The following is a 71,425-nucleotide window of genomic DNA, read 5'->3' on the forward strand; positions in this document are numbered from 1 at the left end:
ACAGTGACTGGCTGGGTACCCGTTGAGGCAAGTACCCTTTATTTATTTATTTTACACCATTTTGGTCTTTGATGGGGGGGGGGGGGGGGGGGGTCCTTTTCTACTGCAACTAAGTGCATTTGAAGGATGGAACTGAGCGCGCACGTCCACCACACTGAGGTGGACAAAGAAATTTAAAAAACGAGCAAACAGCAGGTGTGCTCTACAAGGTACGTCTAATTAAATAACTCCGCAGCTACGCTACATTTTTAATTACAGCATTGGTTTGCAGTGGGAGGACCCCTTTAATTTTTATATCATGTTGGATTTTTTTTAATTTTTTTTTACACTGAGATTAAATGGAGCATAAAATGTGGAGCAGGAACGCCGTGTCCGTGCTGTGAGCCTTCCCCAGGAGGCTGGACAGGAGAACATGGCTGACGTGCCCTCGACCGCCGTCCGAGCGCAGACACCATTTCGCGCTGCGTGTTATCAGCATTGCGAGGGAGGGGAAAGGCCGCCTCGCGCATCACGTGCTCCCCTCTCGTCCAATCAGGTGCCGTTTTGACGTCCACCGAGCGCGGTCTTAGCCAGACTCTCAGCTGAATGGCAATGGGGACGTGGAGGGTGTAGCGCTTGTCACTACTCGAAGGGAAGTGCGTTAAGAGAGCGGGAAAACCAGCACGCTGGGAAAGGTACGGACCAGTCTGCACTATATCCGCTACTCTAACTAGTCGGTGCAGCTCCCGTTACGTCTTCACTGCTCATTCCGCAGCGGCGCTCCATAGGCAGTCATTGTGACCAGCGAGTTGCGTAAAAGGCGTAACCCATTTCCGAGAATGGCGGCTGCAGAGTGAACGCATGCTCAGCCTCTGTTTACTTACCGCCTGGGCGAGGGAGAGGGTGGCGCTGACCACATGACTTTCTTTAGCCAATCACAGTCCGTCTAGTGCTGGGCTTTTCTGACTGACGTGTTTGGCTGTGTCCTTTCGGTTACTGTGCGGGCGCGCTGTGCGTCTTATACCGTGACCTGGAAAAAAAAAATGTTTTTCTTTAAATTAATTTATTTTTTATTATTATTAATTTATTTATAATGTTCGTCCATGCGTGAAAAGTGATCAAAGAGAAATGGCGGCGGCGGAGAGAGCGTGCGGATTTGGTGGGGCAGGAGACGGTCACGTGACGCGCCGGGCGGGTGTCTGAGAAGGTGACACGCAGGCGCGGTGGGTGGGGGGATCCACCCTGTCACGTGACCGCTCCATGCCGAACTGCACACAGTGCAGGGTTATAGGAGAGGCGGGGATGATGTCTACAAGTGGAAATGTAGTCAAATGTGGCTCCTGACTGTCTGCGGGGTGGGACACTGCATGTAAAGAAGGTGTGATCAGTATATACCCAACTGTACTGAGGGGCAGTTTTAACCCCCTTAGCGTCCACCTTTTTCTACAGTGGTCAGTAAATGCTTTGGGCTGGGCTGCCCACGAGAGCCGGGCTCCTGCTGTAATGGCCTGGATCGGAAGAAGCCCCAATCTGGGCTGTTTAAACCCCTTAGATGCTGCTGCGGTCAGTAGCTATTGACTATTGATCTACAAAGGGATCCACCTTTTCACATTGGCGAATGAGATTGTCAACTGTCTTGAAGTTGCAGGGGCCGCCCCTGAGTTTCAGAGAAAGTCCTGCAAATGGGTGGTGAAGTTTGTAACCCCCCCCCTCCCATAAGTGGGTGTTTCTGGGCATTCCCAGAGGAGAAGTTTTGGATACCCCAATTTTACCAACCTAAACGTCGGTCAGTATGGACTGTGGGTGCCAACGTCTGCATGACCCCGGCCGTCCCTTCAGTCTATCAGTGGATGTCAGTGCAGCACTAACAGAAATAAGGCCTCATGCACACAAACATTCAGGTTTTTTTGGCGGATAGGATGTGGACCCATTCATTGGTCAGTATGTCCCGTTCCGTAGCCCTGCCCAAAAAAAAAAAGAACATGTCCTATTCTTGTCCGTTTTAGGCATTGTTACAATGGATCTGAAAAAAAAAACAAAAACGGATGTCATACGTTTTTAGTTTTTTTTTGCGGACCACAAAACACATACGGTCGTGTGCATGTATCCTAATACTTTGTGTTGCCTAAGCAATGCAGTGTATTATGGAAGCGATCCAAAGATTGACTATTAAAGTCCTCTCGTAGGGCTAGTAAATAGTACAGAAAATACAAAGCTTTTCAATGGGGGAAAAAAATGCTAAAATAAAATCCCCCTCCACGTACTTGGTATCGCCACATCTGTAACGACCCAGACTACAGTTAGCATGTCATTTATCACCTATAGTGAACGCTGCAAAAAAAAAAATACATAAATACCAGAATTGCTGTTTTTTTTTATTTGCCACCAAACAAAAAAGTGTTATGTACTCCAAAATGATACCAATGAAAAGTACAAGGCGTCCTGCATAAAGCAAGCCCTCCCATAGCTCTGTAGAAACAAAAGGAAAAATGTTATGGGCCCTTGAGATGCGGCAATGCAAAAACTTTTTTTTCTTTTTCTTTAAGAAAAAAAAAGATTTTATTGTGCAAAAGTAGCAAAACGTAAAATAATATGTATTTGGTATCACCGTAATTTGTACTGACCCAGAGAATAAAGATATCATGTTATTTATGTTGAAAAATGAACGTAAAAGCTCAGTTGTCAGTATTGCTGTTTTTTCCCATCCCCCCCCCCCCCCCCCCCCCCACCAGTATGATCTGTGTACCCCAAAATGGCACCATTAAAAACTACAACTTGTCACTAAAAAAAACAAGCCCTCATACAGCTACATAGCCGGAAATAAATTAAAAGGTTATAGCTCTTGGGAAGGTGGCAATAAATAAAATTGCTTGGACAGTAAAGCCTGTATTATACTGCCCGATTTTTCGGCAGGTAATCGCTAGCAGGTGTTCGTATGCTCATCTTGCAGTGTAATAATGCCGCCAGTCCAAATTTTTTTACATGTTAAAAAATAACCGTTTCCAGGCGTCAGATCGCGGTGTCTAATAGCGATCTGACGCCTGCAAACCACTAGACCGCATGGGGACGAGCGATGGTATAAGCGATCACTCCTCCCTCATGCTGCGGAGGAGATGGCTGCATGTAATAGCAGCGGTCTCCTCCGCCAGGCAGGACAACCCCCTTTAATATTGATGACCTGTCCTTAGGATAGGTCATCAATATCAGATCGGCAGGGGTCCGACTCCTGGCACCCCCGCAGATCAGCTGGTCGAAGAGAAGGCGAGCGCAGCCTTCCCTTCATTGTTTACCCGCTCGTCGTCGACATGGCAGCAGTGAGCCGGTGTAGTTACAAGCCGTCCCATTCACTTTAATAGGACGGCTCCTTCCTGTTCCTACAGAGCCGTCCCGTAGAAGTGAATGGACGGCTTGTAACTACACCTGATCACTGTGAGCAGGTAAGCAATGAAGGGAAGGCTGCACTCGCGTGGCACTGCCTTCTCTTCAACCGGCTGATCTGCGGGGGTGCCAGGTGTCGGACCCCCGCTGATCTGATATTGATGACCTATCCTGAGGACAGATCATCAATAGAAAACTCCTGCGAACAGACACATGTGCAGCATGCAGATGTCAAGTGCGCGACTTCCTGACGGAAACCAGAAGGTCCCCTCTTATAGCCAATGGGATGCGCTGGTGTCCGTCGTATCTAGTACGGGAAATAAAACCGATAATCATGACCTGAGTCGCACTGTAGCCCATGACACTTGCATTTTGCACCCACTGGTTCTAAAAAAAAAATATAAAAAAAATCCATAGAATATTCCCAAATAGGCTGTTAGTATGTGATAGCAATGTTTATGGTAGTGTCCCTTTAAGATGACCTTAATAAATCTGCCCTGCAGTGTACAGGACGGCTTGCCTTGTTTTTCTTCTTTTCTTTTGTGTTTTTCGGCACATTGGTGTAAGATAATAACCACAAGGAATGCTTACCATAACACTGCAGAGCTCTGGTGTAATGCAACGGCCCCACAGGGACGCACCGCCGTCTAGGCGGTATTCTGATGTAAGAGCATGTAGACAGAGAAGTCCTCCTGAACTATTCATTAGTCTCTTCTTCAAGGGGCTGTCATCAGATGCACTTGCTTGCAGGATGAGGGCATTGACGTGACCAGCTGATTTTTGCCAGGGAAATCCTTGCCTGGGTAGACATTCAGAAGAGTACAGAGAGGGGTGAGCGCCCCGGTGCGCAGAGAGGGGTGAGCGCCCCGGTGCGCAGAGAGGGGTGAGCGCCCCGGTGCGCAGAGAGGGGTGAGCGCCCCGGTGCGCAGAGAGGGGTGAGCGCCCCGGTGCGCAGAGAGGGGTGAGCGCCCCGGTGCGCAGAGAGGGGTGAGCGCCCCGGTGCGCAGAGAGGGGTGAGCGCCCCGGTGGCGCAGAGAGGGGTGAGCGCCCCCGGTGCGCAGAGAGGGGGTGAGCGCCCCGGTGCGCAGAGAGGGGTGAGCGCCCCGGGTGCGCAGAGAGGGGGTGAGCGCCCCGGTGCGCAGAGAGGGGTGTGAGCGCCCCCGGTGCGCAGAGAGGGGTGAGCGCCCCGGTGCGCAGAGAGGGGTGAGCGCCCCGGGGCGCAGAGAGGGGTGAGCGCCCCGGTGCGCAGAGAGGGGGTGAGCGCCCCGGTGCGCAGAGAGGGGTGAGCGCCCCGGTGCGCAGAGAGGGGTGAGCGCCCCGGTGCGCAGAGAGGGGTGAGCGCCCCGGTGCGCAGAGAGGGGGTGAGCGCCCCGGTGCGCAGAGAGGGGGTGAGCGCCCCGGTGCGCAGAGAGGGGTGAGCGCCCCGGTGCGCAGAGAGGGGTGAGCGCCCCGGTGCGCAGAGAAGGGTGAGCGCCCCGGTGCACAGAGAAGGGTGAGCGCCCCCGGCGCACAGAGAAGGGTGAGCGCCCCCGGCGCACAGAGAGGGGTGAGCGCCCCCGGCGCACAGAGAAGGGTGAGCGTCCCGGCGCACAGAGAAGGGTGAGCGTCCCGGCGCACAGAGAAGGGTGAGCGTCCCGGCGCACAGAGAAGGGTGAGCGTCCCGGCGCACAGAGAAGGGTGAGCGTCCCGGCGCACAGAGAAGGGTGAGCGTCCCGGCGCACAGAGAAGGGTGAGCGCCCCGGTGCACAGAGAGGGGTGAGCCCCCCTGGGCAGGGAGGGTGAGCCCTGGGCACAGAGCGTGAGCCCCACTGCACAAAGCTGCTCTGCAGTCTGGCTTTTAGAGGTCGATGCTCCTGATGTACGCTTACAGATACATATATCGGCCATGAGACCACCCCGGGCCCCCTCTCCTAGTTAACGGCTGATTTTGCTAGGGGAAGCCTGGGAATAGTGCAAGGAGGGCACAAATCTGCCAGAACGGGAGCTGCTCATCCCGAGCAGGGCATCCCTCCCATGACACCAGTACTCTGTGTATCTAGACCCCCATTGAGCAGAGTATGTGGGCCAGAAGTTAGATTGAGCTGTATGGAGGTAGCATGCACCTGTGCCCAGAAGTGCAGCTAAAGGCACATAGGTCAGCTTGCCCCAAACCATGCCATGTTGCCTGCAGGTAGCCGGGAATCCTAGCCTCAGTTAAAAGGGTTGTCTGATCAGGATAACCACTAATGCCCTATCAAAGAGGCTATTCTGTAAAAAGCATTTTATTATCCATACACAGGACAGATGTTAAAGGGGTTCTCCGGGCTTTTACTATTGATGACCTATCCTCAGGATCAATATCAGATCAGTGGGGGCCGACACTGGGCACCCCCTCCGATCAGCTGTTAAATGTATGATAGGTGGGGTCCCGACCACTCTACCCCTGCTGATCAGTAGAATGGGGTCTCAAGCCCCTGGTCTGGAACCCATTGCCGCTCTAATCAGTCTCTATGGGACTGACAGACATAGCCAAGGACAGTGCCATCTCCATCAGTCACCTGGCAGTGTGCACCCTGACCTCCATTCAAACTCCTCTGGTGGCCCCCTGTTCTAGTAATGGGTGGGGCCCCAGTGATCATCCACAGGATAGGTGATACATTATTTTGGCAGACTTGGCTTGACCATATGTTACATGTACATGTTTAGCCCATTTATATCATTTCACGACCGCACCCCATATGAACCTATAGGACAGAATACTAGGATGGTGGAAGTGCTGTAGTCGGGACATGAGCAGGTACAGCAGCCCGAGCGCACCTGGGTGTTGCAGAGTGTAATGCAGTACTCGCTATAACCTGGGTGTGGCAGTGTTCGCACGATAAGCTCCTCCCCCTACTGTCTAGGCGGCAACAGGAGCACGTGATTAGAGCCTCGTGTTCTTGCCGCCGCAGATGCCAGGTGGGTGACGTCACTCGTCCTGCGCTTGCGCGGAGGCCGAGTGGATTTCTTGCAACTTAATTATGTATTTTTTTTATTTTAAAAAGCAACCCCGTGCATGTGAGAGGGCGGTACCGCGGGGTAAGTGCCCTGCAGTGATCGGGAGAGGACGGCCCTGAGCTCCGGCGGCGGCTGGGGGAGTGGGGGGAAACTGTGAGGTAAGCAGAGTCCGCGGTGTACTACGGGGCACAGCTGGCAGTGCAGAGGCGGGGGGGCAGGGGGGTGCTGAGAGGTGTGTGATACATGGCTGCAGGAGGGGTGCTGCGGGGGCCACCATTGTAGACTGTGTGGTCACCTCACCAGAGCCCGGCTCCTCTTCTGGCCACAAAGTAATATATACACACACAATGGCCTCAGGATTCAATATTATCAGCATACAATTGTCCTTTTCTGACCCATCCTAAAGTTGAAACTGGATTTTGCGGATCAGATGAAGACGTATTCATTTCAGTTGGGCCTTTAAAAGATGCGGACGGCACGCGGTGATCCCACAGCCTCATGTTCTATTCTTCTCCATGTTATGCACAAGGATAGGGCCGTGCTAACATAGGGCAGGACGTACCCGGTATTCTCTGCAATTTGCCGACCTCAAAAATGGCTATGACCGTGTGCATGAGCCCTAATCTGCACCAGTGGGTGATATGCTGTGGATTATCCATTGTGGCTGCACCCACGTGACTATCAGGCCTCTGTCAGACGAGCGAGTGCAGTGTGGAAATCGCGCTCCCTGAGTGAACGCGACCCTACGTTCTGGACACTGCTAGTCTTGCAGGAGCGTACAGCCTTATACTGATTTATAATGCTGTGTGCCTCTGCATGATCTTATTGCTACAGAACCATACTGACAGCTGTATGTCAGTGTGACCCTGTAGAAGGAAGGTTATGCAGAGGCACACAGCATTATAAATCAGTATAAAGCCTCATGCAGATGTCCGTGGAACACGGTCCGTGAGATACCGGACTGGCATCCTGCTGAGTGCAGCAGCGCACGGTGTCCTTGGTTGCTATTACGCCGTGCCGCTTCGTTTGCCGCCGCTGCTGCTACAGTAATACACTCTTATAGATAGCGGTTTCACGAAGCGCACGGCGTCCCAGCAACCAAGGATGCCGTGCACGCTACTCAGGGAGTGTTAATTTCGTCTGAAGCAGCCCTAAACTGCTCGGGGTGCTGCAAAAAAATCAGTTCATTTATCTAAATAGGGTTGTTTTGGCGGGAAGCACATGGATTTCTTCAAGCCCAGAAATCTTATGCAACAAAATCTGTCACATGTGAAGAGGCCCTTAAAGGGTTTTCCAGTGACTCGTCTATTGGTGACCTACCTCTGTATGGAGCAGCGCTGCAGTAACCGGACAAGGGCCACTACCCAGCAGACTGACTGTACGGGTTCTGATAGTGTATTTTGCAGTCGGTAGTTAACAAAACTTTTTGCTGGAGTCGCCTTTTTTATTTATTTGATATATGGAAATTTTTTATTAATTTGTTGGGTTTTATCTGGTCCGTCATACATTAAAGGGGTTATCCCATGAAAATATTCAACTTTTTTCAAACCTGCATCTGAATACTTATTAAAAATTTAGTCTAGCTACTGAAATCTATCTGTATAGCGCCACCTGCTGTTTGCTCTTTTTCTAATTTCTCTGTCCTGCTCACTGAGATGGACACACATGCTCAGTCCCATCCTTCAGCTTCAGCAGAAAGGACACATTCCTTCAGAAAGCGCACGCCCCCTTAGCTACCATCTTGAAATAAATCTATCAGAACAATGAATGGGGAGATGTCTGGATCCATGTGAGGTACAGGGCTGGTTCTAGCTTTGTTAGAAAGAGACTGTCACCTAGTCTATTATATGATTTTTATTTTTTACATTAATCATGGGATAACCCCTTTTAAAAAATATTTTTTTTATTAATTTGTTTTTTCTTCCTCTTTTTAGAGATATGCATCTTGTAAGCAGACGGCCATTACAATTAATGGTATAAGCATATCTTGCAGCCACCATGGAGGAAGAATCGGCTGCGAGAGGTGGCATAGACGGTGTAGGCAAACTGCCATCCGCAGCTCCTGCCTTCTTTGTCATCCTGACTCCATCTCAGGGCGATGGCTCGAAGGAAGAAGGGATCTTGGTTGCCAATAGGGATGTATCGTCTGTGGCACCAGTTATCACAACCGGTTCAGATCAATCCAAGTCAGATTTCTTCCTTTCATCTAATTGTACATCTGGGGAGATCACTGTGACCCTCGACAATAACAACATGTGGAATGAGTTTTACCGCTGTAACACCGAGATGGTCTTAACCAAGCAAGGAAGACGGATGTTTCCTTATTGTCGCTATTGGATATCTGGTTTAAATCCTTATCTAAAATACATCCTTGTTATGGACATCACTCCGTTGGATAATCAGCGCTGTAAGTGGAATGGAAAGTGGTGGGAGCCTGCGGGGAAAGCCGACCCACATGTTCTGGGCAGGGTGTTCATTCACCCCGAGTCTCCGTCTACAGGGCAGTATTGGATGCATCAGCCCGTCTCTTTCTATAAACTGAAGCTGACCAATAATATTTTGGACCAAGAGGGTCACATCATTCTTCACTCCATGCACCGCTACTTGCCACGGCTACACGTGGTTCCCGCCGAAAAGTCGCCGGAGGTAATTCAGCTTAACGGACCCGACGTTCACACTTTCACTTTCCCGCAGACCGAATTCATTGCCGTTACAGCCTATCAGAATTTCCAAATTACCCAGCTAAAAATTGATTGCAACCCTTTTGCCAAAGGTTTTCGGGAAGGTACCGTACCAGGACGACCAGTTAAAGATTTGAAGCACAAACCTTCAGAACAGGAGGTGGACGCTTCGAGCAGTAAAAATTTAGAGGAGAATGAGGACCCCGATCGCATGAAAAAGCTACAGGAATTATTCAAAATGTCTGAGTATTTAGATGGTGACAAAGAGAATGACATTTTCAACTCGGTGCGAGAATTCCTAAAGTTGACCAAGTCAACGCCTGTACTTGACAAAGACACTAAACCAGATGAAGATGTCCTTAAAAGGTATAACATATGAGCTGGTGTAGATGCTTAGAAGAGGACCGGTCGGCTCTTCTGCCTTGTCTGTTTAAAAAAAAAAAAATATATATATATATATATATATATATATATATATATATATATATTGTATTCCACGTAATATAGCGATTCTGCTTGCTGTGAAATCTTTTATGCATCCTGCTAGAAGGTAGACCCTTTCCTTACACAAGCTCAAGGCTGGTTACTTTACACTATTATTTTGTGCCAAAAAACCTGCTTGCAACTGGTTCCTTTTTTTAGGAATCTGCTTAGCTAACCACCCTTTTCTAGACACTTTTCAAATGTGTCTAGTGAGGCACAAAACCCTTTAAAGGGGTTCATGCATAGTTTTTGAGCCAAAGCCAGAAGTGCAATCAGCAGAAAAGAAAAATGTACCATATTTTTTGCCCGTAAAAGACGCACCTAGGTTTTAGAGGAGGAAAAGAAGAAAAAATATTTTTCATCAGACCTCAGATCAAACCCCCAGTGTTTCTCAGACCCCCAGTGTTTCTCAGACCTCAGATCAGACCCCCAGTGTTTCTCAGACCTCAGATCAGACCCCCAGTGTTTCTCAGACCTCAGATCAGACTCCCAGTGTTTCTCAGACCTCAGATCAGACCCCCAGTGTTTCTCAGACTTCAGATCAGACTCCCAGTGTTTCTCAGACTTCAGATCAGACTCCCAGTGTTTCTCAGACTTCAGATCAGACTCCCAGTGTTTCTCAGACTTCAGATCAGACTCCCAGTGTTTCTCAGACCTCAGATCAGACTCCCAGTGTTTCTCAGACCTCAGATCAGACTCCCAGTGTTTCTCAGACCTCAGATCAGACTCCCAGTGTTTCTCAGACCTCAGATCAGACTCCCAGTGTTTCTCAGACCTCAGATCAGACTCCCAGTGTTTCTCAGACCTCAGATCAGACACACAGTGTTTCTCAGACCTCAGATCAGACACACAGTGTTTCTCAGACCTCAGATCAGACACACAGTGTTTCTCAGACCTCAGATCAGACACACAGTGTTTCTCAGACCTCAGATCAGACACACAGTGTTTCTCAGACCTCAGATCAGACACACAGTGTTTCTCAGACCTCAGATCAGACACACAGTGTTTCTCAGACCTCAGATCAGACACACAGTGTTTCTCAGACCTCAGATCAAACTCCCAGTGTTTTTCAGACCTCAGATCAGACACACAGTGTTTCTCAGACCTCAGATCAGACACACAGTGTTTCTCAGACCTCAGATCAGACACACAGTGTTTCTCAGACCTCAGATCAGACACACAGTGTTTCTCAGACCTCAGATCAAACTCCCAGTGTTTTTCAGACCTCAGATCAGACACATAGTGTTGAGGAGAACCCTTTTCAGACAAACAGTGCTACACCAAGTAGGGACACGCTCCTTTTAGTAAAGGGTATGGTAATGACCAATTGCCATTTTGTTCGTAAATATTTGGGGAGGAATAACAGAGGAACCGCACAATGCAGAGCTATGAGAAAAAATGGTCTTGCATTGTTATTTCTTCGGGAATTAAAGTATTTACTTGAATGTCAGGAGAGCTAACATGTAAATGCAATAAAATGGTTTTCTGAGACTTTAATGCTGATGACCTATCCTCTGGACATCCAGGACCCCCAGTGGTGATGACAGGCAGCTCAGATCCATAGAAGTGAATGGGAATGAGCGTGATACCGAGCACAGCCGCTATACAATGTATGATGCTGTGCTGGTAAGCTGAGAGAAGGCGTGGTGCTCACAGGAGCGCCCGTGTCTTCTCAAACACCTGATCAGTGGGGTTCCAGGGTGGGGGGGGGGGGGGGGCGGCCCACCGATCAGTAACTGATGACCTATCCTGAGTTGCTTGAGAAAGACCACACAGGTTGAAACGTCGCACTGTATTGGTTAATAAACCTTTGGATACTGAAGACAAGAGAGTGCTGCGGTTTCTTTACAAGTTTACCTATCCTGAGGATAGGTCATCAGTATAACAATGTCGGTGTTTCTGTTTTAGACACCTAGAATTCCTGTTGTGAAGACAATTTTGTAATTTATCTAGTTTGGGGAATGTGGCTTTATATGCGCCCTTTTGATAGCTTCTAGTTCTTCCTCGTTTTGTAAATGTTCAGCTACTTCGTAAAGGGAAGTTATCATCAGAAAATGACCTATTGTTTAAAACATATTTTAGAAGAATTTTAATAATATTATTTTGAATTTTCCATGTCACTGAAAATTCCTTAAGTCCCGCTTTTTCACAGGCCACTGAGCCTATTAATAGGAAACAGTTCCTGGTTTGTACAAATCACTTCTCAGCAATTATTTTATTATCACAGGCAATAATATATCATATATATATATATATATATATATATATACACACACACAGATAAGACAGGATCCACCATTCACAGTAGGTGATATAGATTTGGATAGAACCGGCACTCAAAACAATTGGAATAAGCGTGGAAGTAAATTAAAATTATTTATTAAACAGTAAGCGTTGATTAAGCTATATTCTGTGTACATCAGAGTAAAAATTCATAAAAATGACATAAAAAACATAAAACATATATATACCAAATAAATATATATCTCCAATATAGAAGAATCTCAAATGCTGGGCACAGCAGACTGCATCCGTGTCCCTCCCAGTTGGGTAAGGCTGTTAGATCGCGGGCGTCTATGCCAAAGCAGAATATTTGAGATATATACCGTGGTACATAGCATAAAATACTATATTTGAGGGGATTCAATGGCAGGTATCCCACATAATCCTAATTGCATATATTGCTCCAACGTATAGGATAGGGGATCTAAGATAGTCAGATGTGGTCTATATTTTGGACCATGAATGGATCGTCCAGCGCATCTGTGATGTTACAGCTTAGGCTACTTTCACACTGCCGTTTCTGGGTTTTCCTGTGAGATCCGTTTCAAGGCTCTCACAAGCGGTCCAAAACGGATCAGTTTTGCCCTAATGTATTCTGAATGGATAAGGATCTGTTCAGAATGCATCAGTTTGTCTCCGTTCAGCCTCCATTCCGCTCTGGAGGCGGACAACAAAACGCTGCTTGCAGCGTTTTGGTGTCCGCCTGGCGATGCGGAGCCAAACGGATTCGTCCTGATTTACAATGTAAGTCAATGGGGACGGATCGTTTACATTGACACAATATGGTGCAATTGTAAACTGATCCGTCCCCCATTGACTTTCAATGTAAGTCAGGACGGATCCGTTTGACTTACACTTAGACTTTTTTTTTTACAGAGTAATGCAGATGGATCAGTTCTGAACGGATACAAGCGTTTGCATTATAGGTGCGGACCCATCTGTGCAGATACCAGACGGATCCGCACCTAACGCAGGTGTGAAAGTAGCCTTATCTACTCTCTCCCTGTACAATGAACTCAGTACAGGTCACAGAGCATACCTCGAAAACTCTCCCATAGAAGTCTGAGGTCCCCTCCTGTCCATGGTGTCTGCTGCAAAGTATGTTAAGAACAGCTCGGGCATAATCATGTTCAGGAAACTGAATAAAAAAATAATAGATCAGAAAAAAAGGATGCATGTCACTATTTGGTTTTAACTGACAGATAACATTCTAGGTGACCCCCTTCCTCCTAAACTGGCCATACAAATGAGATGAGCGCTCGTTTGGCCAAGAGCTCCTCTCTCTTTTTCTCTTCTCTCTTTCTTTCCTCTCTTTCTCTCTTTCTTTCTCTTCTCTTTCTTTCTTCTCTCTTCTTTCTCTCTTTCTCTCTCTTTTCTTCTTCTCTCTCTTTTCTCTCTCTCTTTCTCTTCTTTCTCTCTTTCTCTCTCGCCTCCTATGCTTGGCTTGGCTGAGCGTGCATATGTAGTTACAGGGAAGAGGGGACACTTCTGAAATCCAGCGTGCCTGATCCTTATTTTCCATGCAAAGGAATGTCAGGTAGAGTTGCCACATCTCATGTGTATGGCCAGCTTAAAGTTACTGGAGTAAAAATAAAATCCCGATAAACTGTGTTATTCTGGTTATTAAAGAAGAGCAGAAATGTGACAAGAGTGCTGCACCAGTCAGCTTCTGCTCCAAACCTGTAGCTATCAGGTTCTTCTGATGACACAAAATGCTTGATATTGGACAGAATTTTTCAGCTATGCTGTCCATTCTTTTTCTCCTTTTTTTAACACAGGCCGATAGAGAGGGCGATGATCAGGAATGAGGAGGTTTATCCCCAAACATTGCCCGCTCGTTAGCTGCTATGGTTGACGAACGATCGTAGATTCGCGTTTTTGTCGGCAGCACATCCCTGTTCATTCGGTGCAATGTGATGCCAACAAACAAGCACGAAATGAGCATTTGCTTATATGTGCGGTGACTGGAGGCATGTTTATATAGGCCAACCGAACATTTGTATCCAATAATTGACCCGATCCTATATACGTATAGTCACTTTATATGCATACGGATTTAGGTGCAATATAATCTTCTCTTCTCCTATAGGTTCGCCGAACACTCCTCTGTGGCATCTCTATCTACACCCCCTGAGCAGCTTAGTGTTGAAGTTAAAAAGGAGCCTGAAGATGACTACGATTACAGTAAGGCTTCAGCTTCAGCTCTAGAAGGTGTAGCGGTTAAGCAAGAACAGTCCGACACTGAAGATGCCGATGTCGATTATCCCATATTAGAGAAGCACTTTGCAAAGTTCAAGGAAGATCCTTACCTGGATGGAAACCACTCTTCAGACAGCCCAACAGGGGTTGCAAAAGCAAAATTATTGGAACTTGACCAGGGCAGTATGTGCCTGGAGCCTTGTGCTGCTGATAACCACCTTGAGGCTCCCGATTTACCAAAGCCGGTCTTACCCGAAGACACACTACAAGACATGGATGCGCAGGACTCCACTCTCCGCACAGAGAGTCCTCCTATTTGTCCAAGCCCAAGTGTTAATTCCCAGGTTGGAGTCGATGTCTCTGTAAAAGAAAAGAGGAAGAGAATATGTAAGAACAAGATTGATGAAATATACGCGACCCTGCAAACTGCACTGAGAACCTCCCGCGGTCCTAAAAGGAAATGTCCTTTACTGTACCCCAAACCTCCAGTAACACCAACCCCTGGAAATGAGGGCACTGTGGCACCCATAGCGAAAAAAAGAGGGAGGCCGCCCAAGCCTAAAATTTCTAAGGTAGGACGCCCTGCAAAAAAAGACAATCCCATAGAAGCTCCACGATTGTTCCCAGATTTCAATCCAGACCTTGAAGATGTGGACGGAGTCTTATTTGTTGCTTTTTCTTCTAAGGTAAAATTTAAATAGATGTAGTGTTCTGAGCGATAGTTTTAGAGGCTCTTATGCGCCCTATTGTGAATATGAGGGGACGCTGACATCACGCCAGCCTTGCTATGTAAATCCTGTATGTAGCAGAATTGTACAGTTGATCATTTTTATGAAGGATTGTGCTCATTTGGAATGATTAAATCACAGCCAATTTGTCAATTAGATTTTAAGTTATAGGAGGTCTTCTTCACTAGAAATTGTTTTCACACACACCCATATATATGATTTGTAGAAAGCACCACTATTAGGGATGAGCGAATCGACTTTCGGATGAAACATCCGAAGTCGATTCACATAAAACTTTGTTCTAATACTGTACGGAGCAGGAGCTCCGTACAGTATTAGACTGTATTGGCTCCGATGAACCAAAGTTATTGCTTTGAAGTCTCACGAGACTTCGTGTAATTTCCTAAATTAATTTTTACAGTAAAAAAACATTTCCCGAACCTCGGGTTCGGTTCCAAGGTACCACTTGGAACCGAACCCGAGTTCGGGAAATGTTTTTTTACAGTATAAATTAATTTATGAAGTTATTGCGCGATGGAGCGGCAGGACGTGCATGTGCACTTCTGCTCCATTCATTCTCTATGGGAGCACCATAGCTGAGTACAGCACAACTCCTTTAACAGATGCTTTAGCAGTAATATCCCACTGTTGAGGTTACTGCACTACAAATATGTCTGGATTTGAATGACGTTCCAACATAAAACTATTTCTGATTCAACTAGAGATTCCCAATGAGATAACGCCTTCCAAAATGGGGCTCAATCCCAGCTAAGCCTTTAAGCCGCCACTTCAGGGGAAATGTATTAATTGGCGGCCATTCAGATAAATGGCGGCAACACGAGGATGGCTGGAGTCCGCCAGAATGGAAACCACTAATACTGAGCTGCTCTCCATTCTAGCTCATAGAGGTGGGATCCCTGGCGGACTTAACAGGGTTATAGGGTTGCCCCTTTAATGAATAAGTAGTATTGAAACATGTGGTAGAGGGTAGGGCTGAAACGATTACTCGATTTGAATCGAGTAATTCGACACAAATAGTTATATAATTATTTATCAGAACCCGTTAAGAAAAGACTGTTTTTTTTTTTTTTTTTTTACTAAAGCAATTTTATCCCCGGTTGATGTGTTTTTGTAGGAAGCTCTGGATGTCCACATGGAGAATAAGCCTCCAGATACTGAACCTTCCAGTCTTTCGACTCCTGAAGCCAACACAGAACTAACAGGTAGATGGACTGAATACATGTATAAGGCTACTTTCACACTAGCGGCAGCCTTCTCCGGCATGTCGTAGTTTTATTCCGGCTGCCTCTCGGCATGTTTGCCGTGCTGCCGCCGAAACTCTATTATAGTCAATGGGGCCGGAGCAGACCTCCGGCAGCACGCGTGCACTAGCGTCAGCACGGATCCGGCAGGCTGTTCACCCACCAGAGCAGCCTGCCGGAGAAGGCTGCTGTTAGTGTGAAAGTAGCCTAAGGGGGCATTCACACGACCGTATTTTGGTCTGCATCTGATCCACATTTCATGCAGATTGGTGCGGACCCATTCACTTCAATGGGGCCACAAAAGATGCGGACAGCACACTGTGTGCTGTCAGCATCCGTATGTCCGTTCCGCGGTCCCTCAAGAAAAAACATTTAATCAAATAACGAAAAAGGGCGCCTTCTATGACCAAATATATTCAAATTTTTGTCATATATTTGGCACAGATTTTGTTGCATAAAATGATTTGCAGCAAAATCTGCGACTTTTTCCCCTTCCAAGTTTAAAAAAAAAAAAAAAGGCATGTAGGTGCGGAGGCCCATCTCATTTATTATTTTCTAAGACAGTTTTTGGTGTAGAAAATTATCTAAATCTACGCCAGCAAGGGAGCTGACGTAGATTTAAGGCTTTTGTATGCACCTTACTTGTATGCACCTAAGTTATGTAGAGGCTGATGAGCACGTGCACTATTTTGGTCTATGATTTGGACCAAATGCGCCTATTGAAGTCTATGGGTCCATGAAAAACACTTGACGGGTGGCATTCGTGTTCTATAAGTGGTTTTTGCTGGCCATTTGTAGGAAATGCACTGTAAAATAGTTCTCAGCCTAGCAGTGTCCGTGGAATCAGAATGACACAGAGAGGGCAAAAAACGGACACACAGACCAAACACGAGTCTTTGACAGACATCTTCAGGGGTGAACCACTGACCACGTTGTCACGGATGTCATCACGGACATGGGAATGAAAACATTATTAAATTGTCGACTTCTTCTTTTTTTTTTTTTTTTTTTTTTTGGTTTTTTCTTTCTTTCAGATGAGATGCAGAAGATTTTGAGATTGGAAAGGCAGCTGTTGACTCATTTGAAGACCATGAAGAACAGGCAGGTCATCCACCCGGCCTTACAACAGGGTAATATGCTTGTTTGATGTAGGCGTGTGTTTTTTTTAAATCATTCCTAGTTTTTTGCATTTTATGCTTATTGAAACAATATTACCCTTTTATGCAGTGGGATTAAAATTAAACATTGTGGATCCTGCCATGAGCATTGACCTGAGGTATCTAGGAGTTGAGCTTACACTGCTGTCTATCACCAGTGATGCAAACTATGACGATAATGGCTTGTGTGCACAAGGTGAGTAGTTGTACGCGTACATAATTTGCTATGCGACTTTTCCGTTTAAGTGAATTTGTTATGATTACGTCACAAACTAAAATAAGATAAATGTAATGGTATAAATTATCATTTACTATGCATTAAAGGGGTTTTCTGAGATTTTAATACTGTTGACCTATCCTCAGTATCTGATGGGTGGGGGTCCGGCACCCCTGCTGATCAGCTGTTTGAGAAGGCAGCAGCGCTCACAGTAGTACCGTGGCCTTCTCTAGGTTTTCCTAGGCCAGTGATGACACATTTATCGGTCACATGGTCTAGGCGCAGCCCATAGAAGTAAATGGGACTGAGTCTGATACCAAGCACTTGGTGAGCTGCGAAAAAGCCGATGTGCTCACAGGAGCGTTGGTGCTTTCTCAAACAGCTGATCGGCGGGGGTCCCGGCTGTCAGACTCCCACCAGATACTGATCACCCATCCAGAGGATAGTTCATCAGTATTAAAATCTCAGAAAACCCTTTTAAGGATTTATACACGGAGGCAGAGTTACTGATCCTGTCTAATATTTAGACTCTGTAAAAATGGGCCAAATTTATCAAAGTGACTCAGACAGGCTGATGCATTTGCTGTCTTTTTTGTCTAGCTTTTTACCACTTTTTGCATGAAACATTTATTGCAGAATTTGGTGCGTCTTTAACCTGCCCCTTTTCAGTAAGCCAAATGTTGTTGAGCAGGGCAAAACACATACCAGATGTGGTGCAAAGCAGGTATCCTCATTTGTTTAGTGCAAATTAAGGCAGAATTCTGGTGCATTCCAATGTTCCAAGCCTAACAAGTTCCTCATTGCACCTTCTATTATCTACATCTTCAGGGTGGCCATTTGTGTCCAGAACCGGGAAAACCACTGACTACACAAAGATAAAAGGATGGCGAGATAAATTCTCCACAGAACCAGCAACCTCCTCACATAAAAATGAAGGTGAGGAGCTCCGTTTCTAGGGTCGAAAGTTGTCGTAAAGGGAAACTGATGTTTGATATTTAGAGGTGTAAACTTGCCTTATCTTAATGAGCCAATTAACACACAGGTTATTAAAGTGTATTCATAATATAACAATTTTTATGAATAGTTACAAATCTACATATTCATTCAGACGTACCTTTGTGAATCCCTTATAAAAAGAGGCATCTCCTAAGGAAGATAACCATCTCGCCAGCAGCACCTTTTTGGAAGTGGCTCTGTGTGAGTCAAATTCCAAATTTCCAGCAAGCCTTGGGATTTGACAAGGGAATATAGCCAAGCTAGATATTTATCCATAGACTTATTTTTGGGGTGCTTGACCCTTCATCACTGTAGAGGAGGATTCTGGCTGGCTGAGTGCAATGCCTTGGATTCAGCTTATAGACAGCACTACTCACTGACTTGTAGCAGTCATTCCATTCCGTGGCGGTGCCTGCAGTGATGAGTTCTGGCCTTAAACCCCTTAATTTTCAGGACTGTAGAAAAAAAACCGCGGCACTCCAATATCTTCAATATTTTCTTTAGTTTATTCCACCAAATTCACAACGTTTCGACCTACTGGTCTTTATCAAGCTCCTTGAGCTTGATAAAGACCAGTAGGTCGAAACGTTGTGAATTTGGTGGAATAAACGAAAGATAATATTGACGATATTGCAGTGCCGCGGTTTTCTTGTACAGTCCTTGGATACAGCTTAGGCAGGGTACTGGCTGTCCTTAAAGAGACTAGTCCTGTATGGAGACTTACTGGAAGTGCTCCCTGGTATAGAGACTTATTGGCAAGGCTCCATGAGAAACAAATACGTAAAGAGGTATCTGCCAAGGAAAGAGAACTATCTCGCCAGGGTCACCTTGGAAGGTCACCTCATGGAAGAGTCAAAATCCAACTTTCAAAGGGGCCAGCACTCCAAACGGCTGTCTACACATGGATATCTGGCTTGGTTATATTCCCTTGTCAAATCCCAAGGCTTGTTGGAAAGTCAGATTTTGACTCCTAGGGAGCCACTTCCAAAAGGTGGCGCTAGCGAGTTAGGTCTCTTCCTTGGGAGATATCTATTTGCATATACGTTCCCCATGGAACATTGTCAATAAGTCTTTATACAGGACTGGTATCTTTAAGGAGATCCAGCACCCTGCCTAAGTCGTTAATCTCTTATTGAAAGATTGAAGCAACGCAGTAGAATTTGATTATATAGAAGTACGATGTGGTAAGAAATTTGATGCATAAATGTGTTTTCTGCAGCTGGCCGGAAGAACCTCTCAGCCTTCTGCAGCGATGAGCTTGATGAGTATCTAGAGAATGAAGCAAAATTGATGGGTGACCTCAAAGAACTGACTTGGCACAAACCAGAGTCCTCTGTCAGTTATCAGCTGCCTACTAAAAGCAGCAGTTATGTGAGGACGCTGGACAGTGTGCTGAAGAAACAAGCACAACAAGCAAAGTCTTCATTGAATACCGCAGAACAGTTTCCTGTGCCGAGGAAAAAACGCAAGTATACTCGCCGAGTGTCCACCCCTAAACCAGATTCCAAAGCAAGGCCTATAATACCAGCCTCAATTACTGTAAAGGAGAAGTCTGCTAAACCACACTCTGTGCAGAAGAAGGACCATTCTGCATCACACTTTCTGGACAAAGTACCGTCCGCTCCATCCAGTTCAGTGGAATGCCTTTCCGAGTCCCAACCTGTGTTAAAACCATCGGAGGATGAGCAGAGTGGCACTGTTCAGCCCAACTTAGTTGCTTCTGGGGAGGGCAGCGTGTTCCTAAATCTCCAGACACAGCAAGCTTCAAAACCTATTGGGTTTTCTAAAGCTCAAATGAAGCTTTTAGAATTAGAGGAATGTGCTATGTGGGAAGGAAAGCCTCGCACTTATATCACAAAGGAACGGGCAGATTTATCGCTCTCCACTCTTCTTACAGCCCAGGTAATGTTACGACTTGGGTGGATTGTGCTAACGTACGTTGGCAAGTAAAGTCAACTTTTGTGTTTTCTTTAATTGTTGGCCTAATTTGCAGAATTCTCTCCATATTATTATTTTTTTAATCCTTTTTCTTAAGATCCTTGAATAAACTTTTTTGCATCCCAAAGGAAATGTGTAAGCAGAAGAGGACAAATTTTCTAATATTTAAAAGGGTTGTCTTATCACAGACGATGAGGGTATATCGCTAGGATATGCATCGTTTTATAAGTGTGGGTCCCATGGCTGGGACCTGCACTTATATCGATAATGAAGCCCTGAAAGTGGTGGAGAGCGCACTGCGCAGCCACCCTCCATTCATTTTCTATGGGGCTGCCGAAAATAGCCGAGCACTATTTCCGTCGGGCCCATCTAAGTAAATGGGAGCGGTGACAGGTCATGCGCGGTACGATGCCATTCACTTCCATGGGGAGAGCGCTTGGTGGTGGCCGGACTGGAGTCCTCCAGCCACCACCTTGCGGAGCTCCGTTCCTAATATAGGTGCGGGTCCCAGCGGTATCCTAGCGATATGCCCCCATTGTGTGAGATGAGACAACCCCTTTAATTCAGGTTTTTATCATAAACATTTTTTTTATTAAAAAGATGGTGTGTTTTTTTTTTTATGTTATCCATATTAGGCTACATTCACATCTGCGTTTTTGCTGGAACCATCATGGATTAGAGTTGTTGCGATACCAAATTTTTTATTCGGTTTTGACACCGTAAAAAAGTATTGCGATACACGATACCATTCGATACCACGTGAAAAAATAAACCCAAAAATCCACGTGCATTCCGCATTTTAAAAAATGGCGAATCGCGCAGTTTTTATTTTTTCTGTTCACCGCATAGATTTATTTTTTTTATATTTTAATAGTTTGGACTTTTCTGACATGGCGATATGTGATATGTTTATTTATTGTTTATACATTTTATGTAAAATTGGGAAAGGGGGTGATTCATACTTAATATTTTGGTGGGTTTTTTAAAACATTTTCTTTTTTTTTTTTTTTTTTTTATTCAATACCTATTTCCTCCCCCCCCTTAGGGGCTAGAACTTGGGATTTTTTTTCATCCCTTGTTTCTATTCACCCTGATCACCGCTATATTGGGGTGAGAAGGAGAGACCTCCAGTGGGTGCGCCAACGCTACTTTTAATTCTCACGGCCGGCCGACTCCATTAGGGGGGCGGGGCATGAGTACTCCCCATTTCCCCCTCCTTCATCTAGCTTCCTGGCACGAATTCTTCATGCTTGTTCTCTGACTCTGCCCATCTCCTGCTCGGGAGGACCTCTTTGGACTCTGGCACCAGGTTTTTTCCGGACAGGCTGCAGTAAGGGACACTGAATGATGCTCTTTCCCACCTTCCTACAGGGTCTAACGTTAGCCCTCCTACCTTTCACTACAGGTACTCACTATGTCAGATCCCAGGTCCCAAAATCGGCGGTCACTTCCATGCGACATTTTGCATGGGCTTCTTGTCGCTCAAAATTCCCATCCGGCCAGTCGGACCCCCTCTGCTCCACCGCCAAGTGGCTCTGATCCTGTCTTAGTCGCCCCCCCCTGCCTAGCCCATGGTAGAGCCGGGGTGGGTACGCTCTCTGACTAGTCAGACTCTGGGGACCCCTCTGCTACTCCCCATCGCAGCCGTCCTGCAAAACAGGCAAGACCACCCTCTTCTTGAAGGGCGTCTGTTGCCCCTGTTTTGCCTTGCTGAAACTCTTGGACGTCTTATATCCCTTTTCAGAGGATTTGACAAAGAAGTGGTCCCCCTCTCCCGTTGACCCTCCGGTATCCCGCCTGGCTAAGAATACCACCTTGCCTATGGCGGATGGGACTTCCTTCTCAGACCCCAGGGATGAGAAATTGGAATCTTTTGCCAAATTTGCCTTTGAAGCAGCTGGCACTGCCCTATGCCCGGTTTTTGGCTCTACATGGGTCAGCAAGGCTATGACCGAGTGGGCAAACAAGCTACGTCAGGGCCTCGCCTCAGGGGACTCCTCAGAGGAACTTTCGGATATTGCAGTCCAACTTTCCCACACCAGCTCTTACATCTGTGAGGCCTCTATGGATACGGCTAGGCTTTTGGCCCGCTCTTCAGCCCTTTTGGTGGCTATTCGCTGTACCCTGTGGCTATCCTGCTGGGCGGCGGATAATGCTTCTAAACGGGCCTTGACGTCCCTCCCCTTTGCAGGTAACAGGCTTTTCGGGCAAGCGTCTGGATGAGATTATCTCTGATGCTACAGGGGGTAAAAGCACCCACTTGTTGTAGAGTAGGATGCGCTTCAACAGGTCTAAAAAGCACAGAACTCTTTTTCGGCCCTTTCGGAGTTCCTCCACCCCGAAGCGGCCAGCCTACAAATCTGCACCAGAGCAGAAGCGCAAGCCATCTTTCAAGCCTCGCCCTCCCTGCGTCCTCGTCAGCAGGACTCCAAGCCCTATACCCCCAAGTCGTCCTCTGCATGACATGTGGTCTTTGGTGCCCCCCAGTCGAGTGGGAGGTCGTCATCTGTTCCAGCATGTTTGGCTAGCTCACATCTCGAATGCCTGAGTACGAGAAGTCATCTCGGAGGGTTACAAACTGGAGTTCCGGTCCCCACCTCCGCCCTGGTTTTTGCACTCTTCCTCCCCGACCTCTCCCTCCGCCGCACATCCCTTTTTTCAGGCTATTCTCACGCTTCTGTGCCAAGGAGTGATTTGTTCCAGTTTCGCTTCAAGACCGCTTTTGCAGATTCTACTCCAATCTCTTTGTGGTCCCCAAAAAGGAGGGTACGGTCAGTCCCATCCTAGATCTCAAAAGCCCTCAACCGCTTCCTTCAGCTCCGCCGTTTCCGAATGGAGTCCCTGTGATCGGTCATTGCATCCGTGGACCCGGGGGAGTACCTGTCCTCAATAGACATCAAGGACGCTTATCATCATGTTCCCATCTGCTTCAGTCACCAGAAATATCTTCGGTTCACAGTGGGACCTTTTCATTACCAGTTTGTGGCCCTCCCGTTCGGTCTTGCCTCAGCTCCCAGGGTCTTTACCAATTTTCTGGCCTCAGTCATGGCTCTGCTTCATGCCAGGGGGATAGTGGCGATTCCGTACTTGGACGATGTCCTGATCAAGCGACTGTCATTCCGGACAACGGCGGACAGCCTACACATCGTCCGGGACACCCTGGAACGCTTCGGGTGGGTTCTGAACCTGTCGGTCATGTCTTCACCCATCTCGACAGCTAATGTTTCTGGGCATGCCATTCAACACCAATCTGGCCAAGATATCCTTGCCCCCTGACAAACTCTCCACTCGCCGTTGTCAGATCCTCTCCTTGTTGTGGCCTCAGCCTCTTCCCATTCGCCAGTGCATGAGGGCTCTGGGCCACATGGTCTCTTCCTTCGAATCAGTGCCCTACGCGCAGTTCCATACCAGGGCTCTTCAGCGGCACATTCTGACCATTTGGTACCATTCCCCGGCCTCCCTGGATCGACTCATTCATCTCCCTGCCCCGACACGCCGAAATCTTGGTTGATGTCTCCAATGCTGACATCAGGCCACTCCTTCCTTCCCCTCTGCTGGATAGTGTTGACAACAGACGGGGGGGGGGGGGGGGGGGGGGGAGAGTTCTGAACAATCTCTCGGTCCAGAGCACCTGGTCCTGCGATGAGCGCTCCCTTCCAATCACTATTCTAGAATTGCAGGTGATTCGCTATTTCCGGGGGTGTCCAGTTCGGGTTCAATTTGACAACTCCACGGCAGTCGCATATCTAAATCACCAGGGTGGCACCCGGAGCCCCACAGCCATGTCGGAAGCAGTGCTTATCCTCTCCTAGGCGGAAAGCCATGTTTGAGCTCTGTTGGCAGTTCATATCCCCTGCGTCAACAACTGGATCGCCGACTTTCTCAGCCGAGAGAGACTCGATCCCGGCCAATAGGCTCTGCATCAACAGGTCTTTCTCGCGATCTGCGAGCGATGGGTTGGCCAGATGTGGATCTTATGGCCTTCCGCTTCAACCGCAAGGTAGAGAACTTTCTCGCAAGGTTCAAGGATCTTCTGGCTCGGGCGTCGGATGCCCTTGTGATCCCGTGGACGCAGTTTACGTTTCCCTGCGTGTTCCCTCCTCTTCTGCTCATGCCGCGTCTTTTCTGGAAAATCAGATCCGAAGGTCTGCCCCTCATTCTGGTGGCCCCGGACTGGCTACTCAGAGTATGGCACGCATCCCTAGTCTCCCTCACAGACTAACCCTGGCGTCTTCCCCTTCGGGAGGACTTCTTGTTGCAGGGACCGATCTTCCACCCGAATTTAGGGTCGTTTCATTTAACGGCATGGCTGTTTAAGCCGCCGTACTAGGGGCTCAGGGTTTCTCGGATGCTGTTGTCCAGACTGTGATTCGGGCTAGGAAGCCATCATCTTCCCGGATCTATCACCAGACCTGGAAATCCTACTTTAATTGGTGCGAACGCCACCAGTTGTCTCCCATTCGGTTCTCGTTGCCGCGACATGTCTTTCCTGCAGTCGGGCATGGGCTTGGGGCTGGCTATCAGTTCCCTCAAAGGGCAAGTTTCAGCCCTTTCCATTCTTTATTACCGGAATTTGGCTGCACCTTTCTGCAGGGGTTAGCTCACCCTGCGCCCCCTTACCGGCCTCCGTTGAATCCTTTTGGACCGTAATCTGGTGCTCAGAGCTCTCCGTTTGAGCCTTTGCAGCCAGGTGTCCCTTCACTTCCGGTCCTACAAGGTGGCCTTTTTAGTGGTAGTCACTTCCATCCGTAGGGTGTCGGAATCTAGCGGCTCTTTCCTGTCGGTTGCCCTTCCTTATCCTCCATCAGGACAAGGAAGTCCTTCGTCCGGTCCAGTCCTTCCTTCCGAAGGTTGTGTCGGCATTCCATCTCAATGAAGAGATCATTCTTCCTTCCTTTTGTCCTGTCTCATCCTCGTGAGCAGTTGCTCCACACTCTGGATTTGGTTCGGCCCATTCGCATCTATCTGTCCTCTTTCTGACGGACGGATTTATCATTCGTCATTCCAGAGGGGCCGAGACGAGGATTTCCCGATGGATTTGTTTGGCCATTTTGGAAGCGTACCGCGTCAGTGACTGGGCCCCACCCTTCAGTGTTACTGCTCGGGCAGTGGGGACCTCTTGGGCAGTACATCATGGGGCTTCGGCCCTTCAGCTGTGCAGGGCGGCTACCTGGTCGTCTTTACACCCCTTTTCCAAATTTTACAGAGTATACACCTTTGCATCTTCTGTCGCTTCTCTGTGGCGTAGAGTTTTTTTGATGGGAGGGCTTCATTGGTTTATGACCCACCCCTGGGACTGCTCTGTAATGTCCCATGGTCAAGCCTGTGCCTGATACGGATGAGAAAACTAGATTTTTGTACTTACTGTAAAATCTGTTTCTGTTTCTCTTCCGTTCCTTGGGGGACACCGCTCCCACCCATTCTCTCTGGCTGCGGGCCTCGTCATGGCCTGCGTGATTCTGGGTTTGTACATTGTTTGGTTTTCCTGTTTTTCCTTTTTTGCTTCTCCAACTGCTTTTGCACAAACTGATTTAGCTTAGTCCCTGTAGGAAGGGTATAGCTGGAGGGAGGAGCTCACACTTTTGTGCTTAGCGTCGCCTCTTATTGGCAGCAGCTACCGTATATCCAAGGTCAAGCCTGTGTCTCCCAATGGCCGGAAGAGAAACAGATTTTTCCTCAGCCTGTGATACCATGTCAATCAGTCACATAGCCTTTGTCCCATCTTCGGCCCATGCTTGGTGTGCTGTGAAGAGGCTGCAGCCCTCGGACGAGCCATTCAAATTGCTGATTGTGGGAAAATAAACGGGTCCAACACCCTTCACTTTATTGGAGTGCTGCCTCATCATTTGCCGTTTTGATTGTTGGAAGGTGCTAGAATCCTGAGGATAAGTCAAAAACCCCATTTCCCTATTTGTGTGGCTTAAATTACAGAGTTATTGCTACTTTTCACTGGAATTTATGGCTTTTTTTATAATTTATTAAATTGATTGGATGCATTTTTAATAGTCCGCCGTTATTTGCAGGTTGGATTTTTTTTATTTTCTTAATAAAACTTTACTAAGTAATAATATTCACATTCTTTTTTTCCCCAAGGCTTCTCTGAGAAACAAACCCATCCAGAAATCGATTAACAAACGGACAGACTTGTGCAACAAGGACTTTTGCCGTTTAGGTTGCATTTGCTCCAGTTTAGGTCTTACAACGCGCGGGGACACTCACTGTCGTCATGAGACCTGTATGTTTAGTTGTGATTGCCTGAAAAACAAGCATAGTGGAAAAGAAGGGCTCAAGGATGAGACAACCCAGAATAAATCTGAGACCGCTTTCTCTCTTGTTCCTGGATACGGTTACCAACCTGTGCAGGCAGAGAAAACTGTGAAGTCTCCAGAAGCCAGGCAGACAGAAGAACACCAGGAAATGACCGTGGAAGGCTCCGGGAAAGCCAGAAAGAGGAAATTTAATGAAGGCAGTAAGTAATACAAATGTGCACGCACTGTATGTTTGAATGAGCACTGACTTAATGTAGATTTTCTGCTCATATCATTGGGGGACACATGACCGTGGGTATAGCTTGCTGCTGCCACTAGGAGGCGACACTAGGCTGAAAACTGTTAGCTTCTCCTCTGCCAGCTATACCCCCTCCAGTCTGTAGAGAGCATATCAGTTTTTGGCTTAGTGTCGTAGGAGGCAGACCTCCCTGCTTAGCAGGGTGGCTCTGTGGTTTAATTTCTTTTCTTTTAATTTTATTCTTTTTTCTCAGGTCTTGGGGACACAGAGTTACAATGCTGCTCTGTATCCCCGGGAGGCTGGCCGGTGTCGGTTGTCCCACTGCCTTGCCTCCCCCAAGAAGACAAGTGGACCAGGGCAGCCTAGCTCCCCTGCTTCCCACCAGCAAGAGGGCCACCTGCTCCAAGCCCTTTACTGCCCGGTTCCCTGCCACTTTGGTGCCAGCGGCCGTAGGCATTCTGGACTGTCTTGGAGGGGGCGAAGACCACAGATGAAGACAGGTGAGTATGTACCACCAGCAGCTTCCCCCTTCCTTCCTCTCACAAGTCCTATGCACTGAGGGGGTAGCGTTCCAGGCCATATCTCCCAGTCACGTGGGGGTTAACTGCCACCGCGGCAGGCGGGGTTTAACATCACCGCGCGTTTGCGTCGATCGGCAGTGGTCTACTACCGCTTCCCTCTGCAGTCACGGATGAGCCCGGATAGCTCAGTCAGCAATTCAATTTGATTCAGTTTTACTGTCCATGTCTTCGGCAATAAGGGCGTACTGAGCGGACATTTGGGGGGGCATGGCTTGAGGTTCTTCCCTCCGTTCAGGCTCCTCAGCGTCCGGGGGGGGGGGGGGGGGGGGAGAGACATCTTTCACGCCGCGACAGCGTCCCTACCCTCTTCTTCTCTGCTCTCCTCTGCGTTTGGTGTGACACAGGACCTGGGTTACCGACATTCTGGTAGGAACATCGCTACCCCTCCAGCCTAGAGTAACTATAACACTCATGTCTGAACAGGCCAATACCTCCCCTCAGGCACCCTGCAGGGCCACCTACTATGCCTGCACTTCGTGCAGAGTTAAATTTCCTTGTGGACAGGCAATATTTCTGTGTTCTGCATGTCATGCGCCTGCACAGAGCCATCTCTCCCCTCCACAGCCCACAGAAGTTCAGGACCATCCTGACTGGGCAAGGGCCCTGTCCCGGGCAGTGGAAGAGCTGTCTAAAATCTCACACTCCACCCTTTCTCTATTGGGTTGTTTGGTTGAGAAATCGCAACTGGTTCAGTCTACACCGTCTCAGGGTGTACAACCCAGGAGCCATTCCTCCTCTGACTCTTCAACATCCCCACCTCCTTTCGGTTCCCATTCACAGGCGGTCCTCCCTTGGTGACGCGCTGTCGGAGGGGGAGATGGATCCGGAGCATTCTTCCCAGATTGCATCCATGGTGGATAGTCTAGTATCTGCTATCCGGGATACTTTCTAGGTACGGGAGGACCTTCCCTCCACCAGGGGGTGTCTTTTTTGCGTGCGAGGCATCTTTTCCCTTGCACGACGATTTTTCTGTGGTTGTAACAAAAGCTTGGGAACAGCCAGGTCTGCGCTTCCTGGTTCTAAAGCAGCTGGACCTGCTCTATCCTTTTCCAGCTGATTTGCGTGGCAAAATGGTCCTCTCCTCCGAAGGTGGATCCACTGGTCGCTCACCTAGCGAAGAACACTGCCATTCTGGTGGCAGATGGCTCCTCTCTCCAAGACCCGGTGTACGGTCGCATTAAATCACTGTCCAAGTTCATGTTTACGGCCAGTGGATCTGCCCTGCGACCCATTTTCGCCTCTGCGTGGGTGGCCAAGGTGGTCTCGGAGTGGGCCCTACACTTACACCAAGATCTGGCAGCGGATCTTCCTATTGCGGAGTCCCAATCCTTGGCAGGCCAAATCTTTCAAGCGGGAAAGTACCTCTGCGAGGCGGCTTTGGATGCTGTTACTATGGTCGCGCGCTCTTCTGCTATTGCAGTCTCTATTCGCCGGGAGCTCTGGCTCAAAGTTTGGGCGGCAGATTCCTCCTCTAAGCGCTCGCTTTCGAGCCTCTCTTTTACCGGGTCTCGACTCTTTGGTTCCCGGCTCGATTAGACCATATCGGAAGCGACAGGTGGGAAGAGCTCTCATTTTCCACAACCCAAGGCGAAACGTTCCTTTCGTCCCAGAGCTTCGACCACCCATTATCAGTCCTTTCGGAGGTTCTCTGGCACCCGTCCGGCAGCTACCTCGGCGGCCAGACCACCCACACAGGACCAGCGAAAAAAGCCATCCTTTAAGCCCCAGCATGCCTGGCGTCCGCGGGCTCAGCCACCACGTTCCTCTTCAGGAAAACAGTTTTCTGCATGAAGGTGCGCGGGGGTGGGGGGTCGTCTCCTCCTCCTCTTTCAGGAGACCTGGCGAGCTCACATCTCTGATGCATGGACACTCACAACCCCCCAGGGATCCAGTTTGGGCTGCGACCTTCTTCTTTCAGGCAGTTCAATCCCTGCTCACACGGGGTGTGTTAATTCCGGTGCCCCTACAGAAAAGATTTACGGGCTTCTATTCAAACCTGTTTGTGGTCCCCAAAAAAGAAGGCGAAGTCCGCTCGGTGCTGGACCTCAAGGTGGTAAACCGCTTCCTCCGGATTCAACGGTTCAGGATGGAGTCTCTTCGCTCCGTGGTTGCTTCGTTGGTCCAAGGAGAATTCATGGCGTCTATAGACATTCAGGACGCCTACCTGCACGTTCCCATCGCAGCTGTTCACCAGCGTATTCTTCGTTTCGCTGTTTAGTCATGGCATTACCAATTCGTCACCCTTCCATTCGGCCTGGCAACAGCTCTGCGGGTGTTTACGAAGGTACTCGCTCTCTCCTGGGCCTTCTGTGGTCCAGGGACATTTCTCTTCTCCCGTATATGGACGACATTCTGATCAAGGGTCCATCAGTCTCTCAGTGCGAGGAAAGTCTCCGGATCACCCTGGACACTCTCGCCTGTTTCGGTTGGATAGTGAATCTGCAAAAATCCTCCCTCAGTCCTTCCACCCAGATCAGATTCCTCGGCATGATGCTGGATTCGGGCGTGGCATTGGTGCGCCTTCCGCAGGACAAGAGACTGGACATCCAGCGGTCAGTGCGTCTGCTACTTCGGCGCCGCAGTACGTCAATCCCCAATTGTATGCGGGTACTAGGTGTGATGGTGGCCTCCTTCGAGGCAGTCCCATTCGCTCAGTTTTCACACCAGGTATTTTCAGCGTGCCATTTTGTCTTCCTGGGACAAATTTTCGGATTCGCTGGATCGGGAGATTCACCTGTCTCGGCAGGTACGGTCAGCACTCGGTTGGTGGATCGCTCCTGCGCACCTGGCGATGGGGAAATCCTTTCTCTCAGTCTCATGGGCGGTTGTTACAACCGACACCAGTCTTCACGGTTGGGGGGGCTGGGGGTTTTAGCCTCCCGGACAGTCCATGGCGTTTGGTCTCAGAGTCCAAACTGCCCATCAACATCTTAGAGCTCCGGGAAATTTATCTATCACTTCGCCATTGGACTCCCCTACTGCAGGGCCGTCCGATCCGGGTACAATCGGACAATACTGCGGCGGTGGCTTACATCGACCACCAAGGGAGGACCCACAGCCTGGCGGTGATGAAGGAATCCGCGAAGATTATGCAGTAGGCAGAAGACCACGTTCCGGTGATATCTGCGGTCTACATTCCGGGAGTGGACAATTGGACGGCGGATTTTCTCAGCCGGATGACGGTGGACCTGGGGGAGTGGTCTCTCCATCAGGAGGTGTTCGAGGCTCTCTGTCTCTGGTGGGGACGTCCAGACGTGGACTTGATGGCGTCCAGGCTCAATCGCAAGCTCCTGTGCTTCTTCTCTCGCGCAAGGGATCCCAAGGCACACGGCGTGGATGCTCTCGTGGCATCATGGGACGACTTCTCGTTCCTGTACGTCTTTTCACCCTTACCTCTCCTGCCCCGGATTCTGCGCAGAATCAGGATGGAGAACGTCCAGGCGATCCTGATTGCTCCAAACTGGCCTCGCCGAGCCTGGTATTCGGAGCTCATTCGTCTTCTGGAGGACGCGCCGTGGCCCCTTCCACTCAGGGCCGACCTTCTTTCACAAGGTCCAGTCTTCCCCCAGAGTTTGGATATGCTACGTTTAACGGCGTGGCTATTAAAACCTTCATTTTGAGGCAGAAGGGTTTCTCGGATGCGGTCTTTAGGACTATGATTAGAGCCAGGAAACCCTCATCATCCAAGACTTATTACAGGACATAGAAGTCCTTTCTGCGTTTCTGTGAGGAGTGCGATCTTCCTCCTAGACTGTTTTTCCTTCCTAATGTACTGGCATTTCTGCAGTCCGGATTGGAGCTGGGTCTGGCACTTAGTTCATTGAAAGGGCAGGTCTCGGCCCTGTCCACTTTTTTCCAAAGGCCCCTGGCTGGGTTAGGTCCGATCAAGACGTTTATGCAGGGGGTGGCTCACACAGTGCCCCCTTATCGTCCCCCCTCACATGCTTGGGACCTGAACTTGGTTCTGGGTGCTCTCCAGGCCGCTCTGTTTGAACCTCTTCGCTTGCTCTCCTGGAAAGTAGCTTTTTTAGTGGCAATCACATCTATCCGGAGAGTTTCAGAACTGGCGGCTTTCTTGCTCTTTCTCTCTTTCTTGGTGTTCCATCAGGATAAAGAGGTGCTTCGCCCCTTGCCATCTTTTCTACCTAAGGTAGTATCAGCTTTTGATGTTAATGAGGACATTGTTCTGCCCTCGTTTTGTCCGCAGCCTTCTCATCCGAGGGAGGTCTTGCTCCATCGTCTGGATGTGGTGCGGGCTTTGAAGTCTTACTATCACGCCTTGCCCTGTGAATGTGCGGAGGTCTGTCAGACTGGCTGCACATGTCTGACTTCTCTGTTTGTTTTGATTTGGGTTTCAGCTGGATCCACCTTCCCTCAGATGTACTGGGTTTCATTGTTAGTGAGGCTATTTATCCCTTCTTCCCCCAGCGGCCTGTGAGGGTTATAGTTCTTTCCTGGGAGCTCTTGATGTGTGGTTGATCGTCTGCTCCAGCTCTGCTCAAGATAAGTCCTCTCCGTTATTTCCCTTTGTGTGTTTTATCTAGGCCTCTAGGGAGACGCTTTCTTCCTCCTGGTTTGAAGAAGCAGGTTGCCTTTTCCCTGCTGCTTAGGGTTTGCCCATGGTGTTTATGTTTAGGCACGAGAACATGTGCATATCCACCATAAGGGTATGCACATGGGCACAGCAGTCTAGGGAAAGCTTTTAGGGATCGCTAGGAGGTGACCCTTTTCTCCCTAGCTTTTGGGCCTAGTCGTTTGTTCTGTTTGTTTTCCTGTGTTTGGTTATTTCCCCCGCTTACCTACCTGTCGTGGCCCCCTTTCGGCGAATGGACGCTTTGTTTGTTGTCCCAGAGGGTCCTCATAAAGGTTTGGCGGCCTCCAAGGTGACGATTGCCCGGTGGATTCGGTCGGCGATTGCTGAGGCTTTTCGCTCCAGGGAAAAAGTACCTCCTCCTTGGATCACTGCTTACTCTCTACCAGGGTGGTCGGGGCTTCTTGGGCTAACCTACACCACGCTTCTGCGTCCCAACTGTGTAAGGCGGCGACCTGGTCCTCTTTACACACCTTCACAAAATTTTACCGGGTGCATTCTCTGGCCTCGGCGGATGCTGCTCTCGGCCGCAGAGTCTTGCAGGCCGCAGTATAGTGACTTCTATAAGGGAGTTGTTTTCTTGGAGGTGTTGTCTTCCCTCCCCGGGGACTGCTTTAGGACGTCCCACGGTCTTGTGTCCCCCAATGATATGAGCGAGAAAATGAGATTTTTGTGAACTCACCTGTAAATTTTTCTCGCTTTATTCATTGGGGGACACAGCACCCACCCATTGTTCTTAGTATGGCATGTGGGGTCCATGGGTTGCCAGTTGGGACCTTGTTTTGGTTTGGTCTCATGGCAGTGTGCCGTTCTTGTTTGGTTTTCAGTTTAATTCTGCTTCTCCTACTGCTGGAGCACAAACTGATGTGATCTCTCCAGACTAAAGGGGGTATAGCCTGCAGGGGAGGAGCTAACAGTTTTCAGCCTAGTGTCACCTCCTAGTGGCAGCAGCAAGCTATACCCACGGTCCTGTGTCCCCCAATGAATAAAGCGAGAGAGATTTTACAGGTGAGTTCACAAAAATCTCGTTTTTTTCACTTGATCATCAGTTAAGACTGAGGATGGAAAAACTAACTGTAATATGGATAAAGTGCTGTCTGACTGCATTGGAAATGGATTTGCTTAAAGGGGTTTTCTGAGACTTTTATACTGATGACCTGTCCTCAAGATATAGCTCATCAGTATCTGATCGATGGGGGTCTGACACCCGGGACCCCTGCCAATCAGCTGTTTGACAAGGCAGTAGCGCTGCAACCTTCCCTTCGTTTACTAAGCACAGCGCCGTAGATAGTATAGTGGCTGTGCCTGGTATCGCAGCTCAGCCCCATTCAAATATAATGGGGCTGAGCTGTGCCTACCAGTCATGGCTAACCTCTGGCACTCCAGCTGTAGTGAAACTACGACTCCCAGTATGCTCAATTTATTTCTATGAAGTCCTGAGAACAGCCAAGCAAGTGTACATCTTGGGAGTTGTAGTTTTACCACAACTGGAGTGCTGGAGGTTAGCCATCGCAGGCCATGTGACCAATGAATGTGACATCACATGGCCTAGGCTAAGCTACGAAAAAGCTGCTGCGCTACTGCGAGCGCCACTGCCTTCTCAAACAGCTGATCTGCAGTGGTCCCGGGTGTTGAGACCCGCCACCGATCAGATACTGATGACCTGTCCCTCTGGGATAGGTCGTCAGAATAAAAGTCTTGGAAAACCCCTTTAAATGAATTCAAATAAAGCATATTCTCTGCATTGTGCTTTTCCTCTGTTATACTTCCTGGAAATGTATGGACTGAAAGTAACCATTACTTTTATTAAGAGTGTGTACCCACATGCTCTGATGGTCGTCACTGATTGGACAGTGTAAGACAGTGAGCATTTCAGATTCATACAAACTACTGAGTTCAACAGCTGATTTTCCTTTTTTTTTTCCCCCCAGATGACAGGAAATCAGATGTGCGGACACCGGTGCCTTTTCCTATCTGGAATAGATCTGATGTAGCAGATGATCCAGAGCCTCTTTGTATTCCTGAACAGTCTGAATTTGTTGAGCCCAAAATCTTGCACAAAGAACACGCAGTGAAGGGCAAGTCTCCAGGCGGCGGTGGCGGCAAAGTTGGACGTCCAAGCTCTGTGGTAAGACACCTCTAGCAGCTTATGTAACTTCACATTGTAAAACTGTCCATATGCAAGCAAGCTCATTCATTTAAACTAAACCTTATCACATTTGTTGTACAATTTTCTTTTTTATTTATTTTATTCAATCTTTTTATATGAGTGTGAAAATATATGGTATTTAATTCAGAGCATATCCTTTGCTTGCTATAGTAAGGCCTTCTGCATTCCGTTCAGATTTGATGTTGGTATTTTTTTTTAAAGGGATTGTCCATGCTTTCTTAGGATAGCCTTAGATTGTGAGCGCTATTGGGGACAGTTGGATGCTAATGTCTGTAAAGCGCTGCGGAATATAGTAGCACTATATAAGTGCATAAAATAAAATAGGCCATCCATATCGGATTGGCAGGGGTCCGGCACCCCTACCGATCAGCTGTTTGAGAATTGCTCTGGTGCCGAAACTACACAGCTCCATCCATTGTGTCGAGGGGACGGATCCGTTTTCGATGACACAATCTGGCACAATAGAAAACTGATCCGTCCTCCATTGACTTTCAATGGTGTTCAAGACGGACCTGTCTTGGCTATGTTTAAGGATAATGCTAACGGATCCGTTCTGAATGGATGCAGATGGTTGTATTATCTGAACGGCTCTGTCCATGACGGATCTGCACAAAACGCAAGTGTGAAAGTAGCCTAAGTACTGTAGGACTGCATGGACGTCTGAGAATATCTGAATGTCTATGTGCAATGTGTGGATCGGCCCTTACTCTGACAGTATCCGTGCAGAGCAAACTGATGTAGCCAGAGCATCCACGTTCCATCTTTTAATCTTTATTGAGCCAAAAATCTTTATTGCCCCAAAAATGGCACGTATGAGATGTTTCAGCAACTAGTTAAAGCTGGGTCTGTGAGAAAACCCAGCTGTAAATAGGGATCAAAACATCACTATTATTCTATATGCCATTTTAGGAAGGACTTGGATGCTGTGGCTACATCTGTTTTTCCTGTGTGTGTGTTTCCCCAGTCTTTTTTTTTTAATCAGATACATTTTTATTGGTTTTATAAAAATAAACATTATCATGTTACAAACTTCTTGCATCATACATATACTTTGTTCAATATAGTGCAAAAATAATATTTGTACAATGCAAAACAGCCAACCTACAAAATTATTGGTATATAAGCCCCAACAAAATCCCCCGCCCACTGTGAGACCTTTTAATATGATTAAGCGACAACCATCTTGTGTTTAAGACCTATTCATTATAGTAGCAGACCATTCTACCATTTTCATAATGCGATGTCAAGCAAACTGAAATTGAATAATCCCAATCAACCTCAATCACCTCCTCCAGAATTAGCCAGAGAAAATCCTAAGACTACTTTGCAAAATCAGCCATGGGCTGCAAACTCCGGATTTGTCTATCAATGGGCCCCAAATATTTTCATATTTTGAAAGGCAGTTACGCTTCACATAGATTCCCCTTTCCAATCTAATAATCCTATTCATTCTTGCAATGAATTCTGAGATGCTCGGGGGAAGCGGCTGTATCCACTTAGCGGCTAGAGTTTTGCGTGCCTGATATAGGATTCTGTTGATTCCAACTATAATATTCGGTTGCAAATTATCCGAATCTAACATCCCAAGTAAACATAATCTGGGATCCAATTTATAATTAGCACTATATATTTTGTTTATTAAGTTGACTATACCCACCCAATTACCCTGTAAGGCATTGCAACTCCACATCATATGGAACAAACCAGCCCCTTCCTCCCTGCATCTCGGACAGAAGGAGTCAGACCTATATCCCACCTTCCATAAAAAGATTAGGGTTCTATATACCCTATGTATCATAAAAAGTTTACACAGTCTAGCTGCTTCACTAAGGGATAGAATAGGAGTCGGTGCAAGAATGCCCTCCCATTGGGTATCCGAGATAGGGCCTACATCCTTCTCCCATTTCAATGTAACCTTGAGTGGGAAACTTTTCAGCTGTTCGCTCTGCAAAGCCTTATAGGTGCCTGAGATGGCTCCCTTCACAGGGCCTGGTTCCACCAATTTTTTAAATATTTGGTGAGAGACAAATTGCATAGAGGACACTCTAGATTGTGAATTTATAGCATGTCTTAATTGTAAGTAGGGGTGCACCGAAATTCCGGCAGCCGAAAATATCGGCCGAAAATGCACCTAATCCACTTCGGCCGATATTGTTACATATCGGCCGAAAATATGGGGTGTGGGATTTGTCACCCACCATCTGCGGGCGGGCGCCGGGCGGGCGGTTTACTTTGTCACTGCATCTTTATTTTACCTTACAATCGTGAGGCTCCAGTAACTAACAACTCTGCAGGCAGAGCGGAGGCCGGCGTAACGTCACTTACTCACGTGACGCGCCTGCTCCGCCTCCTTCATTCATAAAGTGGGCGGAGCAGGTGCGTCACGTGAGTAAGTGACGTTACGCCGCCCTCCGCTCTGCCTGCAGAGTTGTTACTGGAGCGTCACGATTGTAAGGTAAAATAAAGATGCAGTGAGTGATGCTGTGAGCAGCAGGGCTGGGGCTGTTATGGGTAGGGGGATCGGTCTATGGCACTGCTATGGGGAGGGGGGATCTGTGCACTGTTATGGGGAAAGGGATCTGTGCACTGTTATGGGGAAAGGGATCTGTGCACTGTTATGGGGAAAGGGATCTGTGCACTGTTATGCCCATAACAGTGCACATATCCCCTTTCCATAACAGTGCACAGATCCCCCTCTCCATAACAGCGCCACCCACAGATCCCCCTCTCCATAACAGCGCCACCCACAGATCCCCCTCTCCATAACAGCGCCACCCACAGATCCCCCTCTCCATAACAGCGCCACCCACAGATCCCCCTCTCCATAACAGCGCCACCCACAGATCCCCCTCTCCATAACAGCGCCACCCACAGATCCCCCTCTCCATAACGGCGCCACCCACAGATCCCCCTCTCCATAACGGCGCCACCCACAGATCCCCCTCTCCATAACGGCGCCACCCACAGATCCCCCTCTCCATAACAGCGCCACCCACAGATCCCCCTCTCCATAACAGCGCCACCCACAGATCCCCCTCTCCATAACAGCGCCACCCACAGATCCCCCTCTCCATAACAGCGCCACCCACAGATCCCCCTCTCCATAACAGCGCCACCCACAGATCCCCCTTTCCATAACAGCGCCACCCACAGATCCCCCTCTCCATAACAGCGCCACCCACAGATCCCCCTCTCCATAACAGCGCCACCCACAGATCCCCCTCTCCATAACAGCGCCACCCACAGATGAATTTCATTCATGAAAAAGAATTATTAATAAAATCATTAAAAAAAAAGTATTTTAAAAGTATTTGGGCAAAAAGGCAGTTTCGGTTTTCGGTCAAGGGCATCCTGAATTTTCGGTTTCGGACCAGAATTTTCATTTCGGTGCACCCCTAATTGTAAGTATTTATAGAAATGATTAGACGCTAAACCAAACTCAGAACAGAGTTGCGTGAATTGTTTCAGGATGCCTTGTGAATAGAGTTGTCCTATAGTCCATAGCCCCTGTCGCTCCCATACCGAGAATCCCTGAAGTTTGGAAAGTTCTATTAATTGGTAGTTATTCCAGACAGGAGACAAGTCTAATAGATCCGAGACTCCCAGAATTTCCCTAGATTTTCCCCAGACTTTCCTCATTAATCCCACAATTGGGAGGGATTTAAAAGAGTCAGGTAAGTCTTTCTCTAGAATTGATATAGGAGGGCAAAACCCAGACGCCCACTTTACCAGTTCTCCACTCCTTCCCACCTTTCCCGGCATTCCCCAACCTTTAAAATGTTGCAGCTGAGCAGCCAGAAAATATAGGAAGGGGTTAGGCAACGCCAATCCTCCCGCTTCTTTATCTCGCTGTAACGTTTCATACCGAATCCTACTATGTTTATTTTTCTGCAACAAGGATCAAAATATTTGCTGTAACTTATAATAATATTGCATGGGTCTCCATACTGGTGAGTTATGCAGGATGTAGAGTAACTGTGGCATTAAAATCATTTTAAGAAGGTTACCTCTACCTATTACTGATAGTGGAAGTTTATGCCAAGTGGCCACTTTCTTTTTAAACCTAGCCATTAACGGTGTCAGGTTATCAATAATATATGACCGGGGATTATCCGAAAATGTTAATTCCGAGATATTTAAAACTTTCAGTTTTTATTGATTTTTCAACATAAGAAAATTAGACAGTAAATATGTCATTTGCATAAGCCAGAACAATGTTAAGATTTGCAAGTACAACTTTGACATTTATATTGTGATGTTACATATTTAAGCCAACAAAAGAATACCAGCTAATAAATGTCACTTGTATAATCCAGCAACTATCACTTAATATATGTTAAGCATATTGATGACATATACAACAAATTGTAACATAGTCAATTCAAGAACAAGACTAATAGATTGAATCCAGAACTTGTGATCCATTTCTAAGATATATTTTATTCTATACTTTAGTGTACCGCTATATATGCTTACCCTATACCGTAATCCAGATTTAATGACGTGGACTTTCCGGGCATAAAACCACATTGATCCTCATGAATAATGTGGGATATAACAGTCAGGAGCCTATTAGCTAGTACCTTGGCCAACACTTTAATATCCACCGTGTTGGACGAGATAATTCCGAGATATTTAAAAGAGGAGACCACTTTCAGATTAATGTGAAGGATGCGGAAGGGGGGGCAGTGAGAGAATAACTGACTTGTTCCAATTAATTTGTAAACCAGATTGTCTTCCAAAATCTGATATCAATGATATTATGGGATCTATCGATGAAGCCAGATCACCCACATCTAGCAACATATCATCCGCGTACAGCGAAACTCGTTCCTCCACGTCCCCCACTTCCCAAGCCTCGAATCAACTGGGTAGAACGTAAAATGCAAGCCAAAGGGCAAATAAAAGGGGTGACAAAAGACATCCCTGCCTGGTGCCCCTCTCCAGTGTCAACATTGGGGATAGCTTACCATTTATTCGAAGTCTTGCTCTCGGCTGGCTATAAAGCAGTTTCACCCAATTAATATACACAGAACCGAACCCTAGCTTTGACATGACTGCCCACAAATACTCCCACTCGACGCTATTAAAAGCCTTTGCAGCGTCTAGTGAGACCACCACAGGGCACCCCGTCTCCCATTCCTTCCCTCCCATCTGGAGTCTGAGATTTAATGACGTGGACTTTCCGGGCATAAAACCACATTGATCCTCATGAATAATGTGGGATATAACAGTCAGGAGCCTATTAGCTAGTACCTTGGCCAACACTTTAATATCCACCGTGTTGGCCTATAAGAATCCACCATGTTGGGATCCTTATCCGGTTTGGGAATCGCCACCACCACCATTGCCTCCCTCATAGAGCCTGGTAAAATACCTGCCCTGTAGGATTCATTAAACACTTTTAGGAGACGCGGGAGCAAAAATTCTTGATGTTTTTTATAGAATTCCCCAGGCAAACCGTCTCCACCAGGCGCTTTTCCATTAGGGAGGGATTGCACCGCTATTTCCATCTCCTCTAGTTGAATATCCCCATCTAGCATTATCCTATACTTCTTTGACAAACTTAGCATCTGAATGTTGTGTAAATATTGTTCCCTTTCTCTTCGATTAATCTTCAGCCTGGACCTATAGACATCTTCATAGTGAGCATGGAAAACATTTATTATATTTTAATCTTCCGATACCTGAGCACCCAACGCATTTGTAATAACTAGCACTGTAATAACAGGAGAATTTCTGGTCCACACGGGCGTTGCGTAAAAAATATTTGGGTGCGTTGCAGGAACATGCAGGATTTTTCCGCGTGAGTGCAAAACATTGTAATGCGTTTTGCGCGCGTGAGAAAAATCGGCATGTTTGGTACCCAAACTTCTTCACAGAAGTTCGGGTTTGGGATCGGTGTTGTGTAGATTGTATTATTTTCCCTTATAACATGATTATAAGGGAAAATAATAGCATTCTTAATACAGAATGCTAAGTACAATAGGGCTGGAGGGGTTAAAAAAAAATATATATATATAATTTAACTCTCCTTAATCCACTTGTTCGCTCAGCCCGGCTTCTCTTCTGTCTTCATCTTTGAGGAATAGGACCTTTGATGACGTCACTGCGCTCATCACATGGTCCATCACAATATCTTTTACCATGGTGACGGACCATGTGATGAGCGTAGTGATGTCACCACAGGTCCTTTTCCTGTGCACAGCAAAGATGAAGACAGAAGAGATGCTGGGCTGCGCGATCAAGTGGATTAAGGTGAGTTAAATTATTATTATTTTTTTTTAACCCCTCCAGCCCTATTGTACTATGCATTCTGTATTCAGAGTGCTATTATTTTCCCTTATAACCATGTTATAAGGGAAAATAATAATGATCGGGTCTCCATTCCGATCGTCTCCTAGCAACCGTGCGTAAAAATCGCACCGCATCCGCACTTGCTTGCGGATGCTTGCTATTTTCACGCAACCCCATTCACTTCTATGGGGCCTGCGTTGCGTGGAAAACGCACAATATAGAGCATGCTGCGATTTTTTACGCAACGCACATGTGATGCATGAAAATCACCGCTCATCTGCACAGCCCCATAGAAATGAATGGGTCCGTATTCAGTGCGGGTGCAATGCGTTCACCTCACGCATTGCACCCGCGCGGAAATCTCGCCCGTGTGAAAGGGACCTAAATCATATAGGTCCACTTCCAAAAGTGTCCTGGCTAATGAAGTAAGAAGGGCCAGAAGCCCCACTATCAGATTGGAACTTATCTAGGGATCTGTCCAAGAACATATTAAAGTCACCGTGTTTCCCCAGTCTAATTCTGATTCATTTGTCTTTTGTTATTTTATCCCTGAATCAATTACCAGGCGCACATACACCCGGAGAATCCAATGTATTTGCACTTAAACAGCATGAGGACATGTGCTCGAGTCAGAGCCTATCAACGAAAAGCACCAGAGGAAAAGAAAATGAAAGACCAAAGCATATGTGGCTCTGACACCCCTGGCAAGGTATTTTACATTTTTTAATATTTTTTTTTTAAATAGCTTACACTTGTAATTTTAAACATAATTGTCAAAATACAGTGCTGTCAAAAGGTATTTGCTGCCTTCCATATATCCTCTAATATTGGAAATGTATAAAATCTGTACAGCTCGGTATTTGTGCTGTTTTCAGTATCCTGTTCTCAGAGTTCTAACTTGAGCTACTTTTAAAGGGGTTGTACCATCTCAGACATTATGGGCATATTGCTAGGATATGCCCCCAATGTCTGATAGGTTCGGTTCCCAGAATGGAGGTGGCAAAGTCCCAGATGGTGCATCATGCATGTGCTGCCGCCCTCCATTCATTCCTATGGGAGCATCTAAAATAGCAGAGCTCTGGCTCGGCTATCTCCGTCAGCCCTATAGAAGTCAATGGAGATGTGGCTGTGCTTGCTTGGTGCGCCCCCCATTCAATTCATTGGGACTTCTGAAAAGGTCTGTGTGTCTAGGATACTGCTGCCTGAATGGAGTTCTCTTTTTACAGCTCTTGAGGCATCTCCATTCCCTTGTGCTCACAGTTTTGATGCTGAGGAGTAGGGATTGACCGATTATCGGATTTACCGATATCGGCCGATATGCATGATTTTCAAAGTTATCGGCATCTAACCTTGCCAATATATCGATAATGCGTCCAGCGCTGCTCGCTTATGAGAAAACATGGCGCTTGGCGCATGCCACCATGTTCAATGGCCAGAGTCAGTGGAGAGGGAGGGAGCCCCTCCCTCCTAGGACGCGGCCGCCGCAGAGCCCAATAAAACGAGCGGGGTCTGAAGCTGCCCGCACCACTGCCACCAATAAATGTCTGGCTAATATTAAAGCAGGAGGAGGGACAGGGGAGGGTTTTGCCGTCTCAGCTAGTGTGCTCGGCGAACGCCCCCCCCCCCTTCCCAAGTATTAAAGTCATTGGTGGCTGTGGCCACAGGGTTGTCTTCCCCCCCCAACCTAAGTAATTTGATTGGTAGCCGTGGCAGTTTTGATCGGAGCCCCAGCATTGTAATCATGGGGCTCCGATCGGTTACCATGGCAGCCAGGACGCTACTGAAGCCCTGGTTGCCATGGTGAGCTCCCTGCTGCGGTGTGTACTATGCACAGGGCAGCAGGGACAGTGTGAAGTCCTATTCACCCTAATAGAGCTCTATTAGGGTGAATAGGGAATATCGTTATAAGTTATCTGCTATCGGCCTGAAAGTTCACATGTTATTGGTATCTGCTCTAAAAAATCTATATCGGTCGATCCCTACTGAGGAGTGTTTGACTCCACCCACCCCCCACCAGTGTGAATTGAATGTTTTGATTTTCGCTCTAAGCTTTTACAGTCTATGATTCCCTGTGATTTTCCCTCCTCCTACAAACTGCCTTGTACATGTTTTCCTTCCTGTCTACAGCATGTGTGAACTTCCCTCCTTGGATGGTTCCCCCCTTCCCCTCCAGACTCTGATCTGCCGTGTACAAACTCTTCCCCCTCCCTTCTGCTATCTCTACCACTGATAGAAGAGAGCAGATGAGCAGAAAGTATTGCTTCAAACAGGGGCAGGGACTGTATTGGAAGTTGCATAGGCCTTTCTCAAAACATTGCCGGGTAAACTGAAAGAAGCAAAATAAAAATTGCAGTAGCACTGCAGAATAAGTGTATCCACACTGGGTAATCGCGCTATAGATGTGAGGGAGATAATGTGGCTGAAACGTCACAGATACAGCTGCCTTCAAGTAAACATTTCCTGAATTGTAACTTTCAATACAGTGCCACAGTTTTTTGATACATAAATCTTTCAGAGTACTGCCCCTGTTTGTAGCAGCACTTTCTGCTCTCCCACTCTTTTCTTTCAGTGTTAGAGATGGCAGCAGAGAGGGGGAAGAGTTTGTACACTGCAGATCAGAGTGTGGAGAGGGGGAGAAACCATCCAAGGAGGGAAGTGCATATATTTGATAGATGATATATTTACTACACAGGGTGGGAACCCTACTCCAGGCACAATACCGTAGTGTGCCACAAGATTATTTACTGCTCTTAAAGATTTATGTCATACTCTGCAGCACCAACAGCTAGGTGAACGACTTGCCCAAACTCTAGTAAAGCAAAATGATAGGACATTTTTAATCAAGACTGTTTTGAAAGTTGATTATTTTTGCATTTATGAAGCAAATGGAGAGAAAAAAAAATTCAGTGCATAGGTGTCCATAGCCTTTAACCATGTTACAGACAGCCATACTGCAGAATACAATAAACACCTTCATAAATAGTACAGAAGAGTTTTCTTTAAAACTCATTAAAATCATCTCACATGAATGTCTAATGTCAATATTGATTTATACTATAAGCCAGTTAGCTTATGTTTCAAGATTTGTATAGGATTTATAGGCAGAGAAATGAGATTCCACTGTTTGTATACATACACAGACGCTAAGCTCTTTAACCAGTGATTTCATGAGGTACAGGGATTTATTGCAAAGAAGAGGCTAATACTTGTCTTCTTTTAAATTTTCAGGAGCACAACCTTAAATCAAGCAAAACCAGAGAGCAAGAAAAGGATGCCAACAAAGAGGATGGTAAAGCCAAACACCTGAATGAGACGCTATGACCAACTGGTTCCGTGTTTTTGAGGGTTTTTAATGTTTCTTTTTCTTCACTTACACAGAAATTGTAGAAAAAAAGTGTGACACGATGAACAACCATGATCCAAGCAAGCTCATTGACATTATCTCAGACTGCAGCCGGGAAGAGGATGACAGTAAGGTTTTAAACATTACATCGCAGCGCATGACTAGAAGAGAACCACAGTCATTCAAGGTGGGAAGCTTTAATGTTGAGCTGAAGCAAGAAAATGGCATAGGAGAAAAGTCTGCTTCAGGTACCTTTTGTTCTCGTGTGAAGATTGCAGTATCTGCAGAGAAGCAGGTAAACTCTGACCCTCCAAATCCAAGGCCTGAAAATGCAAAACCTTCAGAAGAACCTGAAAATAAGCCTGCTGATATAGAAGCAAAGTCTCATGGAGGGAAGGGATTGCCATTCTACGCCAAGGTTATTCCTGCTGGCAAACTAGTGGCTCATTTGAGGACTTCAGACGTCAATCAAGCACACCTGGTTGAGGTATTTCCACTTTTTTTACTGACCCTCAACCAGCTTTTGTTGCCTGTTAATTTAAAGGGGTTTCCCAAGTGTTTAATATTGATGTCCTGTCCTCAGGATAGGTCATCAATGTCTGATAAGTGGGGGTCCAACTCCCAGCACCTCCGCCAATCAGCTGTTTGAAGAGGCCGTGGCGTCCCAGTGAGTGTCGTAGTCTCTTCCTAGGCCAGTGACGTCTCGTACAACTGTCACATGGCTTAGGTTCAGTTCAGTCCCATTCAAGTGAATGCACCTTGCCTACTTTGCTAAGCACAGCCGCTATACAATAAACGTGTGCTGTGCTTGTTACGCTGTGAAGAGGCGCGCTGCAGTCTGTTCAGACAGCTGATCAGTGGAAGAGCCAGGTGTTACACTCCCACCGATGGCCTATCCTAAAATATTTCGGCAGTATTTTGCTCCCAGAAAACACCTTTAAAGAGGACTTGCCAGCACTCTGGACATGTCATTTTTATTAAATACGTGCATTCTTTATGTAATAAATTTGGATCCTCTTTAACCCCTTAAAGACATCCGCTATACATGTACAGTGGAAGTCCGTTCTTTAACAATGTTACCTGCTCCAGGGCGCAGCGGGCACCATAGAAAAACTCTATAAACGTGGTATCGCTGTAATCGTACTGACCCAAAGAATGAAGTTAACCGCTCAGCTTTACTGCATAGGGAACGCCGTAAAAATGAAATCCATAAAACTAGAGCAGAATTGTGTGGGTTTTTTTTTTTCCAATTTCTCCCCATTTGGAATTTTATCCAGCTTTCCACTACATCGTATGCAATATAAAATAGTACCATTAGAAAGTCCAACTTGTCCCGCAAATAAACAAGCCCTCACACGGCTGTGTGAACAGACAAATAAAAAAGTTATGACTCCAGGAAAGCAGGGGGTAAATGTTATTTCTACTGGAAATGCATCAGTAAATTGACAGTTGGACGTAACCATTCCCCTTCTATATTTGCTACAATATACATAAATTATTTTTCTTTTTATTCTTATTTGTCATTTTATTGTAGGTCAATGGCAAGAATCACCCTCAAGCAAAATTGCTTTTGGGGCAAATGGGAGCACTTCATCCAGCTAACAGACTTGCAGCTTATGTTACACGTAGACTGCAGCCGAGCCTTTCTCATCTCTCCAAAGTGAATGAAGTCAGTGCCAAAATGGCTACTAAAAGTCCTTCTTCAGATGTAATTACTGAAGATAAGTCAAAGGACAGCCTCCCTTCACAGCAGAATAAGACTGGTATGTATAACTTGTGTTATTAGACTGCATTAGGTAAATGAAAAAACTGCAGGCTCCTAACCGGTCCTCAGGGTTTTTCCTGCGCAGTAATAATCCTACACAGCGCCATTTGCTTAAATGAAGCTGTTTTTGTAGTTTCCTGCACAGTGAGCTGGTGGAAGCACATTGTGGGAGCGCGCATGTGCAGAAAAAAACCAGAAGGCACCTTGGCTCCTTCAATGTTGGGCTCAATGGGGTTCCCAGAGGTCAGACCACACTGATAATATATAATAGTCTTATACAGTACAGACCAAACGTTTGGACACACCTTCTCATTCAAAGAGTTTTCTTTATTTTCATGACTATGAAAATTGTAGATTCACACTGAAGGCATCAAAACTATGAATGAACACATGTGGAATTATATACATAACAAACAAGTGTGAAACAACTGAAAATATGTCAAATTCTAGGTTCTTCAAAGTAGCCACCTTTTGCTTTGATTACTGCTTTGCACACTCTTGGCATTCTCTTGATGAGCTTCAAGAGGTAGTCCCCTGAAATGGTTTTCACTTCACAGGTGTGCCCTGTCAGGTTTAATAAGTGGGATTTCTTGCCTTATAAATGGGGTTGGGACCATCAGTTGCATTGAGGAGAAGTCAGGTGGATACACAGCTGATAGTCCTACTGAATAGACTGTTAGCTGCTTTTTTCTTGCCATAATACAAATTCTAAGTAAAGAAAAACGAGTGGCCATCATTACTTTAAGAAATGAAGGTCAGTCAGTCAGCCGAAAAATTGGGAAAACTTTGAAAGTAAGGGCTATTTGACCATGAAGGAGAGTGATGGGGTGCTGCGCCAGATGACCTGGCCTCCACAGTCACCGGACCTGAACCCAATCGAGATGGTTTGGGGTGAGCTGGACCGCAGAGTGAAGGCAAAAGGGCCAACAAGTGCTAAGCATCTCTGGGAACTCCTTCAAGACTGTTGGAAGACCATTTCAGGGGACTACCTCTTGAAGCTCATCAAGAGAATGCCAAGAGTGTGCAAAGCAGTAATCAAAGCAAAAGGTGGCTACTTTGAAGAACCTAGAATATGACATATTTTCAGTTGTTTCACACTTGTTTGTTATGTCTATAATTCCACATGTGTTAATTCATAGTTTTGATGCCTTCATAGTAGGGGTGCACCGAAATGAAAATTCTGGTCCGAAACCGAAAATTCAGGATGCCCTTGACCGAAACCGAAACTGCCTTTTGCCCAAATACTTATAAAATACTTTTTTTTTAATGATTTTATTAATAATTCTTTTTCATGAATTTAATAAATCATATTATATAACATTATTATATAATCATTTTACACCCCCCCTTGTCACTCTCATTTTACACCCCCCTTGTCACTCTCATTCCCCCCCCCCCCCCCTGTCACTGTCATTTTCCCCCCCCCCCCCCCCTGTCACTGTCATTTTACACCCCCCCCCCTTGTCACTGTCATTTTACACCCCCCCCCCTTGTCACTGTCATTTTACACCCCCCCCCCTTGTCACTCTCATTTTACACCCCCCCTTGTCACTCTCATTTTACACCCCCCCCCCCCCCCCCCCCCCCCTTGTCACTCTCATTTTACCCCCCCCCCTCCCCCTCCCTTGTCACCTGTAGTGTAGCGTGGCCGAGCTCTGTTCGTTCCGCGGTACAGGAGCATTTGTTTCTTGTACCCGGCCGGACTGAAAGGAAGTGCACACTAAGTGAGAACTTCCTGTCAGTCCGGCCGGGTACAGGAAACAAAAGCTCCTGTACCGCGGACCGAACAGAGCTCGGCCACGCTACACTAACAACAGCAGTAGCACAGAGCAGACACAGCAGGCTGCGCAGCACTGAGCCGGAGATTCTTTAGAGCGGCAAGCGTTTAGGAGGCACAGCATGAGGGGCGCCGCCGGCCGGCCGCCCGAACGTGTATAACCAACTTTTTTAAATCCCACAAATCCCAAACCCCATATTTTCTGCCGATATGTACCAATATCGGCCGAAATGGATTAGGCCCATTTTCGGCCGCTATTTTCGGCCGCCGGAATTTCGGTGCACCCCTACTTCATAGTCATGAAAATAAAGAAAACTCTTTGAATGAGAAGGTGTGTCCAAACTTTTGGTCTGTACTGTATATACTAGGTATAAGCCATAACATTACAAGATAGGGTTATCACTTTACCGTGGCCACACATGGCTCCATATTTGTACCTGGGCCGTGTATGTGACCAGTAATTAATATTTATGCGGTGTGCAGGTGAGGTTTACAGTATGTGGTGCTTCTCCAAGCTATTTTATTCATCCTTCCATTTTCTCATCACTGATGACCTATCCTCTGGATCAGTACCAGGTCGTTAGGGATCTGTCTCCTGGCAATCCAGCCGATCAGCTGTTTGAAGATGCTCTGCATAGTGTACCAAGCTCTGCGTCATGCACTGTGTAGGGTAGGGATCAGCAACCTCCAGCACTCCAGCTGTTTTGAAACTACATTTCCCAGAATGCTTCATTCACTTCTATGAGAGTTATAAGAACAGCTGAGCAAGTGTGCATGCTGGGAGTTGTAGTTTCACAGCAGCTGGAGTGCCCAAGGTTGCTGACCCTTGGTATAGAGGCTGAGTTGCAGAACGGCCATTTGACTGACCAGAGAAGAGGCCTCTTCCAACAGCTGATTGGTGGAAATCCCTAAATCCCAACGATTTGATGCTGATGAACTTGTACTGAGGACAGGCCATCATTATTTACCTCCTTTTCTAACTAAGCCATATTAAGTATTATGTCGGTACATATTAAAATATGATCAAATCCAAGTTGCTTTAATAGGCAATGTGGATATATTACTATGTAGTTTACATTTGTGGCAACCGGTCTTTGTTATAAGACAATTGAAGGGATTGTACTTATAAAATGAAATCATAAGCACTTTACTGGTAAAATCTGAAAAACTTGTAATAAAATAACTGTAATGTGATTTGTCCTAACTCTCTTCCATACTCACGATGAGACATTAGTTGGAAGATTTTGACATGCAGATGTTCTACTTTGCAGCTGCACAATCCAGGCCTAGCAGCACACTCACTCAGTCTGTCATGGGTGACGATGGATCAGTGCAAAAAAGTCCTGGAGTCAGCTCATCTGAACCCACCATACTGGGGTCACCAAAACTGAGCATCCAGTCTACTCGGCTAATATTCGTCTCCTCTACTGTGGCGGCGGGGAAGCAAGCCCCAGCTATCACTACTACTTCTTCTTCTTCTATGAACCTGCCATCTTTGTCTACCATACCCCTCTCTTCTGCTGGCTTAAGCGCTGATTCTCCCTCCAGAAAGAAAGCAACACCTTCCCTCCCAACCTTAATGCGTGTAACAAAACTGATAACAAAAGGCTCTTCTCTGTCCATTCCTGCAGGAATAGTAGCCGCAACCGATGCCCGCGCAATGACCTTGACATCCGTACCCTCCACTAAGGACACTGTTCTGACACCACCCGTACTGTCTTCACCTTTGGTCAAATCCTCACCCACTACAGGGAATAGATCATCAGTCTCCCCTTCCAATAACCCTGGTATTAATAAAAGCATTGCTACTTCATTACCAAGTTTAGTATTGTCACCCAATGTGCCACGAGTTGGATCAGTAGCTTCTCAAGTTGGATTAAATATTACCTCTCCAGTGACTGTAAAAACAGGTAAATTATTTTTTATATATATATATATATATATATATATATATATATATATATATATATATATATATATTTTTGCGCCTGTGTATTCTCCCCCCCCCCCCCCCCCCCCCCCCCCCCCCCCCCAATATATATGCTTTACTTTCAATCATTGACATTTTGTTCTATATTTTTATATTTTCTTAGGGGGTTGTCCCAAGGTCACAACTTATCACTCAACCACAGAATAGTTAAAGGTGTTGTCCAGGTTCAAGGCTGAACCCGGACATATCCCGATTTTTCACCCAGGCAGCCTCCCTGATATTAGCATCAGAGCATGAAATTCGCAGGGCAAAGGCATTTTTAGGAGGTCTGGTGAAGTATCGCGCTCTCCTAATGGACTGCTAGGCCAATGCTTCTGCCCAGCAGTGAGCCCTGGGACGTTACTGTCACTAATGGGTGGAGTTTATCGCTACCCTAGCCTGTAAAACGGCTAGGGCATCGCTAAAGCCTGTCCATCAGAGTAGGTAGCTGCTTCTGCCTAGCAGTGTAAAAACATAAACAAAAAAGTCCTTGCCCTACAGATTCAGCGCAGGGCAAGGGAGCCAATCGGAGCATGAAATGTTCGTATGTCCGGGTTCAGCTTTGAACACCGACAACCCCTTTAAGTGTCTGATTTCTGGGGTCCCACTGTTGGGACTCCCAGTGATCATTAGAACCGAGTCTCCATGTTTCCTGTTTGGAGCAGTGGTCAGGCATATGCACTGTTGCTCCATTCAGTTGTTGTGGAGCTGCTGGAGGTAGCCGGGCGCGGTACTTGGCAGTCACATAGAGTTTAAATGAAACAAGAGGGCACATACTTGACTAGCACTTCTTTCAAATAGGAGGCACGGGACCCTATTTTTGTAATGGTTGAGAGTCATAGCAGCACGACCCCCTGTGATCAGTCGCTCATCACCTATATAGGCAATAAGTTGCAATCTTGAGACAACCCCTTTAATATATTCTTGAATGTTTTTTTTGAATAGTTAATAATTACAACATTTCTTAAAATTGAGCTCTTCGCGCATTACATAGGTTATCTTTAAGGACAAATCTGTGGTACCATGGGCTAGACACAATATCAGAATATTCTACATTTGATCTATGTCTCAGTTACATGTTTATAGCAAAAAAATATTGTTTTTTTCCCCCATAATACTACAGTCTCCAATTCCACTGTGCCAGCATTGAATCCTTCTAAAGTAACCTCAAGTCCTGGAAAACGCTTAGGTCCTCGACTTCTTCTAATTCCTGTAAACAGCTCCTCCAGTCCTTCTCGACCAGTACAGTGTGTGCAGTCATCTCCTGGACAGAAGATGGTGTTACAGCCCATAAAGACTACTAGCGGTGTCACTTTATTTAGGCACCCCAACGGCCAACTCATTCAGCTCGTGCCATTGCAGCAAGTTCAGTCTTCCAATGTTCAGCCAAGTAGGCAGCAAGTCATCATCCGTAATCCAGGTACTGAGTGCCAGATTTCTAATGGTTACTAATAGATTTGGTTGAATATTCATTCTAAAAATGCAATATCAACGATTGATATTTCTTGCTATTTTCGTTACATTCTGCATGGTCTCTGGGACACCTTGAAACAACCCATATGGGCACTAAAAGGGATGTCTTAAGTGGTTGTAAATCAACATGATGTTACCCATGTAGAAGACAAAATGCTGGCAATTGAGTAGAATATCAAAGCGGTTTCATGATTTTATGAAACTGTGCTGAATGTTTGCAAAGGTGTTTTCCCACAATGGACATTTATCACTTATGCACAGTAGAGGTGGTAAATATCTGATCAATAGGAGCTCACTTGAATGGGGGTGCTAAGCCCCGGTCCTCCTCACTGCTTAAGTACATTGAGAAAAGGTTTGAATGGAGCGGTGTTGACACATGCGCCCTGCAGCTCCATTCATTGTCTTTGGGGCTGACTTAAACAGTAGTTCTGTACTTGGCTGTTTTCAACTCAGCAGTGTCAGTATGAGTGTGGCTGTATTTCCTACTGCAGCAGTTTCAGAAACTTAAGGGGTTTTTAGAGGTTAAAATAGTAGCATATTTCTTTAAAAGCTATGTACACTTTTGGGGGCAATTTTTTATTTTTTTTTAATATTACATTGTACTCATTTTGAGCTAAAAATCAACCATTTTTCCAACTGGTCTTTATAAAAAATATTGAACCCTTTTCTCTATACAGCCTTGAGATTCTCTTGTAGCGGGCTTGTAGAAGGTTATCTCTAATCGCTGTCCTCCTAACCCTTTGGGACAGAACGGCTGAATACTGTTTAATAACGACCAATTGAAAAAATTTATTTTCAGACCAAAATTAATTAAAAAAAATGCCTCCAAAGTTGTACATAGCTTTTAAGGTTAAACCTTGCATTCATAAAATGGTACAACATTTGTTTTCCACTTTATGCACTAGGTCCTGTTATGGGCGTCCGCCTTCCTTTTCTAACAAAATCTGAAGCCTCAGCCTCAACTTCGGTGTCCATTCCAGCAACCACTGTTCCTCCTGTTTCTCCTTCATCTAACTTACCGATTCTTTCTCCTTCCAAGACCAGTCCAAATAAATCTGGGACAGTAATCTTTCCACAAAATCCACCCATGCTTTCTCAGCTCGGTTCTCTTGCCGTGAAAGCCTCCCCACCCAAAAGTAACTGTGAGGCATCTCTTTCTTTTCCAAAAGTTGTAACTTACACCGCTAGTGAACATGCTGTAATAACATCTAAAGTGATGCCCCTCCTTTCAGCAGGTCTTTCCTTGCCAAATATCCCACCACCTACATTGCAAAATAATAGCCCCACAAATGCTGCTACAAAACCTAACCTAACACTAATGGGCAATAAGCCAGGCACTACAAGTAATCCAAATGAAGAAGATAAGAAGCTTTCAGATTCATTAAGTCCTCTAAAATATGTCTCAAGTGGGGAAAAAAGTGACAACGAAGTAGTCAAAGAATGTGAAGGGCAGCCTACACCTGAAATTGTTAATGATGGGAATGGACCTGAAGTGCAAAAGTCTACAAACCAACAAATCAAATCTGTGACTGAAGAGGTCGATACCATAGCTAAGGAGGAGCAATGTCAGAATGGACAGCAAGACAATGGACACTGTCAGCTCAGTATTGATTCCATCAATGAACTGTTTGCTTCAAATGTAGACCTGCTGCAAGAACCTAGAAAGAACGATTCCCAAGATGTTTTGATGAGGAGAGACCAAGGTCCAGCAGATAACAGTGAAAGTCAACAGTGCATAGCAGATAATACCAATAGTCAAGAGAAATCTGGGGACAGCAGTCCCGTGACCTTAGCCTCAGCAGAACACGTAGCTGCAGGTATAGAGCAATGTAAAACTGGGGAGAAAGTAGAATTATCGATAGAACAAAAGTCGGCAAAATCACAAGACGCTGTGTCATCATCCGATCAGAATAACTGTGAAAGTCTCCAAGTGGATCCACAAGCAAAGAAAGTCTCCAAGTGGATCGACAGCAAAGAAACGATTTCTGACGACCAGGAAATCCAGAGCAATCCACAAACTGAGGAAGAAGTGAGTCCTTTTGTTTGCTGTATTATAACGGGCATGCTCAACCTGCGGCCCTCCAGCTGTTGCAAAACTACAACTCCCATCATTCCCTGACAGCCTACAGCTATCATCCTACAGAAGGGCATTGTGGGAGCTGTAGTTTTACAACAGCTGGAGGGCCGCAGGTTGAGCATCCCTGTTTTATAACAACATGTTATTGGGGTTATCCGGGAATTTGATATTGATGACCTTTCTGACTCCCTGGCCTAGGTGCAGCTCAGTCCCATTCAAGTGAATGGGGCTGAGCTGCAATACCAGTCACAGCCGCTATACAATGTACAGTGCTGTGCTTGGTAAGCTGTGAAGAGACCGCAGCACTGACTGGAGCTCCGGTGAGTGCAGCATCCTCTTCAAACAGCTGATTGGCAGGGGTGCTGTGAGTCGGACCCCCACCGATCTGAGACTGATGAGCTATCCTGAGGAGAGGCCATCAGTATCAAATTCCTGGATAACCCCATTAATTGTCTCTGTTCTGCTAATTAAATGTACCACACTTGCAGCGTGTCATGAATCCTGTTCAGATTGTTATTCTCCACAGAATAGCTGTGATGGTGAAGAAGCTGATATTTCATTGGAATTACAATATTTCGGAGTTGACTTTATTAGTTTAATTTTGCTTTTATAAATTTTTATACCCCCAACGTGTTTCATGGCTATGTACAAAAAGGATAATGATTAGCTTATTATATGGTATGTGAGTTTTGATTCATTCTTTTTTTCATATCTAGAGTGATGTTGACTCTGTGGACATCGAAACCGTGGAGGAGCTTTCTGACATGATAGCTCGTGCGAAAACATATGCTGCTGTGACTTTAAAGGAAAAGTAAGTAATCGCTTTTTATTTTTTAACAGCAATTTGCTGTATGTTGTATACACATATAAAATGCTGCAGGCAATTATCTGGAATAAATCTTGATTTATTTTTAATAGGTAATTATCAACATTTATCAATCACTAGGCAGAGGGTAGTTACATCAGCAGTCATCCCCTCTGAATTGAAAACCGGTGAATGCTACTGAGATTTCTCGACCCCATAGAGAATCATTGCTTGCTGGCAGTAGCATTTTTTTACATGGAACGATCTGCTGACAGCAAACAGTGATTTATAGGGATTGTCCAGGATATAATATTGATGACCTATCCTCAGGATAGGTCATCAATATCAGAACAGTGGTGGACCCCCCACTAACAGCTGTTAGAAAAGGGCGGGTGCTCCGTGAGTGCCGTGTCCCCTTCCTAGGCCATGTGATGTCACTGTATATTGGTCACACGGCCTAGTTGCTGCTCAGCCCCTTTCAAGTCAATGGGGCTGAGCTTCAATAGCAAGCACAGCCGCTATACGATGTACGGCGCTGTCCTTGGAAAGCTGCCAAGAGCCCACAGCGGCTCCCTGAAACAGCTGGCCTGAGAATGTGATAATGATGACCTATCCTGAGGATGGGTCATCATTATCTTTACCTGGATAACCCCTTTAATGTGCCTCAGGAAAGATAAGATCACCCGATGAGCGAGCATTTACTCGTTCATCAGTTGATTGGTGGCATGTTTACATGCAGTTATTGCAAATGAGCGTTCTTAGGAAGGATGGTTACTAATAATTGCCCCAATAGTCGGCCTAGTCAGTTAAAGGTCTTTTATAATGCAGAAATGTTGCTTTAGCTGAAATTACCTACAGTAAAAACAAAAGAGTTAATTTTAACAATTTTTTTTCTATCTTATTTTGTAGATGTGGTACTCCAGGAAAAGTTTGTGAAAATTACTCCAAGGTAATGCTGAAGCATCTGGTGTCTGTCATTCTGTTTGACAAAATATTCCACAGCCTTTTACAAAAGGGATCGTAAATTGCATGTTACATGTTATGTAAAATGAATGTTTAATCTTGTTTTTTCTATCTAGAGTGGAGTTGATGATTATGTGGACATTGAGACAGTGGAAGCGCTTTCTGAGAAGATAAATTTTGCTTATCTAAAGGAATCTGCTCATTTAAATAAGGACATGTAAGAATCATTTTTTTCTAACAGAAGTTTGGAATTTTCTGTGTAATAAAATAAACTTTTGTAGATACGTAGCTTTATCTACATATTGTATATAAAATGCAGAATTCTGTTTTAGTTTAAAAAAAAATGACCAATAAGGACAAAAGCGTGGTTCATTTTAACAGTTTAGTTTTACTAATTTTATTTTATAGGTGTGACACTGAAGGAAAATCATCCAAAGGGCGGAAGAAGGGCTCCAAGGTATATGTGAAGATTGTGTTTCTATATATATAATATAAAAGGATCAGCTATGCTTTAGATTATGGCAACCTAGCTAGATAAGTTGACTATACTCTGTCAGACAACTGCTCATTTAGTGGTCCAATATCCCCCACGCCTCACTGTTAAACATTCCTGCTTGGCTCAGCCGAGATGGCATGTTTATGTCTGGATGATGTCTTCCAGCACTAACCGGTCATACATTTGGGATTTCAGGTGGCCATTTTTATTTTTTTACAAAAAACGAGCAATCGGGATATCTGCCGAGACCTGTAGTGTAGTCCGGGCTTCTATTAATGGGATGAAGATTGGGCCCTTTTGGCATGGACAATTTTTTTATGGCAGGAGTCAAACCGCTATATAGAGAAAACTATAACCTGGTTAACAGTAGACAACCAAACTAGGAGTAATAATAATATACATTTTTTTTTGTCGATTTATTGAAGATGACTGGAGAGGACATCTTTTCAGAGCATTAGATGAGGGCACCAACTTATTTCACCGTAAGAACCACACAGCCAATGGAGCGGAAGAGGCGAAGTGAATTGAGGGATCTGTTTGAAGAACTGAGAAATGCTCTTGGTCTTCACAAACCTTCCTAAAGTTTCTAAAAGTTTTATCCTTAAACAGGTCAGGTCTGTTTTTTTTTTTTTCCAGAAATGGCAGGAGAACTGTTTACGTGTATCAGTGTAACTTCCTTCTTTTCTTTTTGACTTCAGGCCATAGAAGAGATTAAGGACTTGACCGATACTGCTGATACGCTTATTAAAAAAACAGACTTTTGCTATCCAGGACACACGCTCAGTTGATCAAGAAGGTGTCAATCTTTCAGGTTAGTGAAATATTCTCATGGAAAAGAGTTATATTCATGTGAAACCAATAATGAATGTATGGATATTGTTCTTTTGGTTACACTTTGCACCACTGTTTTTTCGTTATTACACGAATAGTTTAATATTCCTATTGATTTCAGCTTGTCACATCTGTCTGAAAAATAATGACTCTTGGCAGCGGGGACATTTTCTTGAAGGGGTTGTGTCATCTCAGACAATGGGGGCATATCGCTAGGATATGCCCCCATTGTCTGATAGGTGTGGGTCCCCGAATGGAGCTGGCAAAGTTCCAGAGGGTGCACTACGCATGCGCGGCTGCCCTCCATTCATTTCTATGGGGCCGCCAAAAATAGCGGAGCATCTGCTCATTTACATGAATGGGAGAGGTTTAACTTTCTACTTGGTATTTTTATATACAGCAGTGGGTGTGCCGTAGTAGTGCACCCATATACAGATACATCTGAGAGAGTGAGCCCATGCGCTACCACACAATGAATGGGAGAGGTGGCCACGCATGCGGTGTTGGGACCGACACCTATCAGAAAATGGAGGGATATCCTAGCGATATGCCCCCATTGTTTGAGATGGGAATACCCCTTTAAGGTGCCCATACATCTTTAATAGCTGTTGGCAGAATGTTCTTTAGCCTATTTGCACATATGCGCTTGGCTGGGTCAAGCATGCATGTGTTGGTGATGGGGTAAGGCCTCATGCACACGACCGTATTTTGTTTCCGTGTCCGATCCGTTGTTTTTTTTTGCGGATAGGATGCAGACCCATTGAAATGAATGTCCGCATCAGTATGTCCGTTCCGTTGCTCCGCAAAAAAATAGTGCATGTCCTATTTTTTTCTAGTTTGCGGACAGGGATAGGCATTATTACAATGGATCCGCAAAAAAAAAAAACGATACGCAAAAAAAACTGATGCCATACGGAACGGCATCCGTTTTTTTGGCGGACCGCAAAACACATACGGTCGTGTGCATGTAGCGTAAGGGAAAGGAATCTAAACTGCTGTTAGACATCGGACTGTGGTATGAGCATTGAAATTTAACATCCCTGATTCTTTCCTGTACCATTATCTGTCCGGGAATAGTTGGAAAGGCCCCTATACACATAAAAGAGAGTCATCCAGTACGGCCAACTTTACTCTTGTGTGTAATGGCCCTTCAGTGCTTTTTTAAGCATCATGCAGTGCCTTGCAAAAGTATTGACCCCCCCTTGACTTTTTTTTTCATATTTTGGTGCCTCACAACCTAAAATTAACATGGATTGTTTGAGGATTTGCATCATTTAATTTACAGAACATGCCCACAACTTTGAAGATTTTTTTTATTTTTTTATTGTGAAGCAAACAACAAATAGGAAAAATTAACAGAAAAAAGAATGGTGCATAACTATTTCACCCCCTAAGTCAATACTTTGTAGAGCCACCTTTTGCGGCAATCACAGCTCCAAGTCGCTTTGGATAAGTCTCTATGAGCTTGCCACATCTTACCACTGGGATTTTTGCTCATTCCTCCTTGCAAAACTTCTCCAGCTCCTTCAGGTTGGATGGTTTGCACTTGTGAACAGCAATCTTTAAGTCTGACAACATATTTTCCAGTACGTCATGTGTAATTTTCCGCCCATTTTCCTTGGGGGACACAGAAGACCTTGGGTATAGCTCAGCTCCTAGAGGCGTGAACTAAGTGAAGACTGTTAAGCCCCTCCTCCACAGCTATACCCTCAGCCTGGAGGAGAGACTGACCGTTTTTTGCTTAGTGTCAAGGAGCAAGACACTCCCTGCTCAGCAGGGCTGTTTTTCTCCTTGTTTAAATTCTGATTTTTACTTTTTTCTTTTCTTTTTGTTCCAGACCATCAGGGACAACAGAGACTCACTAGACCTCTGTTTCTCCCGGGGTTGAGCTGCGCCAGTGACGGTCACCCGCACTGCTGCCTCCCCCACAGAAGGCAAGGTGGACCAGGGCAGCCTAGCTCCCCTGCATCCCGCCAGCGCAAGGGTCGCCCGCACGCCAAGTCCCTCTTCCAGCGTCCTGCCACTACGGTGCCAGTAGCACCCTGCTGGAACGGACCGAGGGTGAAGACGGCTATGGTGAGAAAGTGGCTTCTCCAGCCCTACGTCGTCCTGCGTGACTGACCCCCATACTGGGCCTCTGGACCCTTCTGTCCCTGCTAGACCTAGGCTGGCCCCTGGGCTGCCGCAGGTCGACATTCTGCTCCCTCTCCTCCCCTCCTGGCCTCCATAGGACATTGGCACCCTTCTCCCTGCAAGAGGAATGCCTAAGGAGCTGCGGAGGTCCGCACCTAGCTGCCCCTGACGGAAGGATTATGCAGGCGTCCCACCCTCACAGGCACCCGGTCTCAGGGTCCCCCTCCCTCTTACCGTCCACTGGTTCAGGGCCAGGGGGCCCGCGCCTTGCTGCCCCTGACCCTCCTCTACCCTCACGGACACCGGTCCAAGGGCAAGGTTGTTGTGGCTGCCGGCCATATGCATGGACTTCAGGGTCCCCATCCCCTTACGGTGCGCTGTTCTAGGCCAGGGGCCCGCTCTTGACGCTGCCGGGCGCAGGGTCCTCGCTTCCGGGCCGCGGGGTGGGCACCCGCGGCCTGCAAATGAGCGCTATGCTCCAACAGCCCCCGGCCGACCGTCGGAACATTCCGGTCGGCGCAAAATTTTGTTCCAGGCTTCGCGGCCTGCTGGCCGCGATTCTGGCGCTCTATCCGGGTTCCCGGCTCTTCCGGCCCGCGGGGTGGGCACCCGCGGCCGGTATGTGCATGCGCCGCTCCGGCTTAGGCCCGGCCGGTACTTTAAATAGTGTGCGGCCCTGGTCAGCCGGGCGCCGCTAAAATTTAGGCCCCGGCTTCACGGCCTACTAGGCTGCAAAATTCCGGCCTCTGTTGGAGGGGGCGGGAACTTCTCCAGGCGCAAATTCTTCCCGCCTGGAGGTTCCCCTGCCCCCAGGGGATCGCAGCGCCGCCCCCCAGGCCGGATGCCTGTTAACCCTTTGGGTACTGGCCGGCTCCTAATGGGCCTGCTGTACGGCTGGGGCCCCCTTTTTTCTTGCCTCACAGGGAGCTTGTGGCTCCCTTTCTGCCTCAGGGAGGCTGTAATATATATTTTAAAAAAAATGTTGTTTTAAATAAATGGACTTGTGTGCTGCGCAGGGCGCGGCAGCCTCATCATTCAGTACTGCTGTCTGTATGCATGCCCCCCTTCCATAGGCGGCATGTCGCACTCCCCGGCTGCGGCGCTGGCCATCGCATGTTCCTTCTTGCCCTCTCCCGGGATACGGCGCTGGCCAAGTGCATGCGGCTTTTTCTGGCCAGAATTCGTCACCCACTCCAGTTCTGGTGGCTGCAGGTGCATGACCCTCCTTCCCAGGCGGAATACTGCACTCTCCCTGGCTGCGGCCTGGCCTTGTGCATGACCCTCTTCTCTAGATGGACTGCTGCACTCTCACTGGATGCGGTGCTGGCCATGTGCACGACCCCCTTCCACAGGCGGTATAGTGCACTCTCCCCGGATACGGTGCCGGCCATGTGCACGTCCCCCTTCCATAGGCGGAACACTGAACTCTCACTGAATTCGCTGCCGGCCATGGGCATGTTTCCTTTCCTCATGCGACATACGTACAGTCTCACTGACTGCGTTTGTTCTCTCGCCAGTACATTGCTGGCCATGTGCATGGCCCCATCCATGGCGGGGTGCTCGCACTCTCACTAGATGCGATGCTGGCCATGTGCATGACCCCTATTTCTGGGCAGAATACTGCACTCACTGGTTACGTTGCCGGCCATGAGCATGGCCCTCTAACATGGGTGGAATGCTTGCACTTCCATTGGATACGGTGCTGGCCTTGTGCATGACCACCCCTCATTCCATGGGCTTTTGGCACGCTCACGCGATCCACGGCTGTCCTTGTATATGCTGTGCTGGACTGGTGCACGTCCCCCTTCACTGGCGGAGTGGTGCACTCTCACAAAATTCGGTGTTGGGTGGATTATTGCACGATCACTTAATGATAGGATAACCCTGTGCATGCCCCTTTCACTAGGTGGACCTTCCTGCGTTCCTGCTGGATACTGTGCGGCCATGGGCATGGCCCACTTCTGGGCGGAATGTGGTATGTCCTACTTTTCCGAAGTAAGTACTGGCCTTGGCATCCCCCCTTTTTTGGGGCGGGCCTTTGCACTCTTGCCGACTGCAGTGTTTGCCAGGTACATTTCCCCCCTTTTCTGGGCGGTCTGCTTGCGTTCCATCGCTTGCCGTACTAGTCTTGTGCATAACTCCCTTTCAGGTTGCACTTTGCACTTCCGTTGATACTGTTTGACTCTGTGGCTGATCCCCTTCGCTGAGTGACTATTTTTGCAGTGAGCGGACTTTCTTGTGCGCTCTGTCCGTTGTTTGGGCCGTGTATGCCTTCTCCTCCCATAGGTGGGTTGGCCTTCTCACTGCTTACGGGGCTGCTCGTACGTATGCCTCACTTCCTCCTGCGACATACTTTTTTCTCTTGGGATACGATGCTTGTCACAGGCCTTGCACTCTTCTCTAAAGAGATCATTCTGTCCACCTGTATAAACCTAAAGTGTTGTCATACAAGCAATAAATGAATGCCCATTGTATTCAAAGGTATATACTTTATATATAAGTAGATGGGCTCTACTTTCTCTCTACTGCACCGAGCTGGGTGGTACTCGTTCTCTGGTTTGGACTGTATATTGTGGTCCCGTTGTGACGGCATCCACCATGTCCGTTGGCCTTTCCACCTGGAGGGTGTTCGTGGTTCCTAGATGCGTACCCATTCGTCCTCCCGCGCACTTGCTTCCCGGCGCAAGCGGTCACTGGGTCGAGAGTGCTGTTTGCAGTCCCACACGACCTCTAAGTTGCCTCTGGCGGGACTACTGTTCCCTCGCCTACTACCATTTCCTCCTCTTCAGATGTAGTGTGGTATGAGTCCTTTCTATTGGCGCCCTCTGCGCTTCAGGCTGATCCGCTACCGGGTTCGGGCCGCTCTTCTCGGGTAGGTCCAGGTCCAGGGGACCTCCACTTTGGGTTCTTCAGGATATTCACCTTCTATGAGGCGGTGAGCGGGGCGTCTCACAGAGTAGCGGGGATTCTGCTTTTGGGCTGCCATATGGCTTTCCTGTTACTAACTCCTCTTTTCGATTCGAGGGTGTTATCCCGGCCTCTGTCTCGACTGCTTTTCCTCGCCGGCTCTGTTTTGACTCCTGCTTGGGGCATATCACTCCGATTATGGCTTCTGCCCGTTCAGGCTTCAGAGGCTGTTCCTTCGCTGACACCCCCCCCCCTCCCCGAGCATGGTTGTTCACTTGGATGGTTCCATTGTTCCTTGTGGTCTGGTACCATCTCCCTCGTTCTCACTGGCTGACTAGCTGTGTGCCTATTTACTGGGTCTACCGCGTTCTGCCTTCCGCTGGGTACGGATTGCGTTTTTCCATTCTGAGCAATGTTTTGCTGTGGATACCTTCTCGGTACCTTGAGAGACTACCCTTCGGTCCAGTTTGTCCTTAGATCTCCCACACCGGGACTGTGGAACACCTTCCGGTGGTGGCTACGTCAACATGGACTTTAGCCTGTCTTGTCCTGGCATCTGTGATGCTGGGCAGACCTTTTTTTTTTTTTTTTTTTTTTTTTTTCGGTTCCTTCCGTCTGTCCTTCTGCTCCCCCACTCCGGGTGGATACGGGACGACGTTGCTCGGGGGCTGACGGGCCTGTTTTGCTGACCCCTTCTGCCTGTGTTACTGGTCTGCGCTTGGTCACGTTGGGTTTTCTCCGCTTGCCAGGCGATTCCAGCGGGCACGCTAGTGTTCGCTCTCGGCCGTGCTTCGTCCAGGATCTGTTCTCGGACTTACGGTTCTTACTTGGGGGTTCGGTGGGGCATTCCCCCCCCACTCTGCCTTTTTCTCCCCACGGTTCTGTCTTTCTCCAGTCCGGCCTGAACCTGGGACTGGGACTCTGTTACTTAAAGTGTCAAGTGTCAGCGCTGTCCTTCCTCTTCCAGCGTCCCTTGGTCCTCCTAGGCCTGTCAGACCTGCTTCCTTGGTTCCTCTGTACCATCTGGTACCGCCCTGGGAACTACATACTGAGCTCTCGGCGCTCCAATCTTTCCCTTGGAGCTGTGTCAGAAGTTCTCCCTGCTCCTTCTGTTCTTTACAGTTGTGTTTCTGTTGCCATCGTGTCTCGGACGGGTGTCGGAATGGCGGTCCTTTTTGTTCCGTCCTTCTGTCCTTTTCCAGGACTGGGCTGTTTCTCCATTCCGTCCCTTTCTTCCTTCTGAAGGTGGTATTTGCCTTCGTCTCGACGGGACTATCGTCCTCCCCTTCCCGTCTCCGGGTACAGACTCTTCACTGATTGGATGTTGTTTGGGCCTTTTAGTTCTACTTGGAGACCTCCGATCTCCGACTCTTGTCGGCGTTCGGTCTCTTGTGTTTCCAGGAGGTCGCGCAACGGATTTAAATCTTGGAGCTCTTTACCGGTCCTCATGGGTCGGCAGGATTCACATAATAAAAATGGTAGTTCTTCCGAGACTTTTATACCTGTTTAGGACCCTCCCAGTCCCTGTTCCCTCAGCCGATTTAAGTCTCTGCAGAGGGATATCATGAAGTTCATCTTGGCTAATAAAAGACCATGCATAACTAAGTCAACTATGTGTAAGCACAAAGCACAGGGAGGACTATCAGTTCCAGATTTACTGAAATATTATAGAGCTGCAAGATTGGCCCAACTATTATTATTTTTTTTAACTCGTTTTATTGAGAATAGCAACCAAAATTGGTACATTTATACATATGACAATATCGTGAATCATACATGTGAACATACATACATTGCCATGAAATGGTACAATACAGATAGAATGTGATATAGTTCCACCCTGAGAGCAATAAAGACAAAAGAAAAGCATGTGTCATCTGGTAGAGTACATTTTCTCCTCTTTCCCCCCCCCCCCCCCCCCCCCCCCCCCCCCCCCCCCCCCAACCCAGCATACACCATGAAATATTGCAATATGTGGTGTTATGTGGATTGCACTGAGTGCATGTGAGATGGCATTGCAGTGGTTGGTGAAGAACACCAAGATCCCCATATTTTTTCTAATTTCTGAGGGCACTTCCTGTTACCGTACATTACCTTTTCATAAGGCAAAATTTGATTTACCAGTGCCTTCCACTGACCTATTGTCGGCGGTCTGTCCGCCATCCATCGCAGGGCTATAGCTTTCATTGATCCTCTGGAGATCAGTACGTTTTAAGTATAAGTTACAATCTGCCCCATCTCCACTAACTCAGATTTTTGGTAACCCACTGTTTCGCCCAGGTTTGCATTACCCCGCCTTCACGTGGTGGATTAATAAGAATCTATGCTCCCTACATAAATTCCTACGAAAGGGAAAATTGGAATCTAAGGGCGACTTTGTAGAAAAACAATCCCCACCTGCAGGAGAACACACTGTTAACAGGATATTCTCTTTTCTGCACTCATTGATTGGAACCACCCAGAAACTAGATTTTATTTTACTCCCTATATAAACAGGGGCTATTGTCCAGAATATATGGGCTTCTTGATGTTCATCCAGAAGGGGTAAAACTCCCATACATGTTAGCATGGGAAAACGACCTAGGTACAGAATCTTCTTTATCTAGGTGGCACAAACGCTTACGAAGGGCTCCTGGCAGGTCACTCTGGCGGAGACCGACCTCTATAAAATTTTTGCATAGAACGTACATGGTGCCATCCAGGCTACATCATATGTACCCGGAGGTATCCCCGAAATGCTTCAGAGGGTGTGACGCAGACGGTACGATGCTACACATTTGGAACTGTACAGTGGTTAGGCGTTTTTGGGATCAGATTTGTTCCTTAATTGCAACGACCCTGGGCTGTAATTATCCCGCTACAATCCCACACTGCTTACTAGGCGACAAGCCTTCAGTTTTTTCTTCTCCTGTTAGTTTTTTTCTAAACAGAGGACGCAGGGTCGCATGGTGCGTCCCTGGTCTCTCAGTGGAGCGAGTGCCGGGGTCGAATGGCCGTCCCCGGCTACCTCCCTTTCCCCCCCAGAAGATAAGTGGAACCGGGCTCGACCTGCAGCTCCGGTGGCCTACCAGATCCGGGGTCACCTATTCCTGCCCTCTATCCAGTGCACTGCCACTCCTTGTGCCAGATGACTGAAGAGGTGACCCCACTGGTCCGGTACAGAGGGTGAAGACTGCAGGACTCGGATAAGTACACCGGCTCTCCTGCAAGCTCCCCCTCCCCCCGTGCTCACACTGTGACACAGTTTTTTAGGGCTTACCTGTGGATCTGGGAGGGCCGGCTGGTTGAGAGGGAGGAGGGATTCCTTCTTGTCCCCTGCATTCTGGCGGTGGGTGCCTTTTCGGAGCCGGGGGTCTGCCTTTTTTCATAGTTCCCGCGCGATCTGTGACGTGACTGGGGGGGGCGGAGCCTATAGTGTCAGCTTCGGCGCTTCTTCTTGCTCTGCGCCTCTCAACGCTTGACTGCTACTCCAGCTCCTCACTGGTCACGGTAGGACAGGCAGTTTTCTGCAAAACGGTAGGAAACCCTGACTTCGGTATTGCCACCATTATGCCTAAACCTGGGGCCTCCCAAAAATCTAAAGCGACGCCTCAGGTCCCACTGGGATCCTGTAAGGTCTGCTGCTTGCCACTGTCGGTTACAGGCTCCTGTGACTCTTGCCTTGCCTCGGGACGGGATCATCCACCAAACCAGCCCAGTCCCTCCTCCGCCCCTTCGTAGCCCGCGGAGCCCTCCTGGGCCTCTGCCATAGCTAGGGCGGCCGCGGACTTGGCCCAAGTCTCGCGCGCGGCCATGGCCTTTATGGAACGCATGGCGGCCACTGATCCACCGCCTGCGGTGCCTGTGGTTAGCACCGCTCCACCTCCCGGTGCCCCCCACAGAGGGCGCTCGACCGTTAAGAGGCAGCGTACGCAGCAGCATCCCTCCTCGGATGACTCTGCTTCCCCGCCCCCCTCGCCTGGAGGCGTGTTCAGCCTCTCCCTCTCGCACGGATTACAGGTCTGAAGGGGAAAGGTCCGGCTCGGACGAGGACACAGAGCCGGAACCCTCACCTAAGCTCTCCACCATGGTGGCAGACTTGGTCACGGCGGTACGTGACACCTTTGACATCCAGGGGAACCTCCTTTCTACTAGGTAGCCAGGAATTCCCCCTCTTCCACTCCAGAAAACCGGAGGCAGTCACATTTCCCGGATTGCAAACTCTCACAGATACGGGAGTCGGTGTCTCGCCTTCTGCATTCCCCGTGTCTCTCCACCTGGGAGTGCATGCAGGTTCTGGGGCTTATGGTGGCCTCCATCGAGGCAGTCCCCTTTGCCCAGTTTCTCACTCTGCCTCTGCAGCAGGCGATCCTGTCCTTCTGGGACAGGACATCGAGGGTCTGGACTCTCGGATCCGCCTTCCTCCTCGGGTTCGCATGGACCTCCAGTGGTGGCTGTCCCCTCAGAATCTGACATGGGGAAATCCTTCCCCCCAATCTCCTGGACAGTCGTCTCCCACCGATGCCAGTCTCCTGGGTTGGGTTGGCGTTCGCCGAGCTCGGACGGTTTCAGGGGGTGTGGTCAGAAGTGGAAGCCCGCCTTCCGATCAACATATTGGAGCTCCGAGCAATTTCCTCTCTGTCTCATTGGACCCCCCTCCTAGCCAGTCTCCCAGTAAGGATCCAGTCGGACAATGCCACAGCCGTGGCCTACATCAATCATCAGGGCGGAACCCGCAGCCGGCCGGTGATGCAGGAGGTGAAGAGGATCCTCCAGTCGGTGGAGGCTCACGTTCCAATATTGTCTGCAATGTACATCCCAGGGGTCGAAAACTGGACGGCGGACTTTCTCAGCCGCAACAGGGTGGATCCGGGAGAGGGGTCTCTGCACCCGGACGTATTCGAGGACGTCTGTCGCCGTTGGGGCCGCCCGGACGTGGACTTGATGGCGTCCAGGCTCAACAACACGGTTCCCACGTTCCTGGCCCGAGCTCGGGATCCGGAGGCTACGGGGTGGACGCTCTGGTGTCTCCGTGGCAAGACTTCACACTCCTCTATGTCTTCCCACCACTGCCTCTACTCCCAAAGGTTCTTCGCAGGGTAGCGGCAGAAGGAATCCCGACCCATCCTCATCGCCCCCGATTGGCCTCGCCGCGCCTGGTTCTCGGAAGGTCACTCGGATGCTGGCGGACGTTCCATGGCCTCTTCCTCTCAGGGAGAAACTGCTGTCTCAAGGACCTCTCTTCCACCAGAATTTACAACCACTTCGTTTAAACGGCGTGGCTGTTGAAACCGCCATCTTGAAGAGGAGGGGCTTCTCAGACTCTGTCGTGAAGACCATGATCAAAGCCAGGAAACCGGCTTTCTCCAGGATATACTATCGTACCTGGAAGGCCTTTCTTGCCTTTTGCGAGAAGATAGGCGTTTTTCCCCCTTCATTTCTCCGTTCCGGTGGTCCTCTCTTTTTCTCCAGTCGGGTCTTGAGATAGGAATGTCTCTGAGCTCTCTGAAGGGTCAGGTCTCCGCTCTGGCCATTTTCTTTCAGCGCTCTCTGGCTCTGCTAGGTCCGGTGAGGACCTTCCTGCAGGGAGTGGCGCATTCGTTCCCTCCGTATGTCCCTCCTCTGCCCCCCCTGGGATCTGAACCTGGTTCTGTCTTCTCTCCAGACGGCTCCTTTTGAGCCCCTGAGGGACATTTCCCTGAGTCTTCTCACCTGGAAGGTAGTCTTTTTGGTGGCCATCACCTCTATCAGGAGGGTATCGGAGCTGACCGCCCTTTCCTCTAAAGAGCCATTTTTGGTCTTCCACAAGGACAAGGTGGTACTGCGCCCAGTCCTTTCTTTTTTGCCCAAGGTGGTTTCTGCCTTCCACCTTAACGAGGAGATAGTCCTGCCATCCTTTTGCCCCGCCCCGGGAACGCCAAGGAGCGCGCTCTCCATTCTCTGGATGTTGTCCGTGCTTTACGGGTGTACCTGTCGGTTACTGCCCCATTTCGCCGCTCGGACTCCCTTTTTGTGGTTCCCGAGGGGCCTCGTAAGGGTCTGGCGGCCTCCAAGGCCACTGTGGCTCGGTGGATTCGGTCCACTATTGCCATGGTCTATCGGTCCCGGGGTTGGATTCCCCCAGCAGGGGTTACCGCGCACTCCACCAGGGCGGTGGAGGCCTCCTGGGCTAGGCGCAATCGAGCCTCTACATCACAGCTTTGTAAGGCGGCCACCTGGTCGTCCTTACATACCTTTACAAAGTTCTACCAGCTGCACTCTGGCGTCGGCTGATGCTGCCCTTGGGCGCAAGGTATTGCAGGCTTTGGTTCCTGTTTAACCGTTGGTCTTCCCACCCTATGGACTGCTCTAGGACGTCCCATGGTCTGTGTCCCCCAATGGAATGGGCGAGAAAAGGAGATTTTTGGGTGAAACTCACCTGTAAAATCTTTTTCTCGTCTTTTCCATTGGGGGACACAGCTCCCACCCATTCTTGTCTGTTACAGGAGGGGTTGGTTCTATTCTATTGGGACCTTATGGTTAACGGCCTGACAGCAGTATTCCTAGGTTCTGTTGTTCTTTGTTAATATTTGGTCTTTGGTCTCCTTTTCCCACTGCTTTTGCACGCACTGAGGTCCTCCTGTTGGAGCATGGGGGTATAGCCAGTGGAGGAGGAGCTGTTTTTTCTTATTTGCATAGTGTCTTCCTAGTAATGGCCTAAGCTATACCCATGGTCTGTGTCCCCCAATGGAAAAGACGAGAAAAAGATTTTACAGGTGAGCTTCACAAAAAATCTCCTTTTCTTGTCACCTTACATCACAAAAAGTGTAATAGCAAGCGATCAAAAAGTCACACGCACCCCAAAATAGTGCCAATCAAACCGTCATTTCATCCCGCAAAAATCATACCCTGCCCAAAAACTGAAAAAACTATGGCTCTCAGACTATGGAAACACTAAAACGTGATTTTTTTTTTGTTAAACTTACATAAATAAAATAAATAAGTATACATATTAGGTATCGACGTGTCCGTGACAACCTGTCTATAAAAATACCACATGATCTAACCTGTCAGATGAAAGTTGTAAATAACAAAAAATAAAAACTGTGCCAAAACAGCTATTTCTTGTTACCTTGCCTCACAAAAAGTGTAATATAGAGCAACCAAAAATCATATGTACCCTAAACTAGTACCAACAAAACTTCCACCCTATCCCGTAGTTTCTAAAATGGGGTCACTTTTTTGGAGTTTCTACTCTAGGGGTGCATCAGGGGGGCTTCAAATGGGACATGGTGTCAAAAAACCAGTCCAGCAAAATCTGCCTTCCAAAAAACACTAATGGCATACCTTTCCTTCTGCGCCCTGCCGTGTGCCCGTACAGCAGTTTACGACCACATATGGGGTGTTTCTGTAAACTAAAGAATCAGGGCCATAAATATTGAGTTTTGTTTGGCTGTTAACCCTTGCTTTGTAACTGGAAAAAATGGATTAAAATGGAAAATTTGCCAAAAAATTTCAATTTTGAAATTTCATCTCTACTTGCCAATAACTCTTGTGGAACACCTAAAGGGTTAACAATGTTTATAAAATCAGTTTCTATTATGTAAGCCTCACAAAGTGACTTCAGACCTGAACTGGTCCTTAAAAAGTTGGTTTTTGAAAATTTCTGAGAAATTTCAAGATTTACTTCTAAACTTCTAAGCTTGTAACGTCCCCCAAAAATAAAATTTCATTCCAAAATGATCCTAACATGAAGTAGACAGACATATGGGGAATGTAAGTAATAACTATTTTTGTAGGTATTACTATGTATTATAGAAGTAGAGAAATTGAAACTTGGAAATTTTGCTAATCTTTCTAAAATTTTGGCAAATTTGGTATTTTTTTATTTAAAAAAATGAATTTTTTGGACTCCATTTTACCAGTGTCATGGAGTACAATATGTGACAAAAAAACTATCTCAGAATGGCCTGGATAAGTCAAAGAGTTTTAAAGTTATCACTACTTAAAGTGACACTGGTCAGATTAGCAAAAATGGCCTGGTCCTTAAGGTGAAATAAGGCTGTGTCCTTAAGGAGTTAAACCACTCAAGTGTTGCTTTAGTAGTGTGTTTGGGGTCCTTATCCTGCTGGAAGGTGAACCTCCGTCCTAGCCTCAAACCACGCAGAGTGGTACAGGCTTTTCTCAAGAATATCCCTGTATTTAGCACCATCCATCTTTCCCTCCACTCTGACCAGTTTCCCAGTCCTGGCTGCTGATGGTGTTCTTTGGGTGATGTGTTGGGTTTGCGCCAGACATAGTGTTTTCTTTGATGGCCGAAAAGTTCAATTTTAATCTCCTCAGACCAGGGCACCTTCCTCCATACATTTTGGGAGTCTCCCACATGCCTTTTCGCAAACTCACAACGTTGTTTTTGTTTTTAGCTGAAAGTAATGGCTTTCTTCTGGCCACTTTGCCATAAAGCCCAACTCTATGGAGTGTACGTCTTATTGTCGTCCTATGTACAGATACTTCAGTCTCTGCTGTGGAACTCTGCAGCTCCTCCAGGGTTACCTTAGGTCTCTGTGCTGCCTCTCTGATTAATGCCCTCCTTGCCCAGTCTATGAGTTTTGGTGAGCGGCCATGTCTTGGCAGGTTTGCTGTTGTGCCATGTTCTTTCCATTTGGTTATGATAGATTTGATGGTTCTCCTGGGGATCATCAAAGATATGGATATTTTTTATAACCTAACCCTGACTTGTACTTCTCAACAACATTGTCCCTTACTTGTTTGGAAAGTTCCTTACATGGCACTGTTTGGTTAATGATTGCTTAGGTGTTGCAGCCTCTGGGGCCTTTCCAAAAAGGTGTATATATGTAATGACAGATCATGTGACACTTAGATTGCACACAGGTGGACTGCATTATACTAATTATGTAACTTCTGAAGGTAATTGGTTGCACCAGATCTTTTTATGGGCTTCCTAACAAAGGGGTGAATACATATGCACATGCCAATTTTCTGTTTCTAAACAATAGTTTTATTTATATATTTTTCTAATTTCACTTCACCAACTTAGACTATCCATCACATAAAATTCAGATGAAAAAAACATTGAACTTAAGGCTGTAATTTGTAACAAAATCCGAAAAAAGTCAAGGAGGTGAATACTTTTGCAAGGCACTATATATGAATTAATTATAGCTTATCACTTTACCAGTGACAGGGGGTCTATTAGGCTGTGTCTGTGGCACAATGTAATAGACATACAGTCATGGCAGGCCTAGGGGCCTTTGCTAGGCCTCTGGCTGCCATGGCAATGCATTAGCACCCTGTGATTGTGTTTGCGGGAGGTCGAGACGGGGAACTTTTGTGTAACGGCCTAGATGCCACTGTCTCTATTGACTGCGGCATCTAGGGAGATAAGTGGCCAGCATCACAGTTATCTCCTATGTGGCCTTACAGTGGGAGCCCGGCTACAGTAAGTGCTTGGTTTCCATTGTGATCTAGAGCGCTATATCTATGCAGCCTGTGCAGAGTGTTTTTAGTCTCTGTAGCCCGCAGAGCTGAACGGACTACACAGACTGCCCTGATAAAGCGCTGTGAATAAAAAAAAAATATTATTTGAAAAAAAAAATATCGTCGGGCACTAGAAGGGCAAATTAATTGAACTAATTTGATCGCCCAGCTCTAGTATACAGACATTAATTGGTATACTAACATTATGATCATATTTCATTAATCCACAGGGAAATCTAGAGAGGTTGTGCTAAAGAAATTGGAAAATTTATACGCAAAGCAGAAAGCTGTGGAGACAGAACAGCAAAAGAAAAATTTGGAAGAGGACGTTGCTCTTGATATAGCACCTATGAATTTGCCTCCCCCCAAAGCAAGAGCCTTTTTTTCCGTTGAAGCTTCAGGAGGAAACAAATGAAACACTAAGTGGCAAAACTAAGAAGCCTATCATACTGACACGAAAAGCTTTGTTTCTTCCAAAAGAGGGTAAGTGAGACTTGGACGGCTGCTTCATTATGCGTGTCAAGGTCCTGTTCCTGTCACGAGTTTGCCACTGTAAAGCCATGCCATGCAAAAATGAGATTTTTTTTTTTTGTTTTGTAGGAAACCAGCTGCAGCCCGGGGTCCATTTAACTACTTCAAATGTACTAATGGCACCTACAGATCAAGTGGGGAAACAGGAACATGAAGTAGCAGGACAGGTTGCTGGTATTCCTCCAACACTCATACAAGCAGATCTGAGTCCTGTACAAATTCAATCAGGTAAAATATTTCACTATTTATTCCCCCCCCCCCCCCCCCCCCCCCCCAGGTGGGGGGATTACTGCCTTATATTTTTACTTATTAGTGTTCGCTTTGGAGGCCAACACTCTTGTTCAATGCTTTTTCTAGGAATGGCTTCTGTGGTAATTCAGCTTCCAAGTGCAATCAAATTAAAAGATATTATTGCTAATAATCCTGTACCCATCACCTTGTCTACTGTGCCCGGTAATGTTTCTACAGCAAGCTCT

The 71,425-nt window shown here is 47.1% G+C and overlaps 2 protein-coding genes across 8 annotated transcripts in view; both read left to right on the forward strand.

The window, feature by feature from the left end:
• The first annotated feature begins 288 nt into the window (after window positions 1–288).
• Window positions 289–55,836, forward strand: LOC120981929 (MAX gene-associated protein-like). Of its 5 annotated transcripts, none has more exons than XM_040411729.1 (24): window positions 289–674; window positions 6,381–6,491; window positions 8,270–9,380; window positions 13,870–14,551; window positions 15,843–15,930; window positions 17,004–17,099; window positions 17,197–17,322; window positions 18,172–18,279; window positions 19,559–20,241; window positions 26,371–26,746; window positions 33,888–34,084; window positions 40,989–41,132; window positions 43,652–43,712; window positions 43,802–44,253; window positions 45,301–45,529; window positions 48,580–49,218; window positions 50,401–50,697; window positions 51,656–52,779; window positions 53,544–53,632; window positions 54,542–54,581; window positions 54,712–54,812; window positions 55,004–55,052; window positions 55,517–55,700; window positions 55,790–55,836. In XM_040411729.1, exons 3-23 carry the CDS (start codon window positions 8,332–8,334, stop codon window positions 55,547–55,549), a joined length of 6,663 nt encoding a protein of 2,220 aa, XP_040267663.1. In that variant the 5' UTR covers window positions 289–674; window positions 6,381–6,491; window positions 8,270–8,331; the 3' UTR covers window positions 55,550–55,700; window positions 55,790–55,836. The 5 variants fall into 5 exon arrangements, with proteins under 5 accessions (XP_040267663.1, XP_040267662.1, XP_040267661.1 ...); XM_040411727.1 differs by having other exon boundaries at window positions 290–674; window positions 13,870–14,665; XM_040411731.1 differs by having other exon boundaries at window positions 290–674; window positions 13,870–14,665; window positions 48,940–49,218.
• Window positions 55,837–70,651: 14,815 nt separating this feature from the next.
• Window positions 70,652–71,425, forward strand: part of LOC120981930 (MAX gene-associated protein-like) — a 4,662-nt gene continuing 3,888 nt past the window's right edge. For 2 of the 3 annotated variants that reach the window (XM_040411734.1, XM_040411735.1), the window contains exons 1-2: window positions 70,652–70,901; window positions 71,019–71,177. In XM_040411734.1, coding sequence (XP_040267668.1) covers window positions 71,066–71,177 — 112 coding nt within the window. In that variant the 5' untranslated portion in view covers window positions 70,652–70,901; window positions 71,019–71,065. Of the gene's footprint in view, window positions 70,902–71,018; window positions 71,178–71,306 lie in introns of all 3 variants that reach the window. The other variant, XM_040411733.1, reaches the window with a different exon arrangement.

The sequence above is a fragment of the Bufo bufo genome, chromosome 11, assembly GCF_905171765.1.
Source record: "Bufo bufo chromosome 11, aBufBuf1.1, whole genome shotgun sequence".
Lineage (NCBI taxonomy): Eukaryota > Metazoa > Chordata > Amphibia > Anura > Bufonidae > Bufo > Bufo bufo.

Bases quoted from the DNA above. Each gene is read 5' to 3' on its own strand.
- LOC120981929 (XM_040411728.1), top strand. From the start codon at position 8,332: ATGGAGGAAGAATCGGCTGCGAGAGGTGGCATAGACGGTGTAGGCAAA. The intron at 14,666-15,842 runs GTAAAATTTAAA...GTGTTTTTGTAG, and splicing joins TTGTTGCTTTTTCTTCTAAG to GAAGCTCTGGATGTCCACAT. The intron at 26,747-33,887 runs GTAAGTAATACA...TTTTCCCCCCAG, and splicing joins GAGGAAATTTAATGAAGGCA to ATGACAGGAAATCAGATGTG.